Source organism: Falco peregrinus, chromosome 8, assembly GCF_023634155.1.
Source record: "Falco peregrinus isolate bFalPer1 chromosome 8, bFalPer1.pri, whole genome shotgun sequence".
In the NCBI taxonomy this organism is placed as follows: Eukaryota; Metazoa; Chordata; class Aves; order Falconiformes; family Falconidae; genus Falco; species Falco peregrinus.
This window is the reverse complement of record NC_073728.1, coordinates 45,909,709-45,980,420: the sequence shown is the minus strand read 5'-3', so window position 1 is coordinate 45,980,420 and position 70,712 is coordinate 45,909,709. Positions and strand designations below refer to the sequence as shown.

Genomic DNA, 70,712 nt, shown 5'->3' with positions numbered 1-70,712 from the left:
CAGCCACTGCCAGCCTATTTCATTTACTTGAGTCCTCCAGCACACCAGACTTTCACCTTCTGGACCCCAAAGGGACGTTGATGATTCAAAATATTTGTGCCTTCTTTGTTGGGGGATGCAGGGTATATTTTCATCCGTCCCTTGTCTTTAGCCACAGGTGCCTTCCAGAGCATCCATTCATGCTGTGCCTTCTCCCCATGCCTCAGAGCCTGAGGTCCACCAACTCTGTTCTCTATTTGGTCTCCACAGTCTCTGGCCATGCAATTCCATCCCACCCCATGGCTGTCCCCATGCTCTGATCTGCCCCATGTGTGGCTGGGGACTGCAGGTCTGTGCAGGCAGAGCCATCCCACGGGAGCAGCACAGACGCTGGGATAAGAGGCAATAAAGGCTGTGAATTGGCCTGGGGCTGTCAGCCAGGGCCTCTTCTGGTGACTGGCAAGCTGCCTTCAGTCTCACAGATGATTCCTACAGCACCAGCCTATTCAGGGACTTCTACTGCTAGCCTGGAAGGGGAATGGGAATGAGACACAAGACGAGTGCTTTCCCTGCTGGAGGATTCGTGCTGGGATGGACTGGAGGAGGAGAAGAAGAGGGATGGGAAAGTGGAAGCAAGGCACAAGCATCCAAGGGGATCTGTTGCTTCTCAAAGGAGACATCAGCTCCTGAGCTGCTTCAAGCCAAGGGGCTTAATTTGCAACCAATTCAGCAGCATAGCAGCATCCATGCCAGTGTGGGGGCTGGAGGCACACAGCATCCCAAGGCTGCTCCTGGCAGCTGTGAAAACCCCCAGTGCCTGGCAGCCAGGGCAGTGATGGGGACCGAGTGGGAGCACTCAGAGGGCCGGTGGCTGAGCAGCCACCAGCTCCTGGAAAAGAGCCACGATGGCCCCACACTTCCTGACCACTCCGTGCTCACAGGCTCCCACAGCAGCAGGGGAGATGAGACAGGAGGGAGAAAAGCTGCGTGGAGGGGAGATGGAGAGAGAGGAGGGGAGGGAGAGTGGGGGAGGGCAGGAGAGGGAGCGCCTGATGAAGAATACGGAAATGTGAGGCAGACAGAAAAACTAATCGAGGATGATTGAGGGAGAGAAGGAGGACGAGTGAAAGATTGAGACAGAGTGATAAAGAATATGTCAGATGGACAGGAAAACTAATAAAGAATAATAACCACCGCTGGCCGAATGCAGCACACGCACCTGCCTGTGGCTGCATGTGTGAGCACAGGCAGTGTGCGCCCCCCCCACCTCGTGCCCAGGACACATAGGGGCATGCTCTGTGGCTGCCTACATACACACACCACCCCCCTGACATATGGTCACCCACAGATCATCTCTGCTGGCACAGGCCTGCACGCACACACAGCCCTGTTGGTAGCCCCACGGAGCGCACCCAGCTGCGTGAGGAGGAGGATGGCACGTGTGCGCAAACCCAGGCACCGCCAGCAGCTACTGACCGCACACTGATGCTGGTCACTGTCCCCCCATATGTGCCATGTACCCCCATAGTACCCAGGCTGCTGTGGACATCCCTTCACCCCAGGACAGGGGAAGGATGAAGGCGCTTGGAAAAAGGTTTGCCCTTAAGGTATTTGTTTTGCCGTTAGCAAATTTGTTTTGCCGTTAACAGGGTTAGCAGGCAAGACCCAGCTGTGCAGACCAGGATGCAGGACCCCACAAATCCTGTCCCCCTGGGTTCAACACTGTCTTTCCCTTCAGGGGATTTACACATGCCACCTGGCCTCTGCCCATCCCTGCAGCAGGTATATACACCGGCTGGTCCTGACATTGCTCCTCTGTTTCTTTTACAACTTGAGATGCTGAGCGAGTATGGGCATGCCCTTTCTGCTCCTTCCTCTTCACAGCCAGCCTCCTTAGGCTTCCTTCCATCCCAGCCCTTGCTTGGACACCCTTCCTGCCCCAGGGAGGCTATGGGCCAGGGCAAGAGATCTGCTCTGGCTACCCCTCCCCATGCACAGTGCCAGGCTACAGACAGCTATCCCAAAAATGACTGTGCACCATGTTTGCTGGTGGGGCAGGCTTAGCCTCCCACTCCTTTGCTGTCCCCACTCAGCCTTGCAGGCTGCTAGGTTAAACGAGAGCTGACAGGGTAAGCAGCAGATTGCTCCCAGAGCAATGCCTTGTCTGTATCGATCCCCCCCTACCACCACTGACCTCTGTCCCTGGAAAACTCCCAGAGAATGTCCAGCTCCAGATGAGGCAGGAGTTGATTAACTGAGTCCATCTCTGGAGCATGTGGGAGCTCTGTTGTCTGTCGTTTTAGCTTGGGGAGGTGGGATGCTGGCTGACTGAGAAAAGTCTTGTGCTGTAGAACAGGAATGAGGAAGAGCAGACCTCAGACTGGCCAGACTCAGTCTGGTGACTCATTCTAGGTCACCAGCACTGGGGACATGCTGCCAAGGTGACCGGGACCTCTCTCCAGGCACAAGGCAGGCTCCGAGGATCCTCAAGGACTGGTGCTGGACTGTCCTGGAGGAAGAGGATGGGAGGAAAAACATGAGGGATGAAGAAAGACAGGAGAGAAAGCTGGTTGAGACAGCCCACAGTTTCAGCGTGAAAACTGTGGTATTTGGTGTTTCCTGGTAGCTCCCAGGCAGGGTGAGGATCTCACAGAGCAAGTGCCCAGCTTTGCCAGGCATGGGGAGAACCAACTCCCAGAAGGCTCAGCTGTGGCTGATTTTATTTCATGTACGTGACCCATTTGGGATCTCACTGTGTCCCAAAGGCTGTTTGATGGGCCACATCTATGAAGGGTTCAAGCGTTGCCTCCGATGTGCTGCCATGCTCAGCTGTTGCTGGTAGTTGTGCTGTTGGAGCATACGCCAGCATCGCATTAGGCTGGCAGCAGAGCCTTCGAACAGCAAGTAGGATTTTATCATCTCTTCATCTCCTGCAAATTAGATCCATGAGCATAATTCAGCAGGTTTCAGGCTACGAAGAGCTACACAAGGCAGGGCAAAACGGCCTTTCCTTTGCTTTTTGCTTTTTGGAAATGGCCAGTCCTTCTCCATCTGCCTTACCTTCAGCAAAGCATTTTGGGGTGCAGGTGATGTCGTCAGCATTTCAGATGAGGTTCTCCACATGGTGAGGGAGCTGTGCCATGACAAACCCACTTGGGCAGTTGGAGAGGCCCTGGGAAAGATGCCATCCTTTCCAGCAAGCTTGGAAAGGGCTGGGATGAACACAGCTTATCCCGGGAAAGGAATGTCATGCCCTCGCAGCCGTGCTTGGGAGGTGGCTGCTGGGCTGTGATATAAATAACACAGGGGATGTGATGCCGCCGGACCTCCTACACGTGAGTGGTGGGTCTGCTTGCAGTGAGCAAGCATAGTGTGTGGGAGCTGCTCAATCTGTGCACTGAGTGTACACGGAGGAGTCTGACCTGCTTGGGCCAGGGAAGGTCCCCTGCAAACCTGGAAACAGCAGGAACACTGACTAGAACCCAAGCAGGGCAGTGAGTGGGATGGGATGGAGAGCATGGGGGAAGGCTTTAGACCAAGGTAAGATAAGGTAGGGAAAGAAGGTTCCATCCCTCCTGACACCTTCCCGCTCTCTTCACTGTTCTGCATCTCCCTCCTGCCTCATTGCTTCCCCTGGTTTTCTCTCCCCTGCACACAAGCTCAGCCACAGCGTTTTGCATGTCCAGCTGTGGCCAGCACCTTCCCCACTGTCCTGCCATGGCTTGGTGCAGTTAGAGCCAAGCACTGCTGGCACACCGCCAGCACACCGCTGTTTGCTTCCTTCAAGGCTTTCCTGCTGGCTTCAATTTCTGTTGCAGCAAGGCAGTACACGTGTGGGGGCAAGTGGAAGTGGTTTGTCAGTGGAACACATGGGGTGCACAGTCAGGGTGATGTGTTTAGTGTGTGGGCAAGGCAAGATGGCCCTTATTATCCATTCCCTAATGACAGGCATCCTCCATTTGCAAACTTCCACAGTGCTTGGGTAGAAAGCACTGAGCTTTGGGGGTTTCCCCAGCTTTGCAACTGGTTTATGTTTGAGTCTGCCTGAGTGAAGGATGTGATGTTGGGCTGTGATCCTGCCATGCAGGCAACAAATTGGGAGTGGGCAGAGCAGCCTGCTTCAGTGGTTTCAGATCCATGTATTCACAGGGAAACTGAGGCCTGATTCACCCCAGCTGACTTGAGAGATGTTGCCCAAAGGCCACACAAAGTGCTGGGAGAGCTTCACCTGCTGGACCTGCTGGACCTGCAATGAAGGACTATTCCAAATCTGTAGGGTCTTTGGAAAAGACATTTAAGACATTCACTCCCTGCTACCTTTCTGAGTCTGGAAAGCAGTCTGTGCAGTCCTTTCCCGAGATCTGGAATTATTTCATAGAGCAAGAGAGGAAGCAAAATTCAGCTAAGGACAGCACTGGGAGACACAGCTGCAAAAGATCCATGAATTTCCCTTGCTGACTGCAAAGACACTCAAAGCTTCTCTCCGATGGGTGTGGAGATGCTGCTCTAGATCTTGCCATGCAGCTGCCCTCAGACACCTTCTCCTGTGTGGTGGGAGACCCAGGAGCAGTTTCTGCAGCAGCAGCCATCCCTCCGTCCTTTCCAAGCGGCAGCAGCCAGGAGAGGGTGGCTGGCACCATGCCGCCAGAACACCACCCTGCCCATGATGGCCTTGTGTGACAGCCACCATCAACTTTGCCTAACTACAGTCCCCTCCAGCTGACAGCTATCTTTGGGCCATCTCCAAGGGTTCATCTCAGCTGTAGAGTTACAATCGTTGATGCTCAGGTTCAGTCTACATGTGCAGCTACCTGCTGGCAGGCAGCTGAGCTTCCCAGGTAGGGTAGCTGGTGGGAAACGTGTCTGCTTGGGGTTGTGTTTGCATGGGTTGGTTGTCTGCCCACAGTCCGGCATAAGCATGTCATAAATCCTATCAGTGTGGCAATGCCAAAGAAGAAAATATCCCTGGTCCATATTTGCATGGTGCCATGTGTAACAGTGCAGTGGTTTATGGTGGGATCCTTGGTGTTATTGCAATGCCAACTAATCAACAGTAGGTGCTCATGGTCCTCCAGACCCTTCCCACACTGCCTGGAGAGACAAGCACAGCATCATGGGGCTCCAGAGCACCCTGGCTCCCTGCAGCACTGGAGCTGGGACAAGGCTGCTGCAAAGGGAGAACTGAGGAAGGGTTTGGTCTCCACCTTGACATCGCAAACCTCCATTTCAAAGCCTTTCGAAAAACTTCTCTCTCTGGAGTAAAATCTGGTAACTTTGCAATGTAGGATTTTTTCACAAGTGAAAGTGGGACTCAGCTGGGTTCCACAACAGAGGCTGGCTGTCCATAATGAGATCAGGGTGGAAAAATGGGCTCAGGGAGCTAAGGTATCTGATACATCACATCTGTTGATTTGAAGGAGCCCAGGACAGCAAGTTTTAGAAAGCTGCCGTTTCTGAGAACATGGATGCTGAAATATCTGTTGATTGGCACCCTGCTCAGCATTGATGGACAAGTGGGGAGGGGAAGGTGAGCTCAGGGAGGGAGGGCAGGCGCACTTCCCTCTCCGCTGGAACAGAGCGTGGCTCCCATTTGCACTAATCCCATTAGGTCTGTTTGCACTAAGCCCCCACGAGCTCTCCCTTGTCGAGAGAGTGTCTGCTTTTGTGTGGGCCAGGCTCAGCTCCACGACAGCCAAGAGCAGATGGGGAAGAAGAGCACAGTCCAACCAACTGTTCCTCCTTGTGTGATTAAGACATGATGCCAGGCCATCCTGGCGTGGGAGCTCGGAGGTTCATGCCAGGCTAAAGGGTGCTTGCAGTACCGCAGGGGGGCTGGGGCTGGGATCAGCTCAAGAAAGGAATGGGAACAGCAATGTGGGGTGAAAGCTGCTGGGGGCTGATCATCTGGCTGTGGAAGAAGCTGATAGACTTTCCCTGTCTTGGATGATGCCAATTCTCTGCTAGCAAAGGGGGAAAAGCTCCTGCTCTTAGATTAGCTGCTGTTAGCAGCACCCCAGCCTTCTCTCCATCAATCTGCCTATGGGAATAAACTGAGATACATATTCTGCTGGGGCTTTAGTTCGAGAGCCCCCCGGAGAGGGGGCTGGGCTTGCTCTAAATCTCCTAATCCCCTTCATCATACTGCCAGACAACCAGAGACACCGAAGCAAACCGCCTGGGGCTGGGCCCCCCTGCCTCCCCTGAGCTGTTTGCAAATCCCAGTCATCCTGTGGGTGATTACAGGGGCTTCTCCTGTAGCACAATATCCAATCTCCCCCAGAGGCCACCGCAGCATATGCAGGTCTGGGCTCCATGGCCACGCCAGCAGAGGCAACGCCGCTCATCCTATTAAGAGCTGTACGCAGGAGGGATGAGCAAGGCAGAGACAACATCCCCGCATCATAGAGCCAGCTGGGGAAGGAGGGCTCTGCAGTTTTCCCGTACCGTGGTCCTGCTCCTCCTGCTCCTCACAGAGAAGGTAGGCTCTGCTCCTCACAGACTCTCACTAGGGGGTTCAGTTGTTGAAGCCCATCACTGCTTGATCCATACCCAGCCCTGCTCTGGCTCCATTGCTGTCCACAGCTGCCTGTGGGTATCATGGCATAAAACATATTCCCTCCCAGAAGAGATGGTGCCAACTCTTAAACCGCTTTCAGCTTTTTTGAACCTCTACCCAAGCACCGGGCTGGCACAGCAGTGGCTCAGCGCCATGCTGCCATGCCAGGAGTACATCTGTGTGCACCACCACAGCATAGGTAGGCAGCAGAGGCTGTGCCAGGTAGGCAGCAGAGGATGTGCCATCCTGTTGCTCACCCAAGCAAGAAAACCACTCAGGCTAGGAACGATTCTTGTGGAGCCCCAGGCTGTGCAAAGCTCCAAGGACCAGTGGACTCAGCAGGAGCACATCACTCAACTCCATTTTGTCGCTCATTTTGGCCCAGCCCACTGGGACCATCCTGGACAGGAGGACACTCCTTCCACATCCACCTGCGGGGCTCACTGGTCACTGAAACCTATCCCAAGGGCAGTACTGGCTGGGGAGCCTTGTGCCCAAATCCCAAGACATGCCAGGCAGCCGCAGCATCCATGAGACCCCTTCCCACCCCAGTAATCAATGTGTGCTGCCATGGAAACCAAACGGTTTCCAGACCAGCACATAGCTGTCTGGATGTGATGCTCAGGGCTGTGCCAGAGGACTGGGAAGGCTTGCTGCACTGGGGTGGGCTGAGGAGAGGGCAGCGGGTGCCGGTGGGGGGGAGCACAGTGGAGTAGGGGAGGAGAGGCAAAGAGGGAACAGACAAGGTGAGGGAGTGGGTGGAATGGGGCATGCTGGGGGGGCAGAGGAGGATAGAGCAGAGGAGGGGAAGGAGGCACAAAAAGGGGGCACAGGGGGCCTGCACAGCCTGGATTTACTCGGGAGGAGGAGGGAGCATGAGGAGCAACTGTAGGGCATGGCACAAAGCCAGCCATATTCAGGAGGGACATAGAGGTCCTGAGACTGTGTCTTGACTTAGGAAGATGCTCTTCGGTGGTCCTTGGGACAGGCAGGTTCTGACAGCTCTGTGTGGGTGCTACCTGCCCCCCTCTGCCAGCTGTGGGAACCTGGCACCATCCTCAACATCTGGATCCTCTTTCCTTGGGATAGGGCATCAGCAGGCAGCAAGGCCACTTGGTTCCCCATGATCCCTGGGGATACAACCCTTTTGCCCAGCTGGCATGTACCTACACAGAGGGGAAACTGAGAGCCCCCTCACCCCTCATCCATGAGGATGTGATCCCTTGGGAGTGGGGAGCATCAGTTCCCCTTTGCATGGCCCAGAGGAGAGCCCAGGGAGAAGGGGGTGGTAGAAAAGGAGTCTCTACAAAACCCCACTGAGGGAACGGTGGTCTACATCTTCACCTGGAAATTTTTCCTTCCCAGGGGCACTTGCTAGTGGCTTCCAAGCAGGGGCTGAGTCTTGCCTTTGCCCAGTGGTAAGATGACTGCAAACCCAGTGCCTGCAGCTCAGCAAAGGGAGAGGCGCAGTGCTGTGTGTCAGCCCAGCACAGTCAAGACACATAGCACTCGTATGTGAGCCAACTAATGAGGGAAGCATCTCTGCTCTGAGCTAAGGAACTACCCTGCACAGCTATTGATCTTGCCTAGCACAGTCCTGCGCAAAGGCAAGCAGGAAAACACAACCACAGCTGAGCAAGCTCCCTGCATCTGTAGTAGGAAGCAGCCATAAATATGCCCTGGTTTGAAGTGGCCCAGCTGTTTTTGAAGGGTCTAAACTACCTAAAAAACCCAACAACAACTATGCTTGGCAAAAGAGATGGTGAAATGGTGGGAAATGTCATCAGGTCTCAAAGGAGCAGCGATGGAGGTGGGGGTAAGCCTGGAGCTCGCTGGTGGGATTTTCCCCGTTTCCCACTTTAGCTGGTGGCAGGCCCAAGTGCAGGCAGCCTTGAAGCTGAAGATGTCTTTTCACTGAACCATTTTGGTTTTAAATAAAGGAGACTGGTCTGTGGCAAACTGCTTTGTGGTGTTATCTGACTTGTACCTGCTGAAACATCCTTAAGCTGGAAAGCAGGAGCGGGGAGGACAAAAGCCAGGGCTCCTTGCACCTGGAGGAGGGCGACAGGGGCAGGTATCTCCCCACAGCCAAGACTCTTCACTGCCTCCATGTGCTTTCTTCCCTGAGGACGCTTCAGGCTGTCCCCAAGGATGTGATATGTGGGAAGAATCCGTCAGGCACAGGCACCCCGGTTTTCACACTTTTATTGTAAAGCTTTAGGAAGGGCTAATTACAATGGAGTTGGTCATCTGACAGCTCAGCAAACAAACAGAACAGGAGAGAACAGAAAGGGGATCACGACGGTGTCATGCTCACTGCTCTGAACAGAAAGAATTACAAGGGAATCAATTGTGCTCACAGCGCCCGAGGAAAACCAAGCCCAAGGCCCAAAGCCTTCCCCGCACAGGGAAATGCATCACACATTGAGAGCAATACAATCTTAGCAAGAGGCGTTGCCTTAGACATAGGTCACCATCTGAAAAATAGTTGGGTACTTTACTCTGCCATAGGATTTCTCCTTTAGAAAAGCTACACCTGCATGTACATAAAACTGTACAAAAAACAAGGCATCACAAGCAAGGAAATGAAATCTCGTATAAATAGAACCAACACTGAAGAGCTACAAAGGGGTCGCTTAGATCCTTCCCACGCAGCCCGCCTGCTCCCTGGCTCCCACCTTTGGTTTTACCCCTGGCTTGTCCTAGTGCAGTGTGAGATACAGTGAACCCCTCCGCAGAGGCGATGAACCCCCCTCCTTTTCCCTGTGCTTGTCTAGACTGGAGCCTGGGGGGAGCTTCCCCCCACACCCCCTACATGCACAGAGGCTTTATCCTTCTGGCTTATAATTGTGCAAATGAGCTTCTTTCCAACAGCACCTCTTCTTCACCCTCCCCCAGGACTGATCCCCAGTGACACTGTCAACTTCACCCCAGGACAAATCCCCAGCATCCCCTCTCCCAGGACCGATGTCCAGCTCCTTCTCCTCCCAAGGGACCCATCCCCACTGCACCCCACATAGCCTCCCACCCCTTGGCACCCCACCAAGGACCCACTCCCACTGCCCCCTTTATTCTTCCCCACAGACCCACCCTTACCCCCCGCACACTCCCCCTAGACACCCATCCCCTCTCCGTCCCCCAGATACCCATGCCCTCTCCCCACTGTGCTCCCCTCCAAAGACCCACCATCCCTCTGTGCCCCACCCAAAACTCATCCCCCTACCCTCCCTCCCCATGGCAGACATGCCCAGCACCTATGCCTCCCAACCCCCAGGGACCCCCTCTGCACTCACCCCGCACTGCCTTGCACCATAGTCACACTGAGAACATCACCAGCTGCTCCAGGAGACAAGACAGCAACTCCAGCCACAGGGCTTTGAGCTTCAGGGTCCCTCTGGTGACCCTGAGCAGAAGGTAGGGAGCCCACCCGCAGGCAGGAGGCTGGGGTAAGCTGGTCTTGGACAAGCACCCCTCAGACGTGGCTACGTCACTCTCCTGGGGGGTCCCCATGCGGGGCACTGGACACTGCCGCTGCCTGAGCCCAGGGGAGGCATGAGCAGTCGAGTTGGCAGTGGAGTCAAAGATCCTGGCCAGCACGGCCAAATTGCACATTCTGCCCAGTTTGGCCCTGAAACTACAGAGCTACAATAAAAACAAGTTCAGGAGCGTGACTTGCTCAGGCAGCCAGACCAGAGGAACGTGGGCCCCGCCGGGCGGCCACTGTGGGCGAGGGTAGAGCAGGGATGCCCAGACAGGCAGGCAGGCGGACATCCACCGGGAGCATCACGCCTGCCTCGAGGGACTCCCAGCTGGTCGGCAGGGATCAGCAGCAGGAGACCAGGAGGAGGGTCCTGCCTCCTCCGGATGGCACCCCAAGGTGCCGGGGCTGCGGACGATGCAGTGTGGTGCGGTGCCACCCAGGGAAGGCAAGGAACAGGGCTGGGGCATGAGGGAGCAAGAGGGAGCAAGTGTGAGCAGGCGGCTTCTGCCGCCCTTCCCTTGTTACCTGGGCTCGGCTTGCACCGCATCCCCTCAGGTCAGCCGGGGCCGCACCAGGGAGCCGGCCACCTCTTGCCACTGCTGCTGAAGCAAAGGGAGAGGAGCTGCTCAGAGAGAGGGATGCTGGAGGGCGGGAGGAGGCTGGGCAGGGGGGGGGGCCCTGGTGCGCTGCACCCCAACAGGCACTACAGCTATGGCAGGGCAGTCTCTGACCCGCAGCGGCTGGGGTGCCCTGTCCCTGTGGTGTCCCCTATCCCTGTGGTGTCCCCCTGCTGATTAAGCCCGGCAGAGCCATCCACGAGCCCTGCAGTGATGGACCATGTGAACCAAAGATGAGCCACGGAGGGGAACCATCCTGCAGCTACTACTGGCCCCGCTCCCTAAGGAAGATCCCAGAGATGAAGACAACTGATGCGCGCACAAGAACGGGAAGAACAGTGGTGCAGCACAGTCCCTCCCCGTGTCCTGGCAGGGGAGGACAGGGAAGGGCTACCCAGGAATGAGGCGTGAGTGCCCCAGACCCCTCCTGCCAGGGGTGCACATGGACCCCCCAAAACAGGACTGTGCCCCAGCTGCCGAGGGAGCAGGGATGCTCAGGAAAGCGCCCAGGAATCCCCCTCTGGGGAGCCCCTTGAGGGGTGAGGGAGTCCTCTCCCCACCGCATGCACAGCGTAGCCCCACTTGGGTACCCTGCAAGGAAGCCAAGGATGCCAGGGCAGTGGGGACCTGCTGGGGAGACCGGTTGACCTTTGACAATGGAAGAGAAAGCTGGATCCCGTGAGAGTGGCCCTGTGGCCTAAGGGCAGCGGGAGTCCAGCGGGCAGGGGCTCGGTGGCCCCCGGTGTGACCCTGAGACAAAGCTCCTCCTCACAAAGGCAATGGTGGCTTAGAGGCGGATGGGACGGAGGTCGAAGGCATGGCACAGCCGGCCTCATGGGCATCCCCTGCCCCGGAGGAGGCACAAGGAGATGGGCTGAGACACCACAGCCGATGACGACCTCCCTGCCAGCAGAGTTGGACTGAGGGCTTCTCCGGACCCAGCCGGTCCCTTCACTGGGGCCTTCCCCGGACCATGCCAGTCCCTTGACTGGGGGCTTTCCCATCCCTCCTCCACCTGCCGGGCACAGGGCCACCACCAGGGAACCCCCTCCCCCCAAAGCAGACCCCACCTATGGCACCAGGCAGTCCCTAGGGACCCTGCAGCTTGTGGGCACAGTGACAACGTTCAGAAAGAGATCCAGGCTGAAAAATAGCAAAGTCCCTACAGTCCGGCTAGGATGCTGCCTCTCTCTTCCAGCTCCCCAGCTGCTGTTTCAGGGACTGGTCACATCTCTATTTACAATATAGAACATGAGTGTGGGCCGGACGCTGCGCTCCTGCAGGCTCTTCCACGCAGCAAACCATTCAAAGCTGGAACTTGCTCCCTGTGGTTTGTTTCTGTTTTCTTTTTTTTTTGTTTTGTTTGCTTTTCCTTTTTTTTTTTCCTTTTTTTTTTGTGTGTTTTTTGTTTTTGTTTAAACGTCTTTCGTTTCAAGGACAATAAAAAGTTTCGATCAGGCAGGACTTGAATGTCATTCCTAAGATTCGTATTTACAGGAGTCTACAGCAAAGAGACAGGCAGCTCGCTCCCCGTGCGTGGAGACACCCCTTGTCCTATGCCCCAGGAACTCCACCAGCTCTGCGTGGACCTTTGGTACGTAAGCCCTTCTCCCCAGCCATGCCCTCCACACCAGGAGCCTGCCCAGCCCTCCCCAGTAATGCAGCAGTTCGGAGACACGCACCCGCAAGTGCTCAGAAATAGGGGTTCGGATGCTTTCATCCTTCCCACCCACCCCCGGCCCCAGGAAACAATGGGTTAAAAAGACGCTCCTCTCATCCCTGCCTTGCCCTGCTCTGCTGTCCACAGAGCCCACTGCCTGGAGAACTGGCCGCAGGAGTGATAAAGCATTGAAGTTTAAAATGTTCCTCTGGACACTGGCCTCAGAAGCGCATCTGCTCCCTGTCCCTCACACCCAGCCTCACAGGTAAATCTCCCTCTTGGTGGTCTGGGACGAGGGGGTGGTGGCTGGCTGGAAGTCCGAGGTCTGGGTGAGAGGAATTTCCTCCATGGGAGAGTCCTTGCAGGGCTCATGGCTACTATTGGAGAAGGCACTGTACGTGGGGAGCAGGCGGAGGTTGGCCATTTTGGTGCTGCGCTCTTCTGAGAGTCTGGGGCTGCCATTCCCGACTTGCTCTTGACTCCCTCTGTCTTGGTAAGGCACAAAAGTGGAGAGTTTGAGGGCGTTCTTGGGCCTGCGGCTAGGGGAGGACTGGCCGGGCATCCAGCAGGTATCGGAGTGGCCGAACTCTGTGCACTCCCGGGTACAGGTCCCAGTCATGGCTACATCGGGCAGAGGCCGGAGATCTGCAGGGAACCAAGCAAGAGCATCGTTACACACACACAGATACCACCAGCTGGATGGAGCACAAGGACGAGCAGCAAAGCCTGGACACCTCTGTCCTACCCACACCCTCCCACAGTGGGAGGGCACAGCCAGACCCACAGCCACCCAGGGAGCGAAGGCAGATCTGGGAGGGGTACGCAAGGCTCCTGGCAACTGATGCCTCCTGTCCCAGGTCCCCCTGGACAAGCATCCTCCCTGAGGCAGGAGCATGCAGGGAAATGGAAGTCAGAACACAGGGCAGAGCTTGCTGAGCCCACCCCCCCTGGAGACAAGCATTGCACAGGAGGGGCTCCATAGCCTGGATTTGCACAGCAGAAAACAGGCTGTCGCCAGACGCATCAGCCCACAGCTATGGGCACCACCTGGACCCTGCTAGGCTCCATGAACTCCCTTTGTTCAATGCTTCTGGGCACCACTGACAGCTTCACCATGCAGAGATGGGGAAACGCCCTAAACACAGTCAGGTTCCTCACTGCCCTGAGGTACAACCATATTTCCGGAGCACCATCCTTGGGCAGTCCTGCCCTGCTCACCATCAGGCATGCCAGGCCACCTGCAAGCCTCCCCAAGCTCCCCATCAGCAGGAACCCCAAAACCAGCCAGAAGTCCTCAGACATCAGCTAGTCTCCCACAGAGCCTGAAATCCCCAAGCGCAGCAAAACACACATGGGCAAAGCCACGTCTAGCCCCAGAGAGGCTGGACGTACCTGATGCTCACGAGTCCCTGCCCCAGGAGCGCCCAAGCCTCTCTGTGCACCAAACACCTGCCCCTGAGAGAACCAGGAATCTGAGGGCATCGATAGCTCCCTGCTCCTGGGGGAAACTGACCACCAGCTACACCAGTTCATGGTCTGGTGTCCTCACACACCAACCACCCTCTACCCTGGACACTACAAGGCATTCTTGAACCTTGGCCATGTGTCCTTTACACAGGGAGTACCTGTCACAAGTCTTCAAGGGCCAAAATTTGGCATTTCCATGCAGAGGTGAGTGTCCCCCCAAAAGCCATCCCAGACACAAGCCACTCCTTGCCATCTACCCCAGCTTGGGGCACACCACAGCCCCTCCCCCCCCCCCCCCCCCCCCCCCCCCCCACTGCCTGGGATGTATCACTGCCCACTACCACAAGCACCTGCTGGCAGATCAAGCCTGGTGCTGATGCTGAGATGAAAGGAGGGACTGCTCATGACCTTGAGACTGTTCTGACTTGCAGACATCCCTTCTGGTTCACAGAAGTCCCCTCCATCACACAGAAGCTCATTCCACTGCACTGCTGACAAACTGCAGGCTAAAGGAGGGAGATACTGAGGACCTCTGGGCATCTGAGACTTACAGGGCTTTCACCAGCTCAGGGCTTGCCCCTTCCCACCAGATACACACTGGTGCACGTAATCCCTTCCTCCCAAAGGACAGACCCATTGGCAGTCCCTCAGCCCTGGGAAGAAGCAAAGCAGAGCCATTCACACCATGCTGGGGGCTCTGACCTCATCAGCACGACCCTCCTGCCACCACTTTGGGGCTCTCAGACACAGGCATCCCTGAGTCACCCTAGCACAGCTTTCACACACAGGTAAACCCAGGATGGGAGGAAGGTCTCTGCAGGAGAAGGCTCCATACAATGCCGGGAATGGCTAAAGAGACGGGCATGGAAGAAGGGGCAAAGTTAGCAGCAAACCAGTGTGTAAGCATATCTTGCCCTAAAACAGCCCCAGGGACTGTATCCCAAATTCTCAGCTCCTCCAGGTGCTGAGGCACCCTGGGTGTTCCCCGGGGTTCCTGCAGAGGCTCTGGCACCCACACTGCTCCCCATGCTGGGAGCTGCCTTCTGTGTCCCGTCCCCTGGCGCATATGTATGCTGTGATATCCTGGCAGAAGCCATAAGGACATACCTCAGCGCAGACCCCCTTCACAGCCTGCTCCGCTCAGGGGACTCTAATGAGGAGCAGAAAAAGGACGAGAGGGTCACATCATTGCACAGCCCCCAGCCTCCACACCCACCCTTAGGATCCTCCTGGACCCTTCAGCCTCTGCCAGCCCTCCCCATCGCATTGCACTGAGCCCCACAGCATCCCTCTGATACCCGCTCCCTTCAGGAGTCCCTTGGCCTCTCCTAGCTCTGCTCCAGCCTCCTTCAGGCTGCTTGGCCACCACTGCTGATCTCTCACTAGTTTCTCCAGCCTTAACAAAGCCTCACTGGAGCCTACTGGTCCTCACAGGACTCACAAGGGAACTAGAGGCAAAGCCTGAAGCCACCTGGCTTGTGGCACCCTGAGCCCCTCTGTGCAGAGGGGCTGGGGCTGTGCATCACAAGACAACGCGCGCACACACACACGGATACAGCCCGGCTGGATGCATCCTGACGTGCTCATGCACCACAAACGGGCACGCTCCAAGGAACCATGCGCAGGGGACAGCCATGCTCACGCTGCAGGGTGCAAAAGCAGGAGCCCAAGCATCACAGGGGACAAGATGCCCACATAGGCCAGTGTGAGAGCATAGCCTGCAGTGTGTGTCCTTGGGGTCATTCTCAGGGCTGGCCACAGACCAACTGTCCTATTTCCTGAGCACGTGGAAAGTTGCCTTGTTTCTTTCTCCTAGCTACAGATAGAAAGCAAGATACAAAACCAGAGGCAAGACAGTTCAGTTTCCATCTCTGCTCTGTGCAAGTCAAAGTAGAGACTGGAGCCTGTGTCCCAGATGATCCGCCAGGTCTTCCTCCGAGGACAACAGGATGCCCCGGTGGCCACCGGCTCAGTCAGTTTGAGATCGTGTTTCGCTTCATCTGTTCAAGAGCCTGTATCACTGTCTGTCTCTCATCCACTTTCCTACTGGACAAACGGGACAGCTCATCATCGTTTCCACTTCCAGAAACGCCTTGGTGCTGTGCACTTCCAGGGTGGGGAGTGGATGAGTGCCATCACTTCTTGCTCTGGCAAAAGTGATGCTGAGTCTATGGAGAGTACTGGCAGGACTGAAATAAAAGCTACCTCTCCAGTAAAAAAAGCTATGGTGATTTCCTTGTGCCAATGGCAGCTTAGAAATCGCAGGATCAAGCAGGAACTCTGTGTTCAGGGTCTTTTATTCTGTTTTTCCCATTGTCTGTTTCTGGCACTAAAGTCTTTTTCCAGTGTTGTCCCTTCACTTGCAGTGAGATGCTGGCATCGGAGCTCTGCTGCTAAAGAGCGTATTATGTGCCATGAGCACAACCCACTCCGCTTTAAGAGCCCAGGAACGGGGCAGGGTGTAATTTGTGAATAGCTGTGATTTAGAGCAAACACAACCCTATGGCCTAATTCTCAGCACATGCCGGTGGTTCAGAGACTTCGATGTGCCACCACAGACAAGCAGAAATCTTTCTTTGGGGGTAAACACTGGTGGAAATTTTCCCCACAAAGTGCTGATCCTGAATGCCCTGCAGTGTGGGGAGGAGGCAGACTCCAAGCCTCACCTCAGGGTCACGGTGTCCACTTCACCTTACAAAGTATACTCAGGATTTTGGATCCCTCCTCCACCCCAGGAACGCAGTTTTGTGACTCTGAACCCCTGGAATCTGACAAAGTTCCCAGGTGATGAAGAGGATGGCCATGCCCTCTCCAGCACCTCATGCCTCCACAGCATCCTAGCTGTGCAAAGGAAAAGCGATGTCTGTGCAGCTGCCATGTTTTCCTGAGCTTTGCCCTCTCACTGCGTTCCTTTGGAGGGCTGGCCCATCCTCTTACCAGCATTCCCATGCCAGAAGGCTGTACTTCTCAGCCAGGAGGGTTGCTGTGGCTGTTTGGGCATTCACAGTCCTCACAGTCTTCTAGCTCTCTCCTTCCTACAGCTTTGCATTTCTCTGGCATCCTCTTGTTAGCTGCCTCCAGGCTGCTCTGCCTCAGCACATTGCATGGGAATGAATCCGGGGTAGTAAAAGTCACATCCCTTTGAATATTTCAGATCAAAAGGGGGCACAGCTGGGGCTTTACACCGAGATGCATTCAGAGGTGCATCCTGGGCCCTTGTTCTGGCTGGAGGAAGGGAGCTCTCTCGAGCCGTGGCTCTGTTCTCATGCTGGTGTGGCTGTTCTCATCTCCTGACATCCAGGGCACCTCTGCTCTTTGTGAAGGAGACTGTGCCAGGCCGTCTCCTCCGGGAAGAGGCACATATTGGTGCCGCTGCTAATTATTTCTCTCTATAGATCCCCATGCAGGGCAGAAACACATCCTGTTGCAGCCACTTACAAGGGCTCCTCTAATAGTATTATTGCTCTGAGTGGGGGATTTCAACAGTGCACTTGAGTACTGTTAGACAGGAGACAAAAGCAGGCAGCCTCATTCAGCAGACACTTCCATCTCCTGCAGGAGATGTGCAGAGGTTCGCTGCAAGCCAGGTAGCTTCAAGCAGAGGCTGAGAGCCAGCCTTAACCACTGGTTTTTTTTGCCACCATCTGCAACATCCACAGTTTGGTTTGGTTCTCTCCTGTCTTCCATTTGCATTAGGTATCAACACTGTATGTGTGGTGCCGGGTGAGCAGGGATGATGCAGCACAGGAGGCCAGATCTTGTGGGAGAGGGGATGTACTGGAGCAGCTCTGGGAGGAGAGACAGTGGGACTGTGGGGACGTGACACAGCAGAGCATGGCAGAGGATGCAGAGAAGCCTGGAAGGGAGGAAGGGGGAAGCACAGCATGCTAGGAGGGACTGGAGAGGTTCAGTGGTACAAAGAAATGGGGCATAAGATGGTGTGGGGAGAGCAGCTTGGAGGAAAAGCAGGATGCTTTCCCAAAGCATTAGATCAGAATGACTCATCTTTACCCGGTGAAAAAGAGAACATTGGGCACTAATTTCAATCAGCTACCCCCATTCAGAGCCCAAAAGCACTGTACCTCTTCTAGCCTCAGTCAGGGGGTACAAGGGTGGAACATGCCCCACACTGTAAACTGAGGGCTGGGGTACAAGGTATTTCTTTTAAAATGTCAGGCAAGGATGCGGTGTTTCCAGTACAGGCAGCTTCATCACCTCTGTTGTCCTGGTGTGGGCACCTGGAAGCACCCCTTCTCCCACACCGAGCCCTCAGGCTCTGCAGACCACCTCTTGGACATCCCTTATGGTGGTGACCTCCCATGACATCATATCCCAGCAGCAGCGTCCTCTCTGCCTGCCCCTACAGCATCTTTGCAATGGAAACAGCCTTCTCAGTGCTGCTCTTTCCAATGGCTGCCTTCCTGGGGCACAACTCCTGAAAGTAGGCACCATTGCCCCACTCCACCACAGCTTACTAGTGCTGTTCTCCTGCACCACCACCCCCTCCAGGTACCACTCCCCGGAGTGCTCACACCTACAGGTACCATTGCCTACAGCACTGTTCTCTACAGGCACCATTCCCCTACCGCGGTACTGCTGACAGGTACCATTCTCCCATGCCACTGTTCTCTATAGGTACCAGTCCCCTACAGCGCAACTACCTACAGGTATCATTTCCCTACAGCGCTGTTCCCTACAGGTACTGGCCCCCATGGCGCGGTTACCGAAGGTACCACTCTCTCACAGTGTTGCTCTCTATAGGTGCCATTCCCCCGCAGTGCCGTTCCCAGGAAGCACCAGTCCCTCGCAGCGCTGCTACCTACAGGTACTGGTCTCCCATGGTGCCATGTCCTCCAGGTGCCATGTTCTATGCTGCTGCTCCCTCCAGGTATTGCCTTCCCCCTCCCCCCCCTCCCCCCCATTGTCTTCCCCCCAGGCACTGCTGCTCTAATGGTGCCATTTCCTCCAGGTACCATGTTTTACAGCACTGTTCCCTCCAGATACTACTCCCCTGCGGTGCTGCTTCCTCCAGGCACTGTTGTTTCATGGTCTGTTCCCTCTTCACTACCCCCTAACAGTACAGCTGTTTGGATAGCATGCCCCAGCATCCTGTTATACCAGCAGCCCCATGGCTATGCAATGCTATGCTGTACTATTCTTCTTTGCATCCTTTGCATCACCTTTGCATCCTGTCACTACTTGCATGAGCGCCTTGCACTATCCAACCCCCCAATTCACTCCTCTCCATGCCTTCTCTGCCCCACAGCAGCATGCCCGACCCAGTAGCCTGGAGAAGTCCCCCTACACTGGCAGCAAGAAATGCTCAACAGTCCATCCCCATGTGGCCAGCTCAGCATGAGGTTCCTTTGGTGGAGAGGAGCTCAGTGGCTCCTTCCCAACACATCATCCCCTTGCAAGGGCTTTTGGGAGAGGGCAGTTGTGCTGTAGGTAGCTGTGGAGCCATGATCTCCTTTGCAAAGCCCAGACACAAGGTCGCCCTTCAAGGTCCCCAGATGAGGTAGCCACGACCACCACATTATCCCCAGCAGGGAACGCCTACCCTCTGGACACTGGGGACCAGAGTGGCAAGCTTGCCTTCTGCACCTCTTCAGTCCATCTTTCCAGCCCCTTTCTTGAGCAGAGCCCTCTACCTCCAGAGCAGCACAAGCACAACACCAATTTAACTTTCCAGGCCTTGGGGAAGGCTGCTGGACTGTTGCCCATTTCCACAGTGATGCTCCAGCGATCAATGAGTACAGAAATACCAAGAGCTGAAAGCACAAGCAGAGAGCTCCCTGCAGTCCACGTCAGTCCCTATTTTTCCTAGACTGAGCTAACATCATCCCTACAACACCCAGGCAGACGGTTTGCAGGACCATTCCTAGCACTACAACACCCAGACAGACGGCTTTGGGGACCAATTCTAGCACTACAACACCCAGACAGATGGCTTTCCAAACTTAACACTGTCACTACAGCACGCAGACAGATGGCTTCTGGTATCTGAGACCAACCCAACACTGCCCATAAAGGTGGTTACTGCAGTTCAACGCCACACCTACAGCTCTCAGGGCAATAACGAGCAACACCCGCTCTTACAATAAATACTGAGAAAGATCCTCAGACTGATGCCAGCACACAGATGGATTTCTCCTAGGCACCAAAGTCAAGAGCTATAACATGCACAGCCTTCTCCCCCAGACCCTACAGCACTGAGCATCTCTCCCTTCATGCTAAACAATAGTATCTAAACACCAGTACAGACAGCTTGCTCCAAAGTTAATGGCCTGTCAGCCCCCAGATGCACACACGGATCAAACCATGGCCTCTGGAGTATATTACAACAGCACACACTAACTGCAGCACCAAAGCAAATGACTTCCCAGATCCTGCTAAGGGTATCACAGCAGAACCAGCACGTAATTAATGTGGACTGATGCACCCACCAGCCTCAGCCTCACCAGGACAGGTAGTGCTAAACCACTTTGTCGGCAGCGAGGGTCTGAGCCCAGGCTCCCAGAGGACATGTTCTTTCCTTGCTTGACATAGCTGGAGCTTGAGGGACCACTTCCCCACTGCCGTTCCTCCTGCAAAGTGCAGGCAGCTGTGCGACAGTGGCAGGCTGGCTGGGACAGTGGCAGGCTGGCTGGGAAGCGGCAGGCATTCCACCACCACATCACCAGAGTGACAGAAGGCAATCCATACTCCATGCCAGCGGCAGGAGCACCCAGACGGATGGCTCTGAACACTGACCGTGATCCTGCAGGGACCAGGCAGAGGTCACAGGGTTTAGCAACAGACAACAGCACCCACGGGACTCCCAAAACCACCATCTGCCCCCCAGCTTCTCAGCAATATCTGCAATACCCAGTGAAACAAATTCAATCCCTCTATAACAGACTTTGTGCTTGTGGTGCCACTTACATGACCTCCTACCCTGGCACAGTTACATTAAATTACTGAATAATTATGTTAAGAACTATCCTAATAGGATTACAGGGTTCAAAGGTTATGAAATGCCAAAATTAGGATTGCCCATGCAGTCTTAATTTGCTTCATGAAAGTCTGCTTCGTGATGCAGACCAGAATGACGGTCTGCTGTAAAACCTTTTCCTTGGGGTCCCTTTGTGCCTCTGGGGAAGAGGACAGAACCCCCTGGGAGATACATCAGGCTTTTGGGGAAGATGAAGCTTTGCCAGTGAGACTCTGCCCCACAGGCTACAGAAATTGGGAAGGTACAATGAAAGGGTCAAGAGATCACTGAAAATTACTTCTCTAAAGCTTAGGGCTGGAGGACAACAGGATTGCTTTACTACTGAGAAAAACTTAGCAATTTCCTTTCCTACCTCCTTTTGGAAGTGAAATACCTGGACACATTCCACTGCCACTTTTCAAAATATTTGGTAAGTGGCACGTCCAGTGTGAAAAACTGTGTGCTTGCGTTCAAGTTCACCAGAACTTCAAGCAACTGAAAACAAAGTCAGGTAATGAGCATTACTGGGCAATTCTCTTCACCCACGTTGTATAAAATACAGTAACAAGTCTAGCTCCAAAATGAAATCCCAGTTCCTATAATATCCAAACACTATCCTCTGGCCAACCAAGAACTTAAACAAATAACCACCAGAAAGTCACGCAATAACCAAACCAAACCATGCAATAACCCAATCACCTTCCCAGCCTCATTACTTGCTGCTGCAATATCAAGCCCCGGTGAGTAACAACTCGGCGGTACCTTCAGTAGCACACAAGAAACAGTGGGCAGCAGAGCTACTGCCCTACTACCTCCCCTGGCCAAGGAGGAGGGGCAGGGAGCACAGGGCTTTTCTGGCTTTGGAGTCCTCCTTTGCAAGGGCTAATGATGATTATGTAAATAGGCAGAGGAACACCACCTGCTATCCCCGGGGCTGTCAGCTCATGCATGCCTTGTATGCGCATTCCTGCTACCCAAATACCTACACAATTGCTCCTTCCACATCCCCACCTTGCCTTTGCTGATGCCCTCCTCCCTGCCCCTCCCCCCCCCCCCCCCCCCCCCCCCCCCCCGTGCACAGGACTCCTCCCAGGCCCTCCCAGTGGGGGTCCCAGCCTGGCTCTCCCTGGGGACACATGCAGAGCCTCCTGCCATGTTCCGGCTACCGGTGTGCTGCCAGTAGATGGGAGGGGGTGACCAGAAGGCGCCAAGCCACCAAGGACCAGCAGTGCCACCCATGGCAGTGAGAGCTCCAGCTACCTCCCAACCTGGATACAGGGTGCCCACAGCCGAGGTGCCCTTGCCCGGCCCTCAGGTGCAATGCACCCTGCAGCCTGGGTCTGCTGCGTCTGGGTGAACAACAGCAGCAGAGCTAAGGTTGGGGCCCTTGTGGCACCAGGTCCTGAGGAGCTCCTGGTCTGTATTATTATGGGTTGCTGACATACAGTGGTCCTCTTACCCTATCTCCCTCCTCCCCTCACCAAGCATCACTGAGACAAATCATGGGTTCTGGAGGGGACTGGAGACCTGTCCCACGGACCCTGCACGAGGACTGTGCCCTGCACTCCTGCCACTGTTCCAGAGGCTGAGGACACTTGTCTACTTGCACTGAAAGCCTTGGGTCAGCAGTGGGGGCAAGTGCCCCAGGCCACCCCACAGCTGCCAGGCGATGTGTTAAAGAAGCAAGGCTTCTTACAGAAGGAACCAAAGCGGCTAATCCTTGAGCTTTACCTTGGCCTGAGCCTGTGGAAGGCAGGGCTCTAATCCTCTGACTCAGCCTCTCTGCCCAGGCCCAGGGAGTTGGGGGGAGCACATGGAGGGGTCCCCTCCAGCCCATGTCCCACACACACTTCTAGGCGAATTGCAGCGCCCCCCGCCCCGCCCCCCCCCCGGGGCTGGCCTCAGCACTCTCCATCTGCTGCAGCCCACCACTCCAGTCAGCCTTCCTGCAAGGGTTAATCTTCCTCTCTAGAGCTTCCCAAAGCTAATTAGAAAGAGCCCGGGCAAGTGTGGTAGTGTGGTGGCAGACACCGCTGCACTTATCTCCCCACTTCTGGGGCTCTGCCCTTATCATTTAATTAAAGCTGCAGCCGTGCTTCCCACCCTGGCAGCAACTAATCAGGGAGGGCACTGGAGCTTGAGGCAGCCTTTGCCAGTTTGCCAGGGAAGAAGCAGGAGAAGGGCAGGGAACATGCCCCAGGAAGGACAGTAAAAGGGAGAAGAAGATAAAGAAAGAGCCCCTTTGTGCTGTCAGCCCGTGTATGGGAGGGCAGTGAGGGATGGAGCCCCAGCCCTAGTCTGCCAGCTGCAGTGCTGTGGGAGGGGGAGATGCAGGGTCCTCTCGTCTCTGGATGGACAACTGCCATGTCAGCCTGGGAGCAAGCCAAGAAAGTGACCTTCACCACAGGCTGGCTGGGAGACACTACAGGCTAGCTCCATCTCCCAGGAGGAACAGAACCCTGGATCCCCCACCCCGCCCCAAAGCAGCTCTCCCAGCAAGGCACGCTCAGAGGCACCTTGACACCAGAGCCCATGCATGCTACATGCCCCAGTGGCACAGAAAACCAGGCTCAGTCCTCCCACAGGCAAGGAACAACCTATGCCATGCAGTACCCAAGCACACCAAAGAAAACTGGGGACCCCCAGAGTACTGGGGAAGGGGCATTTCCAGGAGGGATGACATCAAGCAACAGCAACTGCATCAAGCTCCTGCATCAGGTCTCTGCAGGAGGGCGAGGATGCATAAGCCCTAAGAAATGCTGCTGTTTGAAGGCCACACAACAGTGTGTGGGCACAGGTACACAGGGGTGCATGCTGTCATACGTTCAAAGAGAGACTCAGATATTTTGGGGCAAACAACCCCCAGCCAATGCTGACAGCTTCCGTGCCAAATTCCACACCTCTCTTCCAAAGCATAGTTAAGCTAATGGGTCTTGAAAAGAAACTCTTATAACCACTTTGTTTAGCAGGGCTGAGACAGCATGTCTTGTTCTCAAAAAACAGCTGGAGCACCTCTGCTAAAACTTAAGAAAAAAAGAAATCAACCTGAGGGAAACCCAGCATGGAAAATTTAAGCTTTAGTGTTGGAAATCTGCTGAAGTGATAAGCAATCGAAAATAAGTCTGTATAATACAAAATGTCAAGCAACCTGAGGCTGCGCAGTCTATATAACGATCCCCATTGCAGGTTCCAAAAGCTGCTCTGAAAGTGCAGCTCGGCTGGGAGATGTATGCAAGTGTTTGGCATGCTCCAAGCAGGAGGAATAGAGCAATTGTTTTAGCCTTATGCCATTGCTGTACAGACCTTCCACTGCTCCCGAGAAGGGTGGACCTCTCCCACCACCACTCACCTGCCAGTCACTCAAGTCTCCTAGCATCCTAACCACAGGAGCAAGAACTAATGCACGATACTTTAAATTTTTTAAAATTCATTTTCAGCAAGATCAGTTTTCTCACCTCACCCACAGGCTTGTGTTGGACAGGAGCGAATGGGCAGCCACAGGCGCAGCCTAGGAGTGCGTTGCAAGGTGCACCAGTTCATGTGCACAGGGACTTGGGGATACTGGTCTGGTTTTATGAGCACTCCCTGTGTTTGCTCCTTGGTGGCTGCCTTTCATTGTGTGCTTCTATTAAAGCTCTTGTGTCAAGGAGAAAAGAACTGGCATACGCATGTCTGCCTTTGAACAAAACCATTGTTAAGCTCCATCAACAATTTAATAATCTTTCACCAGCAGGACAATGAATCGGGGGAAATTACTCTTGCAGGGGGGGGCCGGTAGCCACACAGCAAAGCATTGTTCAAGGCCTTTGAAGCCACATAGGTGTTTAACTGACAAAAGAAATCACAACTTTATGAAAAGGGCTTGCCTCAACAAGGGGATCTGGAAACAAAGAAAACCAAGACCACTCAGAGAGAAGCAGAGCAGGGGAGACGGAAGAGCCTTTGGAAGAGAGTCAAGGCAGACCCCAAGGAAACTGGGAGAGGAAATGGCAGCGTGGATGTGCATGCATACGCTTTGTTTTCTTTCCACAGATTTTTCCTGGGCTGTTTAAGAGTAACGTGAGCACATTCCATTGTCATTTCAAATTTTTTTCAGTCTGTTCTGACTGCAGAAACTTGCTGGTTGCCTGAACCATAGCATAGACACTGAGGAAGAAAAGGCCAGATCCTTGCCAGAATTTGTGGTGGATATTTGAAGAATCGGGGGGCCCGCACTAAACTCAGGGCTGATACACTTGGGCTGCCCTGAGGAGGAAAGGTTTGTCTGCTGATGGAGACAGACCACCACACACTGACCCGGCTGCCACACCCAGCCACGGAGAACCAAAGGCAGATGAAATCCAGCACACAGCAGTTTTGTGAGCATTAGACCAGGGGTACAGTCACGAAAATTTGGAGGAATGATCTGACACCAAATGAGGGTGCCTTGACTGCTGATTGCTTAAGATCAAGAGTAGCCCACGCAGGAGAACCTGAACTTCTGAACTACCCAGCCCATTTCTCTGCAGTGAAGAGACGTGCCATAAACACAGCTCCGAATGCATGTTATTGATGCCTCAAACTCCTACAGACTCAGAGGTTGAAAATCCACACTGGAAGCTAGATGGGGAGAGATTTTGTGGCTGGCACATGGCAGAAACAGCATACGCACTGGTCAAACCCTCCTGTGGTGCAGCCAAAACACACACGAAGAAATCAACCCAGGTGGCTAACATTTCTGAATTGAACCACTTGCCATCTTGCTGGCACACGATTCCCCACTGAGGCACTGAAAGGATTCGCAGTGTTGATAGCCACGGCTGGAGAGAAGTCACCTCCTCGTGTAAAAATAGGACATATCAACACCAATGCAGCTTGCTAAAGGTGCAGCTCTGAGCAAACAGGAGGATATCAGCATGCTGATGCAAATGAGGAGGTTTAGGAACGAGGCAAACTGGTTGTGGTTTGTTTGGGAAAACCCAGGGGAAAAAACCCAACCATATCCTGATGAACACTAATCTGCCCCATGTTTGTTATTAGGATGGCAGAAAGACAATCTTGTGGAAGAATAAGAGAAAGAAGGATAATCACTTCCGAGAGGGAATATCAACCTCCAGCTACCCCTGGGTGCTGCGGTTTACAGACTGCTGGAGGTTAGATGCAATAAAGTTTGCACCACTCGAGGGAAACCGGCCAGAGGCAGTCCTAAAGGCACAGAATGAATAAAACACACTTTTGAAAAGGAGTGAGGTTTAAACCTGCTGCCTAATGTCCTAGCAGGACAATGGGGATACATCATCACCTTGCATTAGAAGCAGATTGGCAAAGGGGATTTGCCAGCTCTGTCACCCCCAAAGCACAGCACAAGGGAACAGCAGGATGATCATGAGAAGATTTTGATTTCACGGTCCAACAGAGCTGTATGAAAAACTTCCAGATTCAGTCCAAGGGCATAATTTTTACAGATTGTTTTTCAAAAGGAAGAAGATGGTACTAGCAGGTCTGCTTCTTATGCATAGTCCATAGCAATAGAAAAAATGCGTGTGGCATTGAGCAAAGCAGCAGTGTACCTGTTTGAGAGAGCAGCCCAGAACTGTACAGGTAGAGAGCTCAAAAGAATCTGTGATTTGAGAGGTCTAGGATCAGCAATTGACCCTTTGAAGGAAGCCATTAATCATCATTAAGGAGGTTTATGTCCTAAGGGAACAAGAGGCGAAACAACAGGAGTCCTGTGTCTTATGGTGTGGGTTATCAAAGAGAGAAAACAGGGCTTGGAGAATGAAAAACAAAATGCATGTGGGCAGCAGGGTTTACCTGCGGTGGGGAGCTGCCTGAACATGGGAAATGTTTGGGATTTGGCTGCTGAGGGAAACTGATAGGGTGAACAATAACACCAAAGCAGCATTGTTTTCAGGAAAGACAAGATATTTGCCTTCTCTCACTGATTTATCTGCATCTCTGTGGGTGCCCCTTCCTGTGTGGCTAATAAGCAGCAAGATGCTAGACACAGAATACACAATTTATTTTGCTTTTACTCATTTGCTTTCCAGATATAATAAGTCTTGCTTTTGTCAAGATCCCTGTTGTCTGAGTAATTTCATCTAAAGATCCTTAAGGAACAGAGATCTCTATAGCCCTCAAAGTTTAATATCTTGATTTTAGCTGGCATATTTTCAAGCAATAACTTACACAGCCGAAGAAGAAGAAGAAGAAAAAGATTACTTCTGTCTAATTGGCATTATACTAATTACCAGCAAAATACATCAGGCAAATATCACATCTACTCGCTCTCTGTCATTTTACATTCCCTACTCCATCTTCTCTTTCCTCAGCAGCTATAAAACAACACAACACGCTGTTCTGACACATCCCTGAACAAAGATCATATCCTAACCCTCTCCTCCTCCCTCTTGCTGCCTCTTTGTTTTTTCACTTCCGAGTAAGATTGTTTAAACCAGACACAGACATATAACCGATCAGAACTGCTGGTTTTATGAACTCGTGCCCATGTACGCCAGCATCGTGCTCTTCACTGCCGGACCCCTTCCCCAGCCCCAGCCAGTGTTTCTTGTACAGAGGTTTTATGGCTGCCCATGTAAGAACATTTTACCTTTTATTCCCAAATAAGCATATGAACACAGGTAGACTAAAACAGTGGCACACATCCTCTCACACATGGGCCATCTGAGCTGATTTATTCCCAACTCTTGCCGGTTTACCCTAAATGATTTTTAAAGTTAAATCAGTTAAACCTGATAATGCCAGTCTTAGGCTGGAGTAAGGGTCCTGAGTGTAAATCTAAGCATCTCCAAAATCTGCCACAAGCACTGTCCTCATCGTCCAGCTCGTTTTGAGGTTAGCCTGCTTTCACCTGGTTCAGAGCAGTCCTCTGCCAGACAAGAGCCCTGGTGCAGTTTTGGTGGGGGTGAGTACTGTGGAGGAACCCTTCCCAATGGACAGGATGGATGAAGCAACACTGACTGAAACAGTTTAGCCTAGCAGACATGAGCTGTGCTGGGGCAGTTGGCCTCAAAGCCCAAGAACAAGATCTGGCTCTTATTTTCTAGTGATACAGCAGTGGAAGAAGCACCCATGCAGGACTCAGTATTCATCAGACCCTGGGTGGTCCTGTCCTTCCATCAGTGAGGTGCAGCCCTCCTTTCCCATGAGGAAATCATCCCACAGGGATGAAGCCCGTTGCAGGGATTATCTGGGAAGCCTTGTGCCCGGTGCAAAGGCACAGGCCCCTTCTCCTGTGGTCTGCAGCACCAACAAACACAGACAACTTCTCACTGCATGCCTCTGAGATCTGTCTAGATGTGCCTGTTGGGAAAACAGAGCCCTCCAGCCATGAAGTACTTATACTTCCCCCATTTCTGCTTGTTGAAATCTTCTTGTCCTGTTCAGACCTGATAGAGGGCTGAGGTGTTGGAAAAGGGAGCCCAGGTCCACCCACACTACCCAGGGAAGAGGGAGCTAACCACCACGTGGCTTCTCTACACCGCTGTTGTGTCAGCCCTGGCCCTGAGCAGACTGCATGGTTGCATCAGTTCACATGAAATGAGGCCTGGTTCCTGCTGGGGAACCTCAGCTTTCTGAAAGGCAAGGCAAACGCCGGGGCTGATACGGTTAGATAACCTCTGAGTCAAAGCAGCCTATCCTTGGTATCTCTCGCCAGATGCCATGACTAATGTTAGATTTATGGAGTGTCCTCTCTGCAAGTAAAGCAAAGAGCTAGCGTTACAACCACTTAATGGAGGTGACTTCAAATCAGGATGGATGAGAGCTTCTGGGAAGGAGACAGGAAGAGAGATTCATTAATAGTGAGAGCAGAAAGGATAAAATACTGGGGAAGAGCGAACATCTGAGACTGACATTTGACCTGTCTCAATAGCAAAGCCCGCATTGATTTCACTGGGGATAGGAATGAATCCCTTATCCTCTATCTCATGCCTGTGAGAGGGATTTTCCACCTGAGGGATCTACACCTGACCGATCCTTCAAACTCAGGCACATGCTATTTTTATGAGAAAGAAAATGCAGTGTGAAGTCCTCAAGAAGCTCAAATAGGAAACTTCATAAGCTTCTCTAGCATTAAGTTTAAATCCAACACTAAAGCAGTACCTTTACATGTGAAGATGTACTGCCAAGCAGGAAGTTTTATAGAGACATTCAGGAGCATTCAGAGGCAGATAAAGGGGAAATAACTGAGTTAGATCACACACGAGCTGGAAATGGCATGTCAAATTACTTCAAAAGAAGCTTTCTAAGGAAACAGGTCTTTGAAAACAACAAATTGTCTGGCACTGCTGAGGGATCTTAGTTGTCTACTGCTTTTACACTTGGTCGCTTTTTCTGGTTTAGATGTATTCTAAACCTGAATGCCGACCTCATCTGGCTGCTCACTGCCTTTCTGCAAAATCCCTGCTTTCAACAAGTTCAGCTCTTTGTGGAGCCACAGAGCAGCCAGGTTAGGAAAATTGCTCTGACTGAAGAGTAATATGGCCAAAAAAAGTGATCCAGCAAAACTTCAGCCTGATCAGCTCCCCAGTCCAGTTCATCATGCAGCCAGACAAACAGCTGCGTTGGCACAACAGAGCCTGTGGCACAGGACAAGGATGAGCCAACCAAGACAGAGAGGAGGGGAGTTGCTCATTTTGGCATTCTTGCTAGCAAAATACATGGGGTGCTGGCTGTGGTTAACAGGTTCATCAACAGAAATGCTCATCACTCAGCTGCTGGCTCTCCCCCATGGATGTCACATGGAGCACCTGCAACTGCTCCAGAGCACCTGTCCCAAAGGCAGGACACCAGCTTTCAAGCCCTGTTCAAATGCATATTTTGAATTGTTACAGAAAACACAAAAGAAGAATCCAAAGGAACTTCATCCAGCCCCTCATTCTGAGGAAATGCTCTCTCTGGAGAGCAACATGGTACAAAGAAGGGACCCACCCTCTTGTTCCTGTCGCAGATCTGATCCTGAAAGCTTCTTCCTGTAACACAGTATAGCAAACTTGAGTTGAACGCATGAATAGTTTGAGGATGACAAAAACTATTCTTTGGAAAATAGACTTTATACCAAAGAAGGGGTGTTTAGATTTGGTCCAGATAAGAATACCGTGCATGACCATTTACATGGGCATTTGCAACCATCACAGGCAAAAGCAAAAAAAACCTAAGTCCTGTGAAGACTGAGTGGCAGTAACCTGCACCTCACTTTGCAGCCACCCTATGAAGGTGAAGAGTTCCCTGTTTTAATGTCACTAGGGCTGCAGGAATGCATGTCCTGCCAGGTGAGAGCTATGGTATTGAGGTGAAATGGTGGTGGAAAGTGTTCCTACCCTGGACTGGAGGAGGTATCTGACATTGTTTGGTCTCCCTGGTCTGGGACACTGGGAAATCCTCCTTTCCCTGGGGCAGTAGAAGTCGCCTTCCCTGCATAAGCTCATTTATAGTTCTTAGATAAAAATTCTACTGTCCCATCTGTTTGCAGTTGGATCCTATAAAAGTCTCAAAGTTTGCTGTGGAGCTGACAAAGCCTAGTGAACAGGGAAGAGTGGTTCCAAAAAGCAAGGTGAGTTTTGGGCTAGCTTTCGGCACACTCTCCAAGCCTGGGGTCTCTGCAGTACTGCCCAGTAAATCAGCAAATTTAGAGCAGGGTCACTCCTGGAGATGTGCACTCACGATAGTGCAGGATGAGGATCAAGTTGGGTAGGGCTTTCAAAGGAAGAAAGAATAAAGATCAAGAAAAATGACAGGATTTTCTCCACCCAGTAGGTTCAGAGCAGGAAGAATGTGAAGGACGTAAAAGAAGGGAGATGACACTCGCTAATTTCCATCATCTTGCTACAGAGAGCAAGAGGGAATGGAAGACATCACAGCTCAGACCAGGATCACAAGGAATAGCAGAAAACTCCAAAATCCAATCTCAAATGCAGGAGGCACACATACAACCATAGGGACCTATATATTCTACAAGAGAAGGCACCTTCCTGCTGAAATATGAAGCCTTTTGTCTCTCGAGCATTGACTCAGAATGACTGCCCTGCCTAGATTTTTCATAATCACATAATGCAACCACAGTTCAGGGACAGAAAGAGTGAAAAAAGTAATCAGAATCCAACAGGGAAATCTGGTTCCTTCAAATAACTCCTCTAGAGATGTCCAGGATCTGCCACAGATCTTTGGAGAACTTGAGGACAGTCTTAACATGTGCAAGACCACATAATCCTATGAGACAAGAAAGACACTGTCAAATAAGTTATTAAAGCTATTTTGGACAACATCTGAAGCAAGTAGCATCCTTCTTAGAAGGTCTTGAGAGGATTAAAGACATCTCTGTAGCTAGTAGTAATGTACTTGTTACTCAGTCTGGAAAAGAAAAAACAGCTGTACCCTGTTTACCCTGGGATCTTTGGTACAATTAAGGAAGGTGACCTGGTTGATGTGGCATGTCACAACTGCTCTGACCTGAATGGCTCTTTCGTAAGAGACAGTTTACCCAGACACGGGTGCTGGAAAATATGGAAAAGAAGAAATAGTGTGAGAACAAGTTTGAAATTACTGCTCAGGCAGAAATGGCATGTTGAAACCAAGATGGTGTAATCCATGAGCATTTGCAATCTGCTGGATGTTGTCTCTCACGATACAAATCTTTTCCCACATCTCTCTTCAGTAGTGATTAGGAAAATCAGAAGCTGTCTTTGGAGATGAACCAACATTAAGTGAAGAAAGTAGAGAAGCTTACAATTTATTATGAATAAATGCATGCCTGTAGAGCTGAAGACCACTGAGAAACCCAGATGTGATCTGTAGAACTAGATGAGATGCAGAAGATGGTCAGGGAGAGTATGCGTATGCTAAACAAGAGCAGGACTTGGAAACTACTAGTAATGACAAAACATCTGCAACAAGTAATTCCAGCCCTGATGTCAACAGTCATGTTAAAAAAAGAAAGGGTGGCAGATCAGCTAAAAAAACCCGCACAAGATCTCAGCTAGAGAGGAGTCCAGGCACCAGTCAGACCCAAGCCAATGGTCCTCAGCTGGTCAGATGTGTGACTTGCTTGTCCTCAGTCAGCAAAAAAAGGGGAGACTGTGCACAGCACCAGCCAGAGACCATATCTCTTTACTTCACAGGCAGCAGCATTTATCCTGTCCTATGCTATACCCTCCGTTTTCTCCTACAAGGTGTGAGATCTTTAAGCAACAGAAGAGGTCTGTGTACCAGACAACCTATCTGGGCTCACCGTGGTGTTTGAGCAGGAACGGCACAGAGCTAGTTCGAAACCCACATCCCAGACTGGAGCCCAGTAAAAAGCATTCCTCAGCGCTCTGCAACAAAGCAAAAATGCTGCAGGGTATGTTTGAAAAAAAAAAATCTGCAGACTGAACATGTGCCTGGAACACTTTCTGCAAGACAAAAGGGACATTTAAAGATAATGAAAAAAAAAACCCCAACAAAAAAAAACCAAAAAAGAAGAATAGGTTTTAAGATCTAGAGACTTCACTCTGCCAGAGAAAAGACACAAAGTAATTTTTTTTGTCCCATCTGCTGGCTGGAAGGAACTGAACAATAGCACTGAGAACCTTAAAAGGAAGCTAATGGTTGGACTGATACTAAACAGAAGACAGGAGCTAGTAGCTTCCCAGTGCTGCAAATCCATCTCATCACCACGAGTATGAGAAGGGACCGCTGGCTTGGGAGTCCCCTTCTGAGCCACTTGCCTTCTCAAGGTGCTGTGCTATTGCAGGGTGCACACACAGCCCAGTGCTAGCCAGAAGCACCTCTGTTTGCATACGACGGACACACATGCTTGTCATGAGACTATAAAGACAAATCCTAGCAGTCACGTTATCTCTGTGCCTGGTGCTGCTATGGATGCCACTGAGTGCTTCTGCAGAGCTGTGGGCTATCATCTGGACACATCCACACTGCTAAAAGCTTGTTGGCAAATGGGTGATCACGCAGAGAAAAAAATTATATGAAGGAACAGAAGAATTCCAACTATAATCAGGAGTGTAGCAAAGGGGAGCAGGAGGAAAAAATCTCCCCAGGCTGCCTTCACAAGGGTTGCCAAAAAATAGCACATACATCCAAGATGTGCCAGATGTTGCTGCTGCCCAGGAATGGGGCTGCAGGTCTGTGGTGGTGTCATGAGCACATGGCAATGGCTGGGAGGAGCGTGAGGAAGGGTGGGAGGAAAGGAAGAGAGACCCAGCTGCCAAAATGTCTTGCCTTGGCTCTGCTCACAGTAAGGGACTTGACTCAGTTTTTGAGTGTATCAAAAAGAACTTTAGATGTTGACTTGCTTGCATGTGATCTACAAGCATGCATCAAGCGAGGTGTATTCTAATATCATAAGCTTCAATGGAAAGAAATGGGAGCTAGAGAAGGTCAAGCAGAATTTAAGCATAGGCTTGTGAAACTAGGGGCAGGGAGGATCTACCATTGGCAAGGCTCATCAGAGGCTTCACGTACTTGCCACCATTTGCAATCTGCTGTCAGAATGGGCTCTTTCCAAAGAAGTGCTTCCGTACAGCCATGGTGAGATGAAGAAATCACAGGGTGAAATTTTATGGCCTGTGTCATGCGGCGGGTTAGACAAGCTGCTCCTTCTGGCTTCACAATGCATCAGCCTAGCAGTCTCTCTTGAAACAAAGAAAAATCTGGACCAAAAGGGTTTTATTAAGTCCAGCAGTCAAACCCTGGAAGTGGTATCTCAATTCAGTTGTTCAAGCTGTGCTGAGGTGTACAGAGAAAGTAGGAGTCTGTAAGAAAAAGGCTGGTCTTGTCAGAAAAGCCTATGGCCGTGAACCAGGCAAGAGGGTTTTATATCTAGCGTTGCCACAAAGTCCCAAAACCATGCTGCTCGCATCTCGTACGTCACAGCTGCCCGGAGGCAGACGATGCAGCCTTGGCTTCGCCGTCCAGGAGCAGCTGGAGACCTGCCTCATGACTCAGGAGTACTGAGATGCTATGGTGGCTCTCACCTTCCAAGAAGAGCAGACCGAGAAGCTGCCAGCTCTTCCGGGGGTCACCCAAAGCTAGCAGACATCTCAGAAATGCAGATTATAATTTTCTATTTCATTCCCTACCTATGGTGGAATTTCTTCCCTGGAAGGAGAGCTATGAGGATAAACTCATTAACATCTGTGAAGTACAGATACTACTGCATCAAGTGCATTGCAAAAGCTCATGAGATGATTGTTAATTACATATTCAGTGTGGGGTTGTAACGGCATGCATTAAAAATGGCATGGGGTCCTCATTTCAAATAACAGGGATAAAACAGATTAAACATTTGCCCCTGTCCTCTGGGCTGAAGAACATAATTCTGAAATATTTCATCCAATATATCATCATCTCAGGTACCTTTGTACCACACAGGGACAGAGTGAAATGCCTTCGTGTAGCATTTCCTAAATTGCACATATTTGGTCCTGTAATCTTACTAAATTCTCTCCATCGTCAACTGAGAGAGACTGGCACTTTCACGATCCAAGCTCTGCATGCATTATGGCAGGGCAGATCCTCTGAAGAGCAGAATCACTCCCAGGTTCCTTCCAACTAAAGCAAATCTGTGATACAGGGGGAGCAGATGTCTTTAGCAAAAGCAACGGGTGGCCTAGTGGGAGACTGAGCTTAGTTCCCAGCTCAGTGTACCCCACAAAAGTAGATAACAGCATGGCAAAATGTTGGGGAGGAAACAGTGGGCAGCTAGGTAAAATACCAGGGATGACAAATGCCTGGGATGACTGAGGAGCTGGCACATCAGTGCCAAGATACTGGAGAAGTCTTCATCAGAAACATCGTAATTCCTCCTGAAAAGGACCTGGCTCAGCCCCTGCAATACAGCATTTTACTGCAGTCTGCACAGTAAAAAGTGTCCAAAAAAGGAGGACACTGATATGTGTGTTAATCAAGTGAAGAACCATCTACAAAGAAAAGGCATGGATCTGTCTTCCAGTTGAAAAGCTATAAATAGCCTTCCATAGTTGCTTATCAGATTGGTTCGGCTGCAGGGATAATCTCCTGGAGAAAGCAATGGAAGTCCTGTTATGTTGGATATTTATAACTAGATGAAAGCCTAGAAAATGCACAGTCGTGTCAGTCTTGCGCTCATGCCGTGAGATAGGGTGTGTGGGATCCAATTCGTCTCTTCGGTTTAATATAAGGTCAAGAATGGCTTAGTCTTCCCAGCTTCACAAAAAACCAAAATCTGATCTCTTTGAGGGGATCGTGCTGCTTGAGCAGCTGCAGAAGCCAAGACAAGGGCATGGTGAGACAGTCCCCAAAAAGGTCATGATGGTCCCACATCACTGGAGACTCTTTGCAGGAAGCAAGACGTGACCCTTCTCTGGACAAACAAGACAGAGAGGTCTTGTTTGCACCACGGAGCGATCTGATGTGCCACATCTCAGGCAGGCAGACCGTGGGAAACACAACTCTGATGAACTGACCTAACACGATCAGTACCTCCTAATCTCCAAATCACCTGGCCTGGTGCCAGTGTCCCCTAATAGTCTGCTTAACAGATCATGACCCTGACCCCAGCCCCTCAAGTTCATTGAACTGCCTTTGCCAGATTATCTGCAGAGCACCAGGACCAACTAGGGTTAATGCCAGTAGATTCCCCAGAGCCTTGGCCTGCCATGGCCTCTGCACTGCACCTGGTTTATACAGGCCAGGATGACTGCTGGAAGCATTGGAGCCTGACTGCCCAACGACCACCACGTGAAGGGAGTCAGGCCAGGCTGGGGGATAGCGAGCAGAAGAGGGTTATGGTTATCCCCTGCAAACCTCTGTAGAGCTTCGGAAGCTCATGGATGGGTGTGTGGTGAGTTCTGTCCTTCTGGGTTGTGAACATACACAGGGTCTCTTGTGCAAAGGTAGGGAGCTGCCTGATCTATAGGGCAGGTTGGGTTTTGGTGATGCCGTGCCTGGGTGCTCTGTCTCTGTGGGAGCTACTGCTCCAGGCAGTGTCCCCTAGCCTTCCTCAGGTCTGCTCATCCCCACCAGGCAGACAATGAAGATTCCAAGGACTACAGGCAGCCCCCTCTGTCTTCCATCTCCTGCTGCAGATGCTCCAGGTCCTCCTCCTTCTACTTTTAGCCCTGCTCCTCCCTCATCATCTCTGGGTTGCTTGTCACCTTCAGGGGATCAAACTTTCTTATTCCAGGTGTATCATCATCATTGCCCTGCCATATCCTTTAGCACAGCCATGTGGCATCTCCTCACCCACGTGTCCTTCCAGCCTTCCTTGCAGGCACTTGGGAAGTCCAGTACTGTCCATCCTGTGCCAGAACTCCAGGAACCTCTCCATACTACTTTTCCCAGTTGACTGACTAGTACTTTCGGGAAGAAAATGATGTGCACAACAGGAGGATGCCTCATATTGCAAGAGCAACAAATGGATTTGGGAACCCTGCCAGACCTGGCACCACCATGCCTTGCTTCAATGGTTGTAGCATTGTGAACTCCAGTGTCACTCCAGGAACTAACCTGGGAAGAAGGAAGAGATGCTCCACCAGACCTTCAAGACCACAAATCTCCCTGGGACCCATTCGCTCCTTAATAGGGGGACCCAGCAGCTAGACCAGCTCCCTAGACCAGCTGAACACACTCTCAGTCATTTTCACACCACACACAGACCTGCCTCCAAGTCAAGGAGGAGACTTCAGGAGAACCCTTTGCACCTCTTTTTTTTCCCTCCCAGAGTTTTCTTTGAATTTGCCAGCTCCATGCAACCTCCCCTCAGTACACGAGCACAGAAGGCAGCAGGTACAGGAAAGTAGATGTTATGTGCACAGCCAGAGCCAAGTCCAAGGAAGCAACTTAAGCTGGCCAGAAAAGATAGCTTGGGGAGTGGGCTCATTGAGGGTAGTCAGGCAGGCAGCACAGAGGCAGCACAAGGAGCAGAACTGGGGTTGAAGCTGCGCCAGGGCGGGGGAAAACCAGCTCTCCCACAGTGAGATCACAGACACCTCCGGTGAGGTTCTCAGGTAAAGGTGGACCCGAGCAGGAGGTGACCTGAAGGGCCCAATGAAGGCAAGACACGTCACTCTCGGGTTTGCCACCACCACACTCTCTGACCCTCGACTCCATCTCTCTCCTTGCCCCAGTCTGTGCCACTAAACCTGCTCTCCGGCTCTGCTCCCCGGGCAACTCCCACGGCTCCAACACCCACCACAGCACCAAGAGCTGCATCACGCTCCACCTGCCTCTGCACCCCTGTCCTGCCACAGGGGCAGGTACCCATGGGACCACCTGACTGTGGCATGCAAGCTCTTCATCGGCTGGGCTGCAATGCCCTCCCCATGACCCCTGCACTGCCATCTTGGACCATCCTGCTGGGCCCCCTGGCTACATCATGCCAAACCTACCTGCCCCCTGCCAAACCCATCTGCCTCCTTGACTCTTCCCACTCCCACATCTCCTAGCCTCTCCCAGACCTCCCCTCCCTCACTCCCATCTGCCCTCCCCACCATGTCCTTGCAGCTCTCTTGCTTTGAGCCTCCCCTCTTCTCCAGCCCCCCAGCCCCACCAGACTTAAGCATGACAAGCCTGTCCCAACCAAACTCCTCGCCCCATCTCACCTGCACCAGGGGAGGTGCAGCATTGGGGATGAAGAGCCTCAGGCACAGGGTCCCTGGGGAGGGGGCAGGCACACATGCCACAAGCACATACCGTTCTCAGGGTGCTCCATCTCCCCGATGCTGCCATCGGGCGTGGTGCGTTCATAGTGATCCTCAGGCAGGGCTAGTGGCCCGATGCGGGGCCCTGATGATGATTTGCTGCTTGGAGTCTCTGATTCCTCCAGCCCGCTGTCGTAGTAGCTGTGCTGGGAGGGATCCTGCAGGTCCTGAGCCTGGCTGGCTGCAGAGAACGTCACTCGGCGATGAGGTAACTGGGAGAGAAGAGAAAAGCTGTTGTATCACCCACCCAGCAGATGAAGGCAAAGGCAGAGGGTCATCAAACCTGATCCCTAAACAGAGGCAGAGGGCTCCTGCCCAGTGCTCCCAACACGAGCAGGGTCCATCATCAGCCCCCTGCAGCCAGACCAACAGACGTGGTGCTGGGCTCTACCCCAACCATAGCACCCTATCAGGCATCACCTCACACAGGGAGCACACCTTGCACAGTCCCTGCGCTCCGTGATCCAGCAGCTCCCTCCATAGCTCGTGCTCCAGCCTCCCCTTCCACCCAGAGACAGCCCTGGGCAGGTGGCCCTCTCCCATGACAGGCAGGCTCCAGAAAGGCCACCCATTAGCACAGCATCCTGAATCACCGGCTCACAGCCCACCCTTCATCTGGGGTCTTCACTTTGCACTCAGACACTGCATGCACCCTTGCTGCTCTCAGAGACCTACCTCGCCAAGCCCACCCAATAACCTCTCTAATGGGATCACTGCCCAGCACAGAGCTAAGATGACATCATCCTTCACCTTCCAGCCTCTCACCTGACACCATCTCTCATCCTAAGAGGTTCTGCATCAAGGGTCACCATTGCTCCTTTTGTCTGCTTGTTAAACATTTCAGAGACCCTACCTCACACTTTCTCTCCCCAGCTTTGCCTCGTGCTTGGGAGGAGCTCCCTGCAAACAGCCATTAAGCTACATCATTATCCTCCTCCAAATCCTTCCATAAAATCCTTCTTTGTTGTGATTACCAAGGAGTGGAAAGGGTAGCACAAGTTCACAGGGCAAGAGCAGGCTGATGCGTGCAGAGAATGAAACGCACACACCAAAAGAAGCAAAAGACACAAAATCACCCATAAATGTAGTAAGGAGCCTAAGAAAGGAACTATTCGATGGGGATCTGAAGGTGATCAGTAGAGAGAGGAACCAACGCACCATTTAAGCTTTTTTGCTGATGTCTTTACTAAAACTGAGTGGCAATCAGGCATCCCACACAGCTAGCACCGATGAGGAAGGGGAAGGAATTGAGCCTAACTGAGGGTAGGAACACACAGGGAGCATTTAGATGAGCTAGCTGCTTTTAGGTTGGTTGGACCTGATTAAATTCACCCCAGGTGCTTAGAGACCTGATTTAAGTAACTTCAGAGCTGTTAGGGTTTTTTTTTTTTCTTCTTCTTCTTCTTCTTTTTTAATATGTTTTTAAAGAATTTGTAGAGAATCAGGCAGCTTCCAGAAGACTGGAAGTAAGCTAAAATAGCGCCTGTCTCTAAAGATGAGAAAAAAGAAGAGCTAGAGAATTATAAAACAGTTAGCTTAATTTCAGTTCCTGGAAAAATACTGAAACAGATAAAAGATCTCTTTGTAAGTACCTATAAGATAACAAGAAAATGAGTAACAGTCACTGTAGGTTTCTCACAAACAAACATGTCAAGCCATTGAACTTCTTCCTTTGAAAAGGCATCAGGCCTTGTGGATGGAGGAGGAGCAGTAAATGTTATATCTTGACTTTAGGAAGATTTTTGACACTATTCTAGATTATTTTCTCATAAGTAAAACAGGAAAACAGCGTAGGTGGAGCACAGTACTTCTCTGCTCAGGTAATACAGTGCAATCCACTGCAGGGCATTTGGAAAGTTGTATTCAGAAAGTAATTACTGAAGACAGGCCTTTCAGCCAGGACAATGTATCAAATGAAATTCTTTGGTTGTGTCCTGAGTCCATCACTAGCCTGTATTTTCATTAACTGCTTGGATGACAGATGTGGAATATATCTGTCACATTTGCACACTTGCGAAAAATAATCACCGCGCAAGCAGCAGGCTGGCTGAAGGATTGGGGGTTACAGCAGATCACGGGTTGACTATCCATCAGCCGTGTCAATCTCTCACCGAAAAATGCGTCTATATTGGGATGCGTAAACAGGCATTTTGTCTTTAAGTCACTCTGGGATCTGTCTGTGGCTGGGCTCAGCCAGGAATTCGTCAGGAATTCGGAAGCAGAGCTGTGTCCAGTCTGGCCACTGCTTTCAAGAACGTGTGCACCAGTTCAGCAGAGGGGAACAGAAACAGCTGTCAGAAGCCATGACAAAACATAAAAAGACTGAAGAAACTGGTCTGGGGAAGAAAAGGCTAAGGGTGGCAAAGGCAAGCCCCTAAAAGCCTTCTGCAAAGAGAAAGCTGCTGCTTTTGACCATGGACAGGCAAGAGGGATGGCCTTCAGCTGCAGCAGGCAAGACAGAGGTTAGCCGCTATGGAAAAAAACAGTGTTAGATTTAGGCAAGTGCGATAGAATGCCAAAGCGGAAGGTGCAATGTGTGTCATGAAGGGATAGGCAGGCACCTCTCAGGTCTTCGTGTGTCTGGAGGAGCTGAGGTGAGGGCAGCCCTGCCTCAGCACAGCTGTGTGCAGATGACTCTCCAGAGTCACTCCCAGCCCACTCTGCAGGCTGTGTCGCTGTGTAAATCTGCAGCAGCCTCCACCGCACAGGTGTCTGCCCACCAGGCCAGGTAATGTGTCCCACAGCTTGCTCCTGCACCCTGCCTGCCTGCCTGAAACCGCTTTCCTCCACCACTGCAGCTTATCCCTAGCTAGAAGCTTCTGCTTTCACTCTGCATTTGTAAAAACCCCGAAACAACTAGGGCTCCTTGGGGTGCCTGTAATAATACAAACAGCCTCAGAAACCCAGTCTGTGACAGCTACTATCCCTCCCCTGAGTGGTCTCCTTCCAAACAGCATCAGTTTTACCTAAAAAACACCTCCTTAAAATGTCAGATCCTGCCTGGCAGCCCTTGAAAGGGCTCTCCTCACTGCAGGGCAAAGGCAATCCACATTTAACCCCACTCCCCTCCAACCCAGCACGGCACTGGCAGGGGTTAGTGCCCCCCTTGCACCCCGTGCAGTGCTAGTAGCTTGTGCCTGGCTGAAGCTCTCCACCCAAAGAGCCTTGTTCTGGAGTCAGGGAAAGACACTGAAACAATTTGTCTGGCACTGACTTACAGAAATTGGGGGTTGTTTGACCTTTCTCTGCTAGGTTAAAGAGCCTTTCAGCACGCAGTGTTTTCTACACAAGAAGTTGCTTGTACATCAAGGCACACCTCAATCTTTTTTAAGAAGTTAAACAAACTGGGTTCCTTAAGTCTCAGCCTACAAGCCACCAAGTCAGTTTTGTGGTCCTCATCTTTACTTGCCCGTTTTCCCCCATTCCTCAGCAGAGGCAATGCCTGCAGAACTGCTAGTGCCATCTCACCAGGGCTTTCTGCAGAGCCTTGCTTCTCCTCCTGCCTCTCAGTTTTTTTCGTCTGAGGACTGTATTAGCCCTTTGGTGGAAGCACCGCAAGTGCTCACACTGAGCTACTCATGCAGTGTGACCCTTAAATCCATTTTAAAGTCAGTGCTTTCCAGGATATAAACCAGCATTCCCTATTTCTCAATGTACAGCCTTGCATTTGGCTCTGTTAAAATGCACTTTGTTTAAATGGGCCCAGTTTACCAAGCAATCTGGATTGCTCTGCATGACTGCTCTATCCTCATCATGATCTCCCACTCCACCAATCTCCGTGTCAGCTGCAAATTTTATCAGCGGTGATTTTATATTTACTTCCAGATCGTTGATTACAACATTGAATGGCAGCGGGCACAGCACTGCTGCTGAAGAGCTCCTCCGGGAGAACCTCATTCCACGAGGACTCCCAACCAGCGACTGCTTTTCTTTGCTAAGCTCTTGATAAACCAGATCTTCATCTATCTAACAGTGCTTTACTTATAATGAGTAGTGTTAAATAATAATAATAACACCACCACCACCACCACATTAATAACTCAGCATCTTTATCAAACTCCAAGTTGATCAGCTGCATGCTGTAACCTCACACCAACATACAACCAGTTCTGCTGCTTCAGACCCACAGCTATGCCTGGAGCAGATCCTGTTCCCCACAGTGGCAAGGAGCAGATGCATAAGGAAAGGTTTAAGAGCTGGACCTGTCATGTAATGACACTGCCCAGTATCCCTTCCCATCAAAACACATTGACTGACGTCAATGCTATTTCCATCATTGAGTTTCCTGCCTCAGCTATTAATCCAGTTGTTCCCCGGGGCTGGCGAGGACAGCCTGCTCTGCACCCAGCATCCCCATCACTATTCCAGCTGCTCTCCCACTCCTCCTAGCCCATCCTGGGGTCCCCAGCTCCATTAACACCCCTGGATCAGAGAGCTCCTACTCCAGGCCTTTGAAGACTCTTTGGCACAAACTATTTTATTTGATTATTTCAAATATGACTATTTCAAGGAGATGGTATTTTGAATGTCTTTGCTGGTTACCAATGCATTGGCAGGTACTGCATTCTATGTTGTTATGTCTCAGTCCAAATTAGTAGACCTATTTATTGAATACTTTTGCATTTTTCTACATAATTAACAATTTTGCAATTTCCATTTGGAAATTACAGTTACTGGATTCCACCTCTTGCTAGCACATTTTTTAAAGTGCTCCTTATTGTGTTTGGCTTGTCAAAATTGGTTTTCCCCCAATGTCTTTGGCTTTCCTTGTCAATGTTCTGCACTCCATAACTACTCATTTCTACTAATTGCTATACACTGCCTCCCTTTCCCCCCCCACTATTTACTGTTTTTCTATTTCTAACTGCTGTCTCCACCTTGCCACTGCACTAGAATGGGATCTGGGGCAACGCTGTCTATTTTCTTAGCTGAGGAACTGTGGCTCTGAAAAATCTCCTTCCAAGGGCTCCCCAGTACTTGCTCTGATACTCCTGATGGGGAGACCCGTGTGTGCCAGCGGGCATACCAGAGGGGCATGCTGAGCCCCCGTCCCCCGCTTTCCGCAGCGAGCACTGGCCCCGGCGGCTTCCCCAGCACACCGCGGTGTATGCTCTGATGAAAACATTCATCCCCTGCTAAGTCCTGCGGGTTTCTGTGGTACTGCAGCTCAGGTTTTTTTCCTGAGCAAGGAATCGTTTGTAGCTCATACGTTTAATGACCCCCATCCTCTGTGAAGTGCTCTCACACCTTTTTGAGTCCACACCTGCTTCTGGCCTCCATGGCATCCTGCAGCAATGAACTCTACATGGAAAAAGCACTTCCCTTTGGTTTTACATCTGCTGCCTGGTAATTTTTCCTTGAACTTCTCCTACCTGCAGGGTTATGAGAAAACATGAGTAATTGCTTCTCGCTCTACCCCTTTCCAATTTCACAGATCCGCACTGCATCCTGCTCCACTGTGTCCTCTGCGAGCTGCAGCGTGCGAGTACGTGCAGCCTGTCCTCCTGCAGACACTGGGCAGGTCAGACCAGCTTTGCTGCCCTTCTTTCCACCCGGGCCAGCTCTGCCACTGCCTTTCTGCAATGGGGAAGTCAGGGTCACACCCACGGTTCCAGTTTTGGGGTTCATCTGACAGTAGCAGGGACTTGTTTTAATGAGAAATTCTCTCAGGCTTTCCCCAGCAGCCTTCCCCAGCCTGCCTGGTCCTGGCAGCACACCCCAAACCCCCCCAATACCAGCCCCTGCCAAGGGGTTCTCTATCCTGATGTCCTTTACCATGAGGGTCCTCACCCACAGATGCTGGAGGGGGACTAAGGAGACCCCCTCCCTTCTCAGTCCCACTCTGCTCCCTCCTGCCTGTTCCCTTCATCACAAACCTCTCATTTGGACCCTGCTCCAAGCTGATTCTCCTGGCTAAACCCGGGGAAAACAAACCCAGCCAAAGTGAGAGCAGTGCTACGAGGGAAGAGGGCTGCAGGGTGCTACACCAGCTCCCCGCAAATGTGCAGCATCACCCCCTGCACAGAAGGCATGGACCAAGCGGCAGGAGATGCGGTCCCATCTGACAGACCAGAAATTGCACTGTTCACAAAGGAAACCTTAAAATCCACCCCAGGCACCCTTTTCCTGCCAACAGGAATGGTGCAGTGCAACAGCCCCCACAGAGGTGAGCCACCCTGCTCCCCCTCCCTTCCCCAAGCGCCGAGTAATGCTGGAGTGGTGGAAATATCAAAATTGTTAACTACCTCGCTGCTGATCCAAAAGCAGGATCCACGGCTAATGGGCTCATCTGGCAGCCTCCAATTGCTCCTGCGCCTCCCCACATGCCAGAAGCCTCAACGGCCTTTCAGCCAGCTGCCAAAGGAGCTTGCTTCCCCAACAGCCACCACAATGCAGCAACTCACAGGGCTGAAAGTGAAAGGCAATGTCAGACCCAATGCCCAGAATATAAAAATAAGTGACAAGGGAGCCATTGTAGCACATGAGTCAGTCAACTTCAGATTAATTCATGAACCCCTCTCTTTTACAAACCAACCTGGAGCTATGCAACATCCCTGGTTACTGAAAAAATGAAAAGATAAGACCAGGGACCATGCTCCAAACTACACAGATCCAGCTTTTCATGTATGGAGGCTTTGCTGCATGTGGGAATTATTTTATTTGCTAGTGTCATGTCTGCAGATGAGTACAGCTCCAGCGCAATGCAACACAAGCTTCGGAGCAGGAGGCTGAGGGGAATATTATGCCCATGGAAACCAGGGCAAGCCTCAAGGAAAGCTGGACCTGAATTGCCAAGAACCATCCAGGGCAACGCTCTAGCTCTAGGAAACAGGACACAAGCTCAGCTCATGGCTGTAAGCAGTCGACCATTTTATGGCTTGTCTGAGCAACAGCACGTGCTTATGCCGGTGTTCTGGGGTGAGGATGGAATCAGAGCAGATAGCTCTTCCCATCCTTTCCCATGCAGCACACCATCCAGCCTCTGCACTGATTTTTGGAGATGAAAGCCTGCAAAGGCATCTCCCACTCCTCCTGCACCCACCCCGATGCCCAGGGCTGTCATACCTGCACATGATGTGAAGAGCTCACAACATGATGTGGCACCAGGTAGAGCAGCACAGTGAGGGAGAGTGTTTGCATACAAGCAGCAAAGGCAAATGCTGCCCTGGCTTGGTGTCAGCCTCCTAGAACCCATGGTAACCCTCCACTCCTCACGGACTGCACTTCTGCCCCCTGTGCCCCTCTGGTAACCTTCATGGTCTGGGGGTTCTGTCTGCCCCAGAGGTCCCTTTCTGCCCTGCCACAGCATCTCCAGGTCCAGATTTTCAGAGTCTCAAGGGCTAACTGTCACTTTGTAAAGTGGGCCAAAGCATGCCAGGGCTGCAGTTCCCAGCAGTACTGGGTTGCCCCCTTTTAGCACAACACAAAGGAATTGAGGAAAGAGCTGGTGCAGTGCAAGGGAACAGGTCCCAGGGGCTCTGCTTGCTTTGGACAAAGGAGGGATGGAGCAATCAGACAGCACAACTGCCTGCGTGCAGCTCCAGCTGTCCCAGAAACAAAGGATGGAGATAGATGGACCGGACCCAGCTCAAGCAAAGGTGTGGTCTATTCACAGGGCTAAGTCCCCTCCTGCATTCAAAAATCATTCAGGCCTTGCCAAAGTTTTGTCATGGAAGGTGGTGTCTCCGAACAAGCACTGGCTATTCTGAACAGGACTACTAGCAGACTGAAAGGGCCGCTTTTCTGATCTACCAGTCTGACGATTTGCTGGGGTCACCTCCATCACAGATGCTGTGGTTGCACAAGGCACATTAGCAATGGGGCTGACAGTTCTGGTCCACCTGATGTTCATGAGATCTCGTTTGACGGCTGTGCTCTACCCACAAATCCTTGTGTCCATCCCCGGTGTCTGAAGTCAGGGCTGTTCCCAACAACCCTTCAGCTCCTTCGCTGTTGGCAAATGAAGCTGCAGAAGGAATCCACAACTGGAGGAAAGACTCACAGGAATTCATGTGAATTACACCTCCCAAAACCAGGTATTACTTTGGGATTATCTGAAAAGCAACTGCTCACCCTTCTAAGTGGCTGTTCGCATGGCTTCCATTGCTGACAATTAGCAGGTGCTGACCTTGCAGTCAGAAAAGAGGTGCCACAAGTCCTGCTGAAATAATGATAGCAGAACAGCCATCCTAAAATGGACATCAGATCCCAAGGCACCATTTAATGAATAAATCTGGGTAAAATGTGGGCTGACTCCACACAGGTGCCCTGAAGCCTCCTGAAATTTGCATGCTGCTTAAAGAAGCCGCCAAAGCCCCGTGCCAACCTGCCTGGTCAGATCGAATTTATCTAAGTCATAGCAAGATCTAACGCAATTAGAAACCCATTTAGACAGCCTCAGGACAGAGATTGCCTAACCTCTCAGCCTATCAGAGCTCTGAGCCCATCAAGGATGTGCAATTTGGCTTTTCTTTGGTTGAAACGAAGACTGGAAAGGAAAATATGGAAATAAATCATCTGAGGAGTCATAAAATCTAAAGGGGTCATAATCTTTACGGAATAATGTCTAAATTGGACTGACCATGGTGTCCTGAAATGTCTATCACCTTCAAGCTGATAATAGAGCCATTTTGTAGATAGTTGGTGCACAGCGGAAATTGCTCGGGACACAGAAGGAGGTCTCATAATCACGTTAAAACCATCTGAAAATCCCAGGGAGGAAAAGGTTCCAGGACTGGGAGCAACACTTGAATAAAGCCCTCGAGGAATCCAACAGCTGTAGAGTGGGAAAATAATGCTGGGAAAATAATGAGCTAATCTGGCTCCCAGTTGCACCCAGCAGAGCTGACAGATAGTACTGAAAGCTCTGGGGAAAGCAGGTGGTCCCAAGCCATAGACTCGGGACTCTAAAAAAAGAGACATAACCACAAATGCTTCAAGGGAAGACTTGCATGAAAAAAACATCAATTTGTTAAAATCAGATAATTTTTCAAGTGAGTTTCTTGTTTCAAAGTTGGGGCAGGAGGGATATCTTTGCTGACATGTAAAAATGAAAAAAATGCTCTTGCAAAGGGAACTTTCCCTTCAGAATTCAAGCCAAGTATTAATTACAAAGCTAAATTCAAAAAGGTCAGTCAGAATCACAGCTTTAGAAATTACTAGGAAATATATATATATTTATACCTCTATATCCGTTGATTGACTTGAGCCAAATTAGGGGAAAAAATTATCTTTTTTTGCAGGTTGTTTTTTTTAAATTGAAAATTTTCCTCTGTTTTCTAACCACCTCCATTTCCATAGGCAAAGGGTAGAAGCTTTTCCTGCTTGGTCACAGAATTGGTCAAGTGTCTATTCCAGGAGTCTGTGCACCAACACGCTCTAGCCATTGGCAGAGCCTTCACTTTAGTGGTCTGCAACCAACCCGCACCTAATGATGAATGATGGGACTGGGTAAGACAAGCCTTCATTTGGAGAGATCAAACAGGTAAGGCAAGTAATATTGTAAGCAATATTGTTAAGGCCACCTATCTTGCCTGCACGGGTCTAGCTTTACTACTCTTACTGGCACAAGCCCCCCAGTACGAAGGAGCTGAGGACAGCTTGCTTTTACCTTGCCCTCAAATTCTGGGTGAGCTGTCAAGTCCTTGGGCCAGACTTTGCAGATCGTGGCTCAAAAAAATTACCTGAGCGTTAGAGGTTTCTGAGCTCTCTTCTCTAGGCATCACATCCCGAGAGTCCCTAGTAAGCTATGATCTACTTTAAATCCTTAGAAAAAACAGCCCAAACTCCTTCAGGCACTCCCAGAGTCTTGAATCACAACACCCCAAAAGGTCTTGCCCAGCCTGAATGATAACGAAGGGCTCTTCAAACATCTGAAATACTGATTTTGCTTTCTGCTGGGCTTGAGTGCTTTTGATGAAGAAGCAGAAAGATTAACAGATTAGTGTAAGAGGAACATCAGACTACATCAGCAAGACATTTAGAGCACGAACTCAGTCCTGAGCTCAGACAAGAAGTTCCCCCCCCAGCAGGGATGAATAACTGTCAGTCTCCCTGGCAGCAGCTTTGCAGCTGCTCAGGAGCATCAGGGAGTTTGGAGCATGTGAGAACCCAGCCATGTGGGAGCTAAATAGCTCCAGGCTTTCAGGTTTTTCAGGCCTTTAGAGATGTCTCAGAGGAGCTGAATCAGGGCACTCTGCTCCGACAGCTTCGCTGCAGAGCAGGATCAGTTCCAAGGGAGAGGAGGTGATGCGCTGCCCTCCCAACATGATGGCTCTAAAGACAGCTTTGATGAAACCTGCCAAGATCAGCAGCTGCCCAGCCATGCCATCTTTAGATAGTGGATCAGGAGGCAGGTATTTTGCAAGTGAAGAGGTGCTCTGAAGGATGTTTACCTCCCAGGGCAGGGTCGTCTTTAGGATCTTTGGGCAGGATCCACAAGGCATTGCTGTGAATGCCAAAATGGATGTAAATGATGAGATAACATATGGGCTTTCTCCTGCCCTCCTAGCAGGCCACTGCCACAAACCTACTCTCCCACCCACTCTTTCCTGTGAGCATCTGAAGAACTGAGGCAGTAAACAGATTACAGCACAGGAAGACATTGCTGCAAAACAGTCAAGAGATATTTTTAAGGGATCCTGAGGAATTGTTTTCTTTCTGTTCCTTTGTGTGACCTCTTCCTCTTGTGCTCTCAACCCTTGGGAAAGCCACTAGGAAAAGAAGCCTATACTACTGGTGGGAAGTGAAAAGAAGGTCCTCAAGGCTGCAGACTAAGACCTCCATAAAAGTCCAGAAAGTCAGAGAGAAGACAAGATCAACAGGGGACCTAATGGGGCGGAGGCTGAGCGGGTCTGAGTCGCAAGAGACCCTGGCTCCCAGAGGTGAAACCAAGACCGAGCTTCATACAGATTGGACCGATGGATGTTAAAGCCAGTGTCAGAGGTGAGAAGAGCGTGACCAAGGTGCCAGAGGTGGCACATGCCCCTGCAGACAGGCTCCTCCTCACCCCCTTTCAATCCTTCTCTGCCTCAGGCGAGCAGACTGTGCTTCTTGGGGCACTGAAGGAGCAGGGGACTGTGGGAAGAGCCCCTTTTGGAGTAATCTATATTGACCATCTTGGTTTCTCCCAAGAGCAGAGCTTGGGTTGTGTAACTGCAGCTTGGATGGAAGGGCTTGCAGGTCAGTACATAGGAGCAGAGCTCTTCCACAGAGATGGGTTGTGCCTGGGGTTTCATGGGCAGGTGCTCTCATGCAACAGGTATGTGTGGGGATGGAGGGTGGAGGGGGGGAAAAGTGCTTTGGGCTTGGCACAGGGCTCAGCTCCAGGGGCAGCATTCAAATGAACATGCTGGTAAGAGATTTGGCAGGGTACTGCAGGGGCTGAATGTCCAACATCCCACAAACCATGAAGGGGAGCTCCTCCTCTTTGCCACCCACCCCAGCACAGCCCCACATGAGTCAGTCTGTGCACAGCTGCCAGGCTTTTGCTCATGATTCACTCCAGTGGTCCTGGGTGGACACCAGCTGTGGAGACACAGGCGCTCAGCATCCACCTCTTTGCTGCTGCCCCACGCCCTCCTAGGGCTGCCCTCCCCACCTTGAGCTGACACAGTTCCCAGGGGCAGAGCTGCTCTGTGCCCCTTCCCTCCAACGCATCCTTTAGCTCTCGCTCTCCCCTGCCACCACCCCACCCCATCCTGCCCTACATCATCCACCCTCTCATTACCCCAGCTTCCTCTCCATCCCGTCCCAGAACATCCCAGCTCTGTCCTCACCTGGGTGCACCCCACCCTCCACCCCCTTCAGCTGCATCCCACCCTCCGCCCTTCACCCCACCACAGCCTCCTGGCTGCTCCCTGGCGGAGGGACCACAAGGTGCCCAGGGACACACCCTGTGGCATCATCAGGTTTTGCCTCAGGGTTTGGGTGACTGATTAAGCAGGCTGCAGGGCTGGGCCCTGCTCCAGGCTGGTCTGTGCTCACAGGGAACAGCACTGCAGCTGAGAGCCCGGCCGAGCGGGCAGAGCAGTGCTGGGAATATCAATCAGTGCAGCTTGGACCAGGCGGCTGCCCACACAGCCAACGCTTTCATCGCACAGAGGATCCACAGCTCGGCTGTCAGAGCCAGCCGGGGACTTGGCCCTGCGCTGCAGAGGGCTCAGCATCCCTGTGTACCGGGGCCAGCAGACAGCCAGTCAGGAGAGACCAATGGGGAGGGAAAAGTGACAGGGAGCAGGGGGGGCGGGTGTCACTGCCCCAGCAGAGCAGGGGGAGACATCAGAAGACAGGGACAGAGAGGGAGCAGACACAACTGAGAAAGAAACGAGGGGGGTGAGGTGGGAAGAAGTCCCACACATGCAGGCTAGGGAAGCCTGTGTTCACCGCAGACCAACACTGGCTGCAAGGGCATCAAGCAGGGGAGAGAGCCTGGGGGTCTGAGAAGTGAGAGGAAGAGGAGGGCAAGGAGGAATGAGCAGCATCTGGCTCACAGGGTGGAAAGAGGAGAACTAGCCAGAGCTGCCAGACACCCACCCAGGCAGCCCAGCCTGATGTGAGGAGCCCCGGGCGGGTAGCACAGGCTGGATGAGCCTTCAAGGGTGCAAAGTACAAGGTCCCAAGTGCTGGTGCAGCCGGGGACTGTCAGGCAGGGGAGAACCAATGCCCTCCTTGATGGGATAGGGACATTAAGCACCACTGCCTCTTTGCAGACACACTAACAGGAGTGGTCACTTGCCCAAGGCTGGATGTTAGGTACACTCCAGTGTCACCTCCCACCGCATACGGGTTGTGTACACCCCGCTGCCACCACTCCACACAGTACAGCTTGTGCATAACCCTGTGCCACTTCTCCCTGTGGTACCAGCTGTGTACCCCTCATGCCCACTCCGCCTGCAGCACAGGCTGTGCTGCCACCTCCCCTGGGGACAGAAGTTGCACCTCCCTGTGCCACCTCCTCCCACAGGAGACACAGGCTGCACTCCCTGCATCACCTACCCTCAGCGCACAACCTGTACACATGCCTCTGCCACGCCCCACCACCGAGACCATGCACCCCTCTGTGCCACCCCTCTGTGGAGCAAGGGCCGTGAGAGCCCTGCTGTCAACTCCCACACAGGGCACGCAGGCTGAGCACACCCCACTGTCACCTCCCTCCACAGCACAGCCTGCGCACACCCACACTGTCTCTGGCTGTACACACCAGACTGTACCATGGGGTTGTTCATCCCTCATGGCTGAAACTCTTCATTTTGAGGTCCCAAATGCCCCATGGTGCTCCCCCAAGCTTAGGCACCCCTCCCTGCCATAAACCAAAGTCCCCCAGCACAGACCTGCCAGGAGCCACTGCACATTCCTGCCTTGTTCACAGGGCTCCCAGCATCCTCACCGACAGCCCAGAAGCCAGCACAGTGTACAACCCACTCCTCGCCCCCTCTTGTGCTCCCCCACCTCCACAAGCACGCCACTGATGGTCACAAGCCGCTGTGGATTCACAGTTTTGCAGAACCCAGTCATCCTTCCCTGCACAGCTAGGGCTCAGGCCCCCACACTACAGCCTCTGGGACCTCACCGACACTCTCCTTCATTTGGGCTCCGCACACCAGAGCCAAATCTGAACGAAATCCAATTGATCCTGGGAGCAGGAGCTGATTTGCAGTGCCTGGGAACTGCTCCCAGCACAATGCCTTTCTGAAACTGGGGAAAAACAGGGCAGGTCCCCCATGAACTCTCAGCTCCATCTGCAGCTCATTGCTGGATCCATTTATCAGCTCACTCCACATGAACGACCTTGAGAAAATCCACTGACCCAGGACAGTAGGGGACTTTCCCAGACATCTGCCAACACCTAAACCTGCAATTTATGAAGACTCTAAGCTAAATTCTAAAACAAGACAATTTCATTTCTGTCCATTACAGTTACAATATTCCTCTTATCCCCACCCTGCAGAGAGTAATTAATACTGCACCGTGCTCCTGAGCCTGCAGGCAGGTGCAGGCACCTCTGCTGAGCTCGCAGTAACATGCTGAAGTTAACACCACTCCAGCCAGCTTCTCAGATGGTAGGGGGCTCTGTGAGGACCTGGGGCGGTCTTCAGCTTTGCAGCCAGGAAAGGATGGAGCATAGCCCCCTCTGGTATCGAAAGGGCCCAAAGCATGGAGCCTGGGAGACGGGCAGAAGCAAGAGACACTCCCCACACCAGCATCTGGGAGGCTGTGTTCTCGCCCCGGGGTTCATCAAAGAGCTGCCGAGGACAAGGAAAGAAGGGAAACTTCTTTCAGAAAGTTCCCAAAGGGAAGCAGATAGCAGCGCTGAGCCAAGCCCCCAGACTGCCCTGCCCAGCCCTGCAGGGACTACTTATTTAGGTGGTTGCTGGTGTCTCCTTTCCTCCTCTGCAGCCATCGCATCTCCCCGCAGGTCCCAGCCCTGCCTGCCTAGGAGGCCCAGACACTTCCTGGATGGTTCAAGATAAAACCTTACGCTGTTAGCAAAACAAACTAGGAGGCTGTGAGAGCCAAGGCTGGCACAGGGCTGAAACCACCGAAGCCAGAACCACTGGTTTCCCCAGATAATCTAATCTCTCCCAGCGCCAGAGCTCCTCTCCTCCAGCAGCCTGGTGAGGCCAGCTGGAGCCCCTGGGGAATAGGTGAAGCTGGTGTGACGGCAGGGATGTCTGCCCCAGTTTTCCCCCAAAGAAAAATCATGAGAAAGATTTTCTCTTTCTCTCAGGGGGGGCCCTGAGATGTGATGTTTGGCTGGAGGGAGGGGGGTACAGGATGGCCCCATCCAGGGCCTGGGGAAGGGATGCTACACTGCTCCAGCCTGCCAGGACCCATCCTCTCTCCAGCCTGCTGGAGACATGAGCCTGAGCAAGCCCCATGGCAGCAGCATCACCCCCCACCTGCCTGGCAGGAGAGGCTGAGCCATCTTTGCTGGGAGTATGGCTGCCTGGTTCCATTGCCTTCCCCCAGCCCCACTGCCACAAGCAAGCCTCCCTGGGAGGACCTCTCCTTTGCTGCAAGGGTGCCCATCACATCCTGGGTTGGGGGGAGCACCTTGCTTCGGGTGTTTCTACCCAGCGCTGCTGACACACAAGGCTCCATCTGCAACCGCATGCATCCTCATTTCAGCACTGCGGCGGGTGAGAGGCATCTTCCAGCCCTTGCTGACAGGATTTGGGTCATGCTAGCCAGGCACCGTGCAGCCAGGATATCTGTTCCTCCATGTGCTGGCTTGGGACATGGGTGGGTCTCAAAAGGATGTGGGGGTGAACCAGGAGAAGATATGCAGGGGGATGTTGGGGTGGAAGAAAGCTGGGCTGGCTGGTCTATGGCTCAGACTGCCTCCACGTCCACACATGTACATGTATGTGCATAGGTACATGCATGTTTTGAACCATGTCCTGGAGGAAGCTGTCTCCTCAGAGGGCCAGGCAGTGGCTGGAGATGGAAGATGTCAATCTGGGGAAAGTGGTCAGTACCATGAGACCTCTGGACTGGCCACGCTGGGGCACAGTGGAGGGCTTGTGGAGATGGCTGGCCCGTGTGAGCATTGCTTCTGGCTGCTGCAGGACCTGGGTGCTCCAATGGCCAAGGACGTCGAAAATATGCCTGGGAATTGCTGGGAGCAAGAGCATCTTCAGGGGCATCAGGGAAAATAAGGCACAACTGGTCAAAAATAGAAAACTTTATTGAAGTCAAATCCAACAGGGCAGCTGAGCCCAGCCCCACGGCAGGAGCCCAGCCTGCCGCTCACCGGGATACAAAGAAGGGAGCAGGGGTCTCCACAGGGCGCAGAGGGTACAGCACGGTGCGGAAGTTGGTGGTCCTTACCCATGGGGCCCCAGGAAGAAGGCAAAGCCACAGGCACTTGTCCCCCCTCTCCCTCCCTAGCTAGTTAAGGATAGACCCGACAGGCGCCAAAGCAGAAACGTGGTGCAAGCTAACTGGCCAGACAGCCGAAGGAAAGAGGGTCCTGCAAGCTCTGGGCTCATCCCACAACCTCCTGGGACACCTCCAAGCTCCAGTGCACACTAGCGAGCAGCCCTTCCCAGTCCACAGCCAAGACCTGCCTCTGCCTTGCCCTGCGCACAGCAGAAACCCCCAGCTAGACCATGAGCAGTGACCTGACCACAGCACGCAGCAGAGACCCCAGTGCCCCGCTCCTCCAGCCCGAGCATGAGAACCCAGCCCCAGCCCCGGCTCACAGCCGGTCCCGTGCCACCTGGGGGAAGCGCCCCAGCCACTGGGATCCGCTCTCCCTCTCCACAGTGGCTGCAGCATGGCTCCCGCAGCTCTGGGCCTGATGCTCACGCTAAGGGAAGCCCAGTTTCCACCGTGCTGGCTATGGCAGAGGGCCCAAGCCTGGGGGAAGCCAGAGTCTGAGCCTGGGAAAAGGCAGAGCTTTGCTCCTCCACCCAGCTCCACCTGCATGGGCAGCCACAGTGCGTGCAAAACTCCTTTTCAGGCGGCTTTGCACAGGGATGGTGAGCACCAGGAGAGCTGGGCTGGCAACAGCAAGGCTAGGACCTTTGCTGGAAACTAGCTGCCCAGAGCTGCACCAGGAGCTGCACCAGTCTCTCCTCCCCACAAAGTAGAGGGATGGATGGGAGGGTGGGCATTGCCCTCCTCCTCAGTGCTCTTAAAGCCAGTCCCCAAAAGGGACCCAGGTGGGTGGGATTCCCTCCCCGGAGCTCCACATGCAGAGGCACACGCATGCAGCGCCCTTCGTATCACCATCACCCAGGCAGCGCCACCAGGACCCAGCCCCGGGCGCTCTGGCAAGGGCTCCAACAGTTTTTGGTCTCCCCCCAACCCCCGTCCCATCCCCTCCCCACCCCACAACCAGGCTCCGTGGCTCGGCTCCGGGGCAGTCCTCTGCCAGCCCCCAGGTCACACATGCAGGGCTGGGGGCCAGTCCACGCTCACTCCCACACCTCTGTCCAGATGGCTCCCCGGTGCAGGGGGGGGGGCCGCTGCCGGCCTCAGGATGAGCTCTCCTACCTGCTTATTGGTGTATTTCTGGGGATTGGTGCGGTAGCTGTAGTCCGAGTACTGCTCGGAGCCCGTTGAGTTGTTGTCCCCGGTGCCAACAAAGGTGTTAGTGGCTGGCAGGTCCTGCACCACTTGGTGCTTCTTGGAGGCAGAGGGCGACTGAGGCTGCAGCTGGATGGAGGGCAGTGGTGAGTTGGAGCGGTAGTGGCGACCCAGGTCTGGGCTGCCCGGCGGGTAGTTGAGGGGCAGGTGGATTCGGGGGCTGTCGCTGACAGAGTCATTCATGAGGTTGAACTTGAGTGATTTCTGCAGCCCCGTCTCCTCCTCATCCTCCGTGGGCTTGGGCGGCTTCGGAGACTTGCTCTTCTTCACCTTGCTCTTGCTCTTACCGCTCTTGCTGGCCTGCTTGGGTGCATACAGGTCCTTGGTCTCCTTCTTGCCTGCCTGGTAGCCGCTCTTGGCCTCCCGCTGCCGGCAGTAGCGCACCAGGACGACCAGCACGATGACCAGGGTGACGGCCACAATGCCAGCGATGACTCCAAAGAGGATGTTGCTTCGCTGCTTGCTGCGCTCATATTCGGGGTCTCCGGCAATGTCTATGTCGAGTGGTGTGTCCAGGCTGTGCCCCACCAGTGTGTCCAGCAGTGTGCGGTTGGCCAGTGTCTCGTTGACATAGAAGTGCACCAGTGCTGTGCCGTGACGTGAAGGCTTGCCCTTGTCATTGACACGCACTACCAAGCGGTGCAGGCCATGGTGCTTGCGCAGGATCTCCTTCTCCAGGGTGATGTCTCCACTGTGCGGGGAGATCTGGAAGAGCTCGAAGGGGTTGCCTCCTGTGATGCTGTAGGTCAGCTCTGCATTGACACCAGAGTCAATGTCCTCCGCCTTGACCTTGCTCACCTGCTGGCCAGGGCTGGTGTGGGGCAGGATGTGTTTGTAGGTAGCATTGGAGGGTGAAGTGATGAAGGGAGCATTATCATTCTCATCCAAGACGTTGATGGTCACCCCCACATAGGCAGACCTGGGAGGATCCCCACCATCTACTGCCTTGAGTCGGAAAGTGTATGTGCTCTGCTGCTCCCGGTCAAAAGAGATGCTGGAGAGGATGGTACCAGTGCCATTTTGGATGACAAAATCCCCATTGTCTTGTTCCACTGACAGCTGAATGCGGGCGTTTTCTCCTTTGTCAGCATCGATCACCGTCACCATGCCCACAGGGCTGAGGGGCGGCATGTTCTCCATCACTGAGAAGTTGTAGCCACTCAGCATGAACTTGGGGTCATTGTCATTCCTGTCCATGACGTTGATGGCCACAGATGCTGTGCCCTTGAGGCTGGGGCTGCCCTTGTCTGCCGCCACCACCAAAAACTCATAGCGCTCCCGCTGCTCTCGGTCCAGCACGGCCTTCACCCGGATCTCCCCAGAGTCAGGGTCAATGGTGAAGGAGCCCTTGGAGGAGGGGTCCGTCACCAGGGAGTAAACTAGCTTGGCATTGGAGCCACTGTCAGCGTCGCTGGCACTCACCTCCATCACCAGGTCATCAGGCTCATTGTTCTCAGGGAATGCCACCTCGGTGAAGCTCTGGCTGAAGACAGGAGCATTGTCATTCACGTCCACCACCTGCACCTTCAAAGAGTTGGTGCTGGAGAGGGGCGGGTTCCCCGAGTCCACTGCTACAATCTCAATAGTGTAGTCCTTCACTGACTCGTAGTCCAGTGGCGTGGTGGTCTGTAGGAAGTATTTCTTCTTGCTGTCACTCCCTGTTTCACTAGCCTGCCGCAGCTGGAATGGGACGTCACCAGCCACCACACACGTCACCACAGCATTTTCACCTTCATCTCGGTCGGACACCTGCACCAGAGCCACTGCTGTCTCTACTGGCACATCCTCCGAGATGTTTGCCATGCCATCCTGGTGGGTGACAAGCCCAATGCCCCGAATCTCTATGGAGGGTGCATTGTCATTCATGTCCTTGATGGTGACCACCACCTGGGTACGGGCACTCTTGGGGTTGGCCCCCTTGTCTTTGGCCATGACAGAGAACTTGAGGATGTTGACGTCCTCACGGTCAATGGGCCCCTGCACGGTGATGAGCCCCGTGGCGCGGTCCAGGCGCAGCAGCCGACGCACCATGTCTGAGGCTTGGTGGAAGGAGTACTCAATTTCAGCGTTGGCACCCTGGTCTGAGTCGTTGGCTTTCACCTGTGGGATGGAGGGAGAAACGGTGAGCAGGAGGGCAAGGCAGCGAGAGCCCCTCCACAAACTGCCACGCTGCCCATCATAGACTTCTCTGGGTACAGCTTGGGGGGAAAAACCAGGATTTCCTCTTCTGGGGCCAAGACTATGGGGCAAAGAGCCTGAGACCAGCAGAGCAGCTGGGAGCGGCCCTCTGGCACAGAGGCTTTTCTTTGCTCTTCCAGCAAAACTGGCTGGGCCGGTTGGCCCCACTCCTGTCCCGGCCAGCTCCGGCATGCAGGGAATCCTCCAGGAACACTTGCCGCTGCGACCCAGGCAGCAGCAGGGAGGGAAGCCTCTGGCTGTTCCTGCTCCACAAAACCCTCCCCAAGGAGAAGTTGCAGCAGCTGCCTGGCTGAGGTGAGGATGAGGAAGTGGGAGCTGAGGATTTGTGGAGCTGCAGCAGCTCCATCCCGGCATTCAGGGATGCATCCAAGAGGGGACCAGGGCTGCCTAAGCTCTGCACAGCACCAGCCATCCCTGCCCACCCATCAGGAGTTCTTCATTCACATAAACCTGCCTCTACGCCTATTATTTGCTTTCTAAAGAAGATGAGGTTTGTCTAACATTTGCCTCCCTAATCGGCTCTCCGAGCAGCCTCTTCTCTGCACCATTTGCTGCTCCGCCGTTATCTTGCTCAGCAGATTTGGATGGAGAACGAAAGTTGTTAAATGTAAATTCCACCTTTTACCTCCACTCACAAAAAAGGCGGAAGTCATTTTCCCCCTGAAAGATAAAAGCTGAGCAATGGCAGCATCGGCGTCTCAGCCCATTCTCCTCCCGGCCATGCAGCTCCCTTATCTGCTTCCAACTTCCATTCTTTTAACAGTGAAAAATGAATTCTTAAAAATTTCACATCAGAATTAGCAAGCAGATGAGAGCTGGCTGCGCACCGCTTATTAAGATGGCAGCTGCAGATAAACAGATGTCGGCTACTATCATCTCAATGCCCCCTCCAAGCCAAATCCACCAAGATCCATCCCCTTGGGCTCTGCAGGCCAGTTTGCACTGCTGCCCAAGATGGGGCAGAGCCCCTGGCCCCTGCAGACACCAAGGCACCCCCAGAGTCATGGGCAGCCCCCCTAGACAGGCAGCAGGGATGCTGCCTGCCCCCCATCTCCTGTGCAAGCCTGAGTTTCCATGGAGCGGCCAAGGGAATGCAACTTATGAAAGGGTCTATGTCTTGTCTGCGGGCAGCATTGAGACTGGCCTGGCATGAAGCCAGACTCCCCGTGGACCTCGGGTCCCCGCCCTCTCCATAACCCAGAGCCTTGCTCCCATGTACCCGCCAGCCCTGCTGCCACCCCACAGTCATGTCCTGCAGCCCCTGATCTGGCTGCACCTTCCCACCTATCCTTTCCAACATTGTTTTAGCAGATGTGATGTCCCTGGGACCTGCCTGCCTGCTGGCCCCAGGTGACACTGTGGGGTCCTATGCCTTGCAACCCTTCTGGGCTCACTCCTCCCTTGAGGAACTGTGGCAAGTGGCCGTATAAATGCTCCCCCGTTGTCCCTGTTGCAGCCAGGTAAGAGAGATGGGGAGGAGAAGAAAGCCCACACACTCACCTGAAGGACAGAGTGCCCCACAGGGCTGTTTTCAGAGAGCTCCGCTTCATACAGAGCCTTCTCGAACTTAGGTGCATTGTCGTTCATGTCCAGGATGGTGATGCGAAGCAGGGCGCTGCTTGCCCGTGGCGGGTTGCCTCCATCCTGCACCTTGATGGTCAGATCATAGGAGTCCCACTGCTCCCGGTCCAGGTTCCCCATGACAATCAGTTGCGGCTGCTTCTCATCCTGATCCTCCGCCACCTGCAGTCCAAAGAGCTCCTGTGCCTCCGGACCAGCCGTCAGCTCATAGGAGGCAACACCGTTGGGGCCTGAGTCCCGGTCCATGGCTAAGGGGATGGGGAAGAGTGCCCCAATGTTGGTGTTTTCAGGGATGGAGAGGGTGAGAACAGGTGAGGCAAAGTTGGGGGTGTTGTCATTGATATCAAGCACCTCTATCTGACCCTCAAGCAGGCGCGGGCTGCTGTTCAAGATCAGGTCAGTGATGGACACTTCAAACTCCAGGAAGCAGGGCTCTCCAGGCAGGAGGTGCTGGCACTCACGCAAGCTCTCCCGGTCAATGGAGGTCTCTGTGGTGTAGATGTCCCCAGTTTTGCCATCCACACGTAGGTACGGGGCCCCCACCTCCAGCTTGTAGAGGTGCCCCACATCTGGGAAGCCATAGTCGGAGGCCAGGCTCCCTATGAGGGTGTTGGGAGGTTGCTCCTCCTGCACTTTGTAGACCACACGTGTCCCAGAGACCAGGGCAGGGAGCTGCAAGAGGAGCCACAGGCCCATGCAGGATGCCAGCTGTTTCATCCTGCGCTGCAGGGGAGCTGCAAGGAGACACAGACACTGGAGGTTAGGCAGCCCCAGGCCCCCAGGACCACTCTGCTCCAGCCCACTTCCCTGGTGCATCCTTTTTGGTCCATCCCCTGTGCCATGCAGGGCTGCACATGGTCCCAAAGCAGCCCCCCAAAAGGATGAGGCTTCAGGGGCTCACCTGGCAGAACTGGCCCCAGCCGTGGTTTCCTGGCAGCCTCCGCAAGCAAGTGCCCAGGAGGACCAGTCCCAGCTTGCAAAGTGCCTGCAACGCTCTGCTTGAGTGAGCAACCCAGTCATTGAAACCTCGGCCCTGGCTTCCTCTCACTTGCAGGAAGCCACTCCTGCCACTGTCCACCCTCTTTGTCACCACGCAAACTGTAATTAGACCCAAGGAAGCACACTAACAGGGTGGACTGCATGCAGCCTGCTGTCAGCGACCCAATGGGAGCCAGCCAGGCTCAGAGACAGCTTCTCACCACAGAAACACAGGAGCATTGTGTGTCACGCACTGCAGGGGCACTGCCTGCCACGCACGGCAGGGACACAGAGGCACTGCATGCATCTGCCAGCACTGCAGAAACAGGAGCACCAAAAGGGGGGCAGGGGCTCTGCCTGCTCTGCAGGGATACAGGGCTGCCACCCACCCAGCCCTGCAGGAACACAAGGCAGCACAGGGATGCCACCCATCCAGGACTGCAGGGACATGGGGCACTGCCAGGATACAGAGCTACCTCCCATCCATCACTGCAGGGATTCAGAGCACTGCCTGTGCTGCCGGAGTAACACCCATCCAATCACTGCAGGGACACAGGGCACTGCCATTGCAGGGACAGAGCAGCACTGCCCTCCCTGCACTGCCGACACAGCAGCACTGCCAGCCTCCCACTGCGAGATACGAAGGCACCACCCATCCAGCACTGCAGGGATGCTGAAGCCCCGTGCACCATCCAGCCTGCACTGCATGCGGGGCACTGCCATCCCCCTGTGCCCCTCTCAGACAGAGGGGTACTGCCCAGCTCCGTGTTAGGGGGACACTGACTCACCGCCCACCTTGCACTGCACTGCAGGCAGACCCCGCAGGGCAGACCCCGTGCCTCCCCGCAGAGCAGCGGCACTGCACAGCCCCAGCAACACTGCAATGGTAGGCACAGCATCTCCCCTCTGCTGCAGTCACTAGGCAACCCCACACCCTGCACCAGCAAATACTGTTCCCTTCACTCACTGCAGACACACCGTTCCACCATTCCCTACCACTCCAAACTGGGACACTGCACACACACACTGGGTGCCCACCCTGCCTGCAGGGACAGCCCCGCGCTGCCCACCCAGCACCAGTGTCCACCCCACCCGCTGCAGAGGCAGTGACAGAAGTACTGCCCCCCTGCATTGCAGAGACACACACTGCACACGCTGTAGCGCAGGCACCCAGCCACTGGAAACCTCCTCCCAGTACGCACACACTGCAGAGGCAGTGCCAGGCGCACTGCCAGCCCCATAGAGACTGTCCGCTTCTGCGTCAAGCCACATGCCCTGTCACCAAGCCTCTGCCTGTTGCTCTTCTCAGCCACCAGCTTTCCTATCCCCAGCTTTCTCTGAGAACACACCCTCCTCCAGGGTCAAGGTGCACCCTTGCAGCTACTGCTGAGCCATGAACATGAAGGGGTGCAGCCCAGCTCACCGGCACCCAGGAAGCCCAGTGGCTGGGTACCCTAAAATCAACACCCACAAGGATCTGCCATGGCCTCACAGCCACAACCCTCTCTCACCACTCCCATCGCTCCCTCTCTCCATACTCTGCACCCAGCCTGTGGGACGGAAGGGCACTCCTCCACCATCTCCCCTCCACGGTGCCACATAGCAAATGCCTAATTCCTCATTACCCCGACGTTTTACAGATCCTCAACAAGTGGAGCATCCTGCACTGTCTACCCTGGCACTTCCTGCAAGCCAGCAGCTCCCAGTCCCTCCACTCTGCTTGCCCATGGGCAAGTGCCCCATCAGTGGCAGGGAAGAAAGGAGCTCTCCTGCCGCAGGTGAAAATACACCTCTGTTTCAGGAGATGAAACTATGGTCCTGAAGCCTAGCCTGACCCTTGTTCCATAAGCATCCTTCATGCTGAGGGCATGCATAACTGTCCAGAGTGGTGCTGCATGCAGATACCTCCGAGATGCACATCCCCAGGAGGAAGGGAAGAGGCAAACAAGACTTGTTCCCTCCCTGCATGGTGCTGACGATGGAAGTGAGAAGTTGAGCAGAAACACAGCACGTCTCTGCATCAATACAGGCAGAACCCAGCAACGCATGTATGTGCACATGCGTGTGTCTGCACTGAGTGCGTGCATATCCGTGTGCACACTACGAACATATGGCTATATGTACAACAGAGCACGACTGCTTATCTGTAGGAGAAAGCATACCTGTGCATGCATGCACGCTAGCACGGTGTGCAGGTGTGCCACACGCATGCACGCACAGCGAGGAGCACATCTGTGCCTGCACCAGGAGAGCCTGTGCACCAGACACAAGTTTGCATTCCTGCACCAAGCGCACGTGTGTGTGCACCGGGTGACGCGTGTGCCTGTGCAGGGGGAGCATGTGCGCATGCCCCTGTCACTGCCGGGTGTGCATCTGTGTGATGTCACCCTGTGCAGGGGTACTTGCACCTTGTGCATGTGCATACCCCGGCTGGGTGACACACGTGTTTGCCTGCTGCATGTGTGTGCACTCACACCAGATCCCCCACGCATGTCCACCAGCCTTCACGGGGTGTCCAAACCCACACTGAGCATCATCATCCCGTTGCTCTGTGCTCCCTTTGGAAATGGCTGTGCGGTGAGGACAAGCGGAAGAGGAAGGAGCCCCGGCCACTGGGAAGGGGCTCCCAGAGGATGACCCAGCCGGGAGAGGCACCCGCACTCACTGGCAAACTGTTTGCACAAGGCTGTTTGCACTAGGCTGGGCCGTGACTGCCGATGACGTAGTGCCATCCTGACTAAGCCTTGTTGTGAGGTGGAAGATCACAGGTAATGGTGAAAGTCTCAACGCGGTGCGATGCCTCACATGGCCCTGACTGAGCCAGGAGGGAGGGCCCCAGAGCCGGAAACGTCAGGAGCCCTGTGCCAGCTGGAGGAGGAAGGGAGTCACCCAAGGGTGCCCAGAAACAGTGCTTTCTGCTCCAGAAAAGGGGTTGGAGCCTGAACCCAAGTCCCTTTCCAGCAGGTGAAGGAAACTCCCAAAGCAGGGAGGCTGGAAGAAGAGATGGGCTGGGAACCTGAGTGGGACCACCACCCCACAAGGGACTGCTGATGGGGCCTTGGGTTCACTGGGGTAAGGGATCCTGCTTGGCACCAGTGAATGACACAGCGCAGACATGAGAGCCCAGAGCTGGGTGTGAGGAGGAGGAAGAGGAGGAAGCCTCTACCACCAGGGAAAAGCACGTCTGTGCAGGAGACAGGCTTCCCAGGGGCCAGTCCAAGGCATCGGACTATTTTCCCATGGGATCTAAGGACCATCCCACACTTTCTTCTCCGGTGCCAGGCACCTTTTTCCGACCTGCTGGCAGAGCACAGAGCACTTAAAAATAAAAACCCCTCCCAAAACAACTATTCCTCCACACACACAATTCTCCCTACGGGGAAAGTGTGAGGGAGACTGAACCACATGAGAGAGGCGTTAGTCACGCTGCTTAATGCATGACTGGGAAGCTCTCGGAGGACAGTGGCATGCAAAATCCTACCGAATTCAGCCATCCCCCCCCCCCAAAAAAAACCAAAACCAAAAAAACCCAAAAAAAACCCCAACCAACAACCCAGGCTCTAATGAGAGAGGTTACAAAGCACCAAGAATTTCAGCATCTGCTTGAACAAGCCTGTGCTCCCTGTGATTCCCACAGCCCCTTGGCCCGGTTCCACAGAAGGCAGCACCACTCCGGGAACGGGCACCAAAGTCCACCCTCTTTATTGCTCCCAACGGCTGATTGCGTGGCTCGGAGCCACACTTACAAGTCTATCCAAACCCTGCACTAAGCACACAAGTACTAATCCGCTCCCCCCCCCCGCCCCCCCCCCCCTCTGCCCAAGCTGTACTCTGATGCTCGAAGCTGGAGCAACATCCAAGCAAGCAGCAAATGCTAATCATGGCTCCACTCTGTGTGAGGGGCTGAGATCAAGGACCATATTGTCCAAAAAGCGGCCCCTGATGTTCAGTCTTGCATAGAAGGCACGGATGGGCTGAATCCCGGGCATTTTGTGGCAAGTCCCACAGTCTCCTTCGGCTCTGGCTGCCACTGCGGCTGCTCTGCATTTATGCAGGCAGGGCCCAAGCGCCCCGAGCCGAAGCACCCCACGATGAGGAACCCCACTTGCCTGTGAACAGCTTTACCCCCAAATCATCTCTTAGAGCTGCACGGTGATGAAAAGAGGGTGAAGCCCAGGGCCCTCCCTCCTTTTCCACATCATTACCAATTGGCAGCCAGCGAGGCAGAGACCTGTCAGAGCCTCCCAAGGGTGGCAGCCCCCATCCTCCCACCCCAGGGGTCCCCCATAGCCCCTGCGGGATTCTGTGGGCTCCTGTCCCCTCCTGCCACCGTCCCACCCACCGTCCAGACCTGGAGGAGGGGTGTTGGGGGAAAGGCAAAAATAATCGCGGGCCTGAAGCACCCGGGCAGGGCCGCAGGGAGCCGGCTGGGACTGCGGCCCTGAGGGGGCTCGGGGAGGGGTGGGGGGCTAGGGGACCCCCTGCCGCTCAGGGTGCGGGGGAGCGCCCTGCTTCCCGCCGGTACCTTCCCCGGGAAGGGGAATGGAGGCTTCGCTGCCGGCCCCTGGCGGGGCTGCCCGGGCTGAGGCTCCCGCAGCCGGCGAAGCCCCGGCAAAGCGCTCCGCTCCCCGGCGAGCGCCGGGGGATGAACGCGGACCCTCCCGCCAGCCCCGCGCACACACACACGCACACACATATATACACACACACGCAGACACCCGTGGAAAACACGCGGGAGCCGCTCTCCCAGCCCCGGCTTCCCACTCAGCCTCGCATACAGGCAGGGAAACAGATTTTCGAAGGCGCAGGCATGCACATCCCGCTGACACACTCGCACACACACACACCCCGCTCCCATAACACACACCAGCACACACCTCCCTCCCCGCACGCCAGCGCAGCCCGCTCCTCGACACGCACACCGCCCCCGCAGCCCCCCAGCCCGGCGGCACAGGCACAGGCAGGGACGCCCGCGACGGCCAGGGGCGCGCACACCTGCCGGCCTCCGCACCCCGCGCCCCTCGCACAGGCACAGCCCCGCTCCCAGCACCCAGCGCCGGCCCCGGTTCCCAGCTCACCCGCAACTTCTCTCGCTCCCACGCATCGCGCACCCCGAGCACCCGCCCCGAGCGCACACACCCAGGGGTGGAAAGGACACACACACCCAGAGCCACCCCCGACGGGAAGCGGAGGGGGCGGAAAAACACGAGCTCCCCCCGACACAGCCGCGCACCCACAGTCACCCCACGCCGCCCACCCTGCCCGGGCCGGAGCTGGCTCCGCTCCCGCGCCGCACAACAAGTGGCAGCGCCGGGCGAGACCGGTAACCGGGAGCCGCCCGGCCGCTGCTGCCCGCGAGCCCCGCGCCCCCGGTGCCGCCGCCCGCGCATCCCGGCGCGGAGGGCAGCAGGATGCTCGCCAGCGCCGCTCCCGCCGCCGCCCGGCCCCGAGCTCCCGCACAGCGGCGGGTTCCCGCCCGGGGCACCCCGCACCGCCCCGCACCGCTCCGCACAGCTCCGCAGCTCTCCGCGGCTGCGGGCTCCCGGCCCTGCCGCAGCTCTTACTTGGATGCGGACAGCGCTGCGCTCCGTGCCGGCCCTTTGCGCGCTGATCCAGCGGCGTCTGCATCGCCTCCTCCCCACCGGGACCGGGCTCCCCCCAACCCCCCGGCTCCTCTCGATCGTTATTCACGGATGAAAACCCAATTAAAAAAAAAAAAAAAAGAAAAAGAAAAAGGGGGGGGGGGCAAAAAAAATTGTCCCGTGGGAACCGCCCCCCTCCCCCGGGCCGGGGCTGCGGTTCCTCCGGCGGAGCGGCGGCGGCAGGGCTGGCGGCAGCCCCGGTGGGCAGCTCCGTCCGTGCCCGCCTCCGTCCCTCGGTGTGTGTGAGGATGTGCAAGGGAAGCGCAGCGCAGGCACGGCCCCTTCCCCCCCGCCCCCCCCGCTGCCTCCGCCTCTCGCCGCCACCACGGGGAGGTGGAGCTCCGGCTCCTTATCAGATCCCCAGCCCAGCCGGGCCGGGCCGAGCGGGCACCGGCTGCCGGGCAGAGCCGCCTGCCCCTCGCACCGCCCGGCTCCGGGCTGCAGGCACCGCGCCAAGCCCCGTGGCGGTAGCGAGGGGGGGATCCTCGGAGCCACCCAGGACCCCTTCACCCCCGGGGGCCCCTCCACTCCTGGCCCGCACACGTGTGGGATGAGTCTCTTCTTTCACTCCCCTCTTGATGTTTTTAATTTATTCATTCATTGATTTTTCCACCTGGTGCTTTGCACTTCCACAGCCCCGCCGCGCGGGGAAGGGGGCCCGGAGAGCAGCGCACCCGCTCTGCTAAGGAGGGCCCCTTCGTGGGAGCGAGCCCACCGGGGGGCTGCGCCCACCCCTCCTCAGATCCCCCCAGCCGAGCAGGGCTCCTGGCAGGCAGCCAGCAAGCAATGGCTCCTGCAGCCCTGTCGGGGTGAGGTAGTGGGGCCTGGAAAAGCAATTGTCCCCTCCCGTCACACCGTGGTGAATCCTGCTTGTGTTGCAGGATGCTGGGAACAGCGAGCACCTGCCAGCTCCCCAGAGCACCTGCAAGCTCCCGGCTGCCCTCACAATGCCTTCGCAAGCTGTGCTACCTCAGCCGGGTCCTCACTGCCCAGATGGCCCCCGTGGGACCTCAGGTGGGCAAGTGCAAGACCCGGGGGACCAGGGGACACCGTGCTCCAGGGGGACCCCTTCCCTCCAGGCCTCCACTGGCCTCTGTGCTCCTGAGAGGAGAGCCGGTGCTCCCTGCCCACGGCCTGGCTCTGCAGCCTGGCCCTGCCTAAGGCCTCAGCGCTCTCGGATGGAAATGCTTGGGTGGCTCCTGGCACCCTGCGGGGGCTGGGCACCCCACAGGGCTGGAGGCCCCCCCCCTCACCAATCTGCCCCCGCCTTCTCGGACGGTTGCAGCGCAGGTTTGTCGCCAGGGTGCTGGACGGTCCCCCCCGCTCCCCCGCAGCGGGAGGACAGGAGCGCTGCCTCCCGCGGAGCTTCGCCAACCTGTTGCGCAGCTCCCTCGGCTGCACACATGCTCAGCTCGGCTGCGATCGCTGCACCATCTAGAGGCTGCGCCGGCTTCTCGGAGCAGCCCTGGCTCCGGCTCAGCCCGGAGCAACCCTGCTTTTCCCGGCAAGAAGCGAGCTCAGCCCCTGGCAGGGCTTCTTGCTGCCGGGTGGAAGAGGGGCTGGAGAGTCATCCCCTCTGGGTGAAAAATCCAGGTCTCTGAGACTTTCCTGTGGCAGGGCCATCTCTGTTCCTGCAGAGATGTCCGCTTCTCCATGTCGGCGTCTTCTTCTGCGTGTTGTTTTTTCAGGGTGTCAATTCTTGTGAAGCCAATTTAGCAGGAGATGAGAAGTGAGAACCCGGGGAAGGTCAAAGCCCACCACAGAAGGGCAGAGAAAGGAGCTGCGGGGTTTGTCAGGGTTTACCCTGCTGATACAGTGTGAGCTGGGGAGCTGGACAGAGAGAAGGAATTAAACTCTCTGGAAACAACGTGAGATTTAATCTGTCAGTCACTGGCAGCCCTCTTTGAAGGGCTGTAGCAAAGGGAAGAACCGAGGAAGTGACACTGTGGATCCAAGGCTGTCTGTGGAGCAGTAAAGGCAACCGTAAGAGATCGCTGGTGACCAGAGCTTTCCATTTGGCAAGAGACACAGCTAGTTGAGAGGCTGCGCTGGGAGCACCCAGGGAAGCTGAGCATGCACGAAGGTTACTAGATGCTGCCTATGTGTGTGGGACCAGTGACTGCCATCTGCAGCCTTTGCTCAGGCATGTTTCTGAGAGGCAGGTCCAGGCTCTAAGGTTATGGAGGGAAAAAGTGCCCCAGTCTCAGGAGCTGCCTCTCTGCAACCCATAGGAGCTGCCTGGCAAAGCCCTTTGCAGTGCCAACACTTGCTGGCCACGGGACATGGTGGAAGGCCAAAGACGTGGCATCCCAGGGCTGATTTGTCTGTCTCCACCTTCGTCCTGTGCCTGCTGCCTTTGAAAGAAACTGGGCTCCTCCCAGAGTGCCTGTTGCCCTCTGGCAGCAAGGAAAGCCTGATGCTGGCATTGCCTATCCTCCCTTTGCTTGGGTCTTACAGTATAAGTCACCAGTCCTTACCTTGTCTTGGCCATTTCCCAGAAAGCAGGGCTAGTCTAAGCAATGGGAAACCATCAAACCACAGCCTTGGTCACAGAGTTTTTTTGTGAGACCCTCCAGACCCTTCCCACACACCTGCCCCAGTGCTAACAGTGCCACCAACCCTGGAGATGCTGCTGGAGGCGCTGGCTTGCCCCGTGCAGTGGGTACCCCGTGCTGGGATGCTCCAGCATCACGCAGAGACAGCTGCTTCGTGGTGCCGGTGGGGCCTTGTCAGAAGAACAAAGCCTGCGAGGGACGAGCATCCAGCTAAATCTCTGGGAAAGCGAGAAGAAAGGGAAACACGGAGAGCAAATGAACCTTACAAGAGAATAAATACCCCCTCCCCAACACACACACGCAGCAACCTGGCTGCCGTCTGCTGCAAGGAGTTCAAAGGCTCTTCTGTTCTCTCTCTCATCAGCTCTGGGCTCCACAGGAGAAGCAGCAGCGCGGATTTGGGCAGCAAATGCTAATAACACAGATGTTCTGACAATTCGCTTGTTTCTACAATTAAAAACAAAAAGATCCTCAAAACCCAAATGCAAGGAAATGAGCACTTTAAAGAACTTCTCCTCCGCATGCCTACCACGTAATGAAGGGCTGCAGATTTGCGGGGGAAGGGGCTGGGCGGCTTCAGCCCGATCCAGAGCGTAAGCGGGATGCTGTGGGAGAGGTGCGTCTCTTGGACCATGCCGTGCTGGCGGGCATAGCCAGGAGATGTGCTGGCCATGGGATGCAGGTGGCCAACCCCTGTGCCGGGATCGATGGAGGGCCTGAACGGCTCGGATGGTCACTGCCTGTCTTGCCTGTGGGACGCTTGCTGCCAAATTATTGGGAGATTGTTTTTATTACTGTTTTAACTCTTTTTTTAACCTTGTTTTTCTCTTGGCTGCACTTTCACTCACTCATTAATTTTGGTATTTTTCTCACGGTATATAACCCCTGTCATGGCTGCCATGGCAACAGGAGGGAATGTGCTCAGCGCTAAAATATCCTCTCAAAAATAACAAAAATAAGACAACAGAGGCAGCTTCTGTGGGCTGCTGCAAATGCAGATCTGGCCCAGCTTTGTGGTGACGGAGGATGAAAGATCCTGCAAGCCGGGGAAGCCCCTGAGCTCTGGTCCTCCCACGGTGCTCAGCCCGCCTCGCATCTCAGGGCCACAAGGGCCCCACCACTGCCACGCTGGAAGCTCCTACTGGGCTGGACCCTTGGGGCTGAACATCACAGAACTCTTTGTCCAACCTTGAAAGCTCACCCTTTTCCTCAGGGACCACCGTCCCCAAAACATCACTGCAAATGAGGAAGAAACATGGATAATAAGCTAGGAGAAGGGGGTGAGGTTATTACTCAGTGGGGTTTGCTGGTGTCCAGTGGGTGTTCGGTCCACACGTGGATCCCTGGCTGGAGGAACAAATGGTAATGTGAGGCCCCCAGAATCAGGAGCTACAGCCAGCGTGGTGGCATGGATGGTGGGGCTTATCACACAAACCTGTTGTCTTTTTCTGACAGGATTACTGGTTTGGTTGAGAAAGGCAATTGTGTTGATATAGTACACTCGGATCTCTCCGAGGCATTTGACTTACTTCCACCTGACATTTTGATTAAAACTTGCATTATAAGGAATTAACAGGGCACATATTAGATGGATTAAAAATGCTTCCCTGGCAGATCTCAGAGGTAGTTGCTAATGGGTAGATATCAGTAAGTAGCACTATTTCTACCTCCCTCCCTCTGGGGACCCGTTCTTTGTCCACTGCTATTAAACATTTTTATCAATGATGTAGATGAAGATACGAAATCTTTGCTGGTAAAGCTTGAAAATGACACCAAGAATGATGAGATAGAAAGGAGCGAGGATGGTTTCATGCTGAATCACCTGGTTAAATGGTCAGGGTGTATTTGAATACAGATAAACACAGGAATATATCTGGAAATGAAGCTTGCGTGTTAAGCCTGCAGGCTAGATCTTGGAAAGCAGTGACTCTCGGCATGCCTATACGGGGTGGAGATATGAACACTGCCTTTTAACCAGCAACCAAGGGAGCTCATTTGAAGTCATCTCAGGAGTATCTGCCTCATCCAGTGAAGCAGATCTGTTTGTGGAAAAGGAATTAGGGAAGAACAGGTACCCCAAAATGAACTTGGTGCACCCTGCTGTGGGTGTCTGAAAGGGGAGAGTGAGTAAATGGCTCGCTGCCGGCGTGCTGCATCGGGCACCCACACTGGGAGGAAGGCAGGGAAGTACCGGGGGAGCTTGGAGGAGCACTGCAGACCTGACCATGGGCTGGAAAGCCAGGTCTAATGATGTTATGCATGTTAAAAAGTATGTTGTCAGGTGATCTGAGGACCTGGCCTATGTTCTGCCACGTGGAAAAGATAGTGGGGAACTGTTAAATCCCACAGAAAGGCATACAAGAGTGGGCTGGGAGCTGAAGAGAGGCAGATTCAGTCTTGAATTGAAAGCCAGTGTCCTAGTGGTGAAAGCATTTGAAGGTTGGAAGAGCTTGTCTCAGGGAGCTGATGGGCTCACAGCATTGCTCAAGATTTTGTAAAGAGATAGATCTCTTTTTTAAAAAGAAACCTTTTAATCCTGCTTCTGGGAGTAACTCTGAGGCTGATGTGCGAATGGGCTGGGGTGAGTGACCTCCCCTGGCCTCTCAGGGCCCAATCGTCCAACTCATCCCTTCCCTTCACAGGCCGTTGGGAACAGATTGTCTGCAGTGCCCTGCAATTATTCAAGCAATGATTAATCAATCTCTTGCTTCAGGGTTCAGGCGGACTTCTGCAGAGAACCGGAAGGTTTCTCCAATCTCCACCCATCTGCTGCCGCACCAGAGATTTCTTCAAATAGAAACAGCAGAGCACCAAAACTGAAACCCTGCTGGAAAATTGAGCTTTGGTGCCCAAAGCCCGAGCTGGTCTTGGGATTCAGACTTGACAGGAGCTTCCCAGAGATTATCAGACTATCAGAAGCCCATGGGGATGCTTTACTTCCCTGGACTGTGAGCCACCCGCAAGGGGCAGCTCCTGCTGTTCCCAGCACCATGCCCATGCCAGGGACTTGGGCTGTGGTGGCCTCCCTCCCATCCCCTGCCTCTGGCACTCCGTTTGTTACCCTACAGACTCAAATTTTTGCTCCTGGGGCTTAGCACGGGGGCTTCTGGTTAGGAAGCAGTAAGCTGTGCTATGCATCAGGGGTGGGGGGTCCTTTGGCCCCCTTCGCTGCCTCCCCATCCCTACACCCCTGCACCTGGCAGGGCTCAGGTCTAGCAGAAGGCACCCTCAGCCATGCTCTGGCCAAGATACTA

At 53.8% G+C, this 70,712-nt stretch overlaps 1 protein-coding gene across 2 annotated transcripts; it reads right to left on the bottom strand.

The window, feature by feature from the left end:
• Positions 1 to 12,098: 12,098 nt before the first annotated feature.
• PCDH1 (protocadherin 1) lies at positions 12,099 to 65,151 on the bottom strand. 2 transcript variants are annotated; one of them, XM_055812468.1, is made up of 6 exons: positions 64,826 to 65,151; positions 58,203 to 59,017; positions 54,411 to 56,603; positions 37,402 to 37,621; positions 14,868 to 14,910; positions 12,804 to 12,938 (listed from the first exon to the last, which is right to left on the bottom strand). In XM_055812468.1, exons 1-5 carry the CDS (start codon positions 64,887 to 64,889, stop codon positions 14,885 to 14,887), a joined length of 3,318 nt encoding a protein of 1,105 aa, XP_055668443.1. In that variant the 5' UTR covers positions 64,890 to 65,151; the 3' UTR covers positions 12,804 to 12,938; positions 14,868 to 14,884. The 2 variants fall into 2 exon arrangements, with proteins under 2 accessions (XP_055668442.1, XP_055668443.1); XM_055812467.1 differs by lacking the exon at positions 14,868 to 14,910 and having other exon boundaries at positions 12,099 to 12,938.
• Between the last annotated feature and the right edge of the window lie 5,561 nt (positions 65,152 to 70,712).

Bases quoted from the DNA above. Each gene is read 5' to 3' on its own strand.
- PCDH1 (XM_055812467.1), bottom strand. From the start codon at position 64,889: ATGCAGACGCCGCTGGATCAGCGCGCAAAGGGCCGGCACGGAGCGCAG. The intron at 37,622-54,410 runs GTAGGAGAGCTC...CTTCTCTCCCAG, and splicing joins AGAAATACACCAATAAGCAG to TTACCTCATCGCCGAGTGAC. The intron at 12,939-37,401 runs GTATGTGCTTGT...GGTTCCCTGCAG, and splicing joins GATGGAGCACCCTGAGAACG to ATCTCCGGCCTCTGCCCGAT.